At 43.0% G+C, this 72,089-nt stretch overlaps 1 protein-coding gene across 1 annotated transcript; it reads right to left on the bottom strand.

The window, feature by feature from the left end:
- Nucleotides 1–37,315: 37,315 nt before the first annotated feature.
- Nucleotides 37,316–50,512, bottom strand: TNFAIP3 (TNF alpha induced protein 3). Its single transcript, XM_049654440.1, has 8 exons — nucleotides 49,308–50,512; nucleotides 45,844–46,034; nucleotides 45,005–45,152; nucleotides 44,667–44,837; nucleotides 43,676–43,856; nucleotides 41,608–42,521; nucleotides 40,762–40,943; nucleotides 37,316–39,520 (listed from the first exon to the last, which is right to left on the bottom strand). Exons 1-8 carry the CDS (start codon nucleotides 49,714–49,716, stop codon nucleotides 39,236–39,238), a joined length of 2,481 nt encoding a protein of 826 aa, XP_049510397.1. The 5' UTR covers nucleotides 49,717–50,512; the 3' UTR covers nucleotides 37,316–39,235.
- Between the last annotated feature and the right edge of the window lie 21,577 nt (nucleotides 50,513–72,089).

The following is a 72,089-nucleotide window of genomic DNA, read 5'->3' as shown; positions in this document are numbered from 1 at the left end:
AGAGAGCTTAAAGGTGTCTTTTGTGTTATTGAGGTGAGTTTTGGACAGCATCTAAGGATGGGTCTGGTTGCAATCGGAACCAACCAAGCGATTAGAGGGTTGGAACTTTCAGGCCCGCCCTCAGACCTCCAGGGAGAGAAGAGGACTTGAAGGTTGAGTTCAGTCCCTGATGGCCAATGATTCAACCAATCATACCTATGTAATGAAGCCTCCATAAAACCCTAAAAGAACAGGGTTCAGAGAGCTTTCGGGTTGATGAACATGTGGACGTTTAGACAAAGTGGCATGCCTGGAGACGGCAAGGAAGCTGTGTCCCTTCCCTATTCCCTGCCCAATGCATCTCTCTCATCTGGCTGTTCTTGAGTTATATCGTCTTATAATAAACAGGTAATCTAGTAGGTAAAATGTTTTCTTGTGTTCTGTGAATTGAACCTGAAAAGGGGGTCATGAGAACCTCTGATCTATAGCCAGTAGGTCAGAACTACAGGCAACAACCTGAACCTGTGTTTGAAGCCCAAGGAGGGAGTTGTTGGAACTCCCAATCTATAGCCTCTCAGTCAGAAGCACAGGATGGGTCTGGTTGCCAGTGGAACCAACCAAGTGATTAGAGGGTTGAAACTTCCAGGCTTATATTTGAGAGAATATAATGCACAACCTGGATTTGTGACTGGCATCCGAAGTGGAAGGGAGAGCAGTCTTACAGGACTGAACCCTTAACTTGTGGAATCTGACATTATCTCTGGGTAGATAATGTCAGAGTTGAATTGGATTCTTGGATACCCCTGTGTCCAAGAATTGCTTGGTGTTGTTTGGGAAGCTCCCCCCTTGATCCCCACATTGGTACTGGGTCCAGGAACCTAATTTGGGCACACAACCCAGCTTCCGACCTCTCCAAACTTTCCAACCCTTGAGGGAAGACATCTTAGTGGACAGTAACATTTCATGTCCATAAAGGTCACTCTAATAATAAAAACAGCTGAGCTCTTGTTTATTTATAGGAAAATCAAATGTGAATAGAAAATTCCCTGTTACTGAAAAGAATAAGACCATTGAGGTGGAGGGAGATTTTGAAGAAGTTAGAGAATTTGTGGTGCTAAAAACCGAAATTCAATTGAGTACATTGGAAGATCTAATTGGCTTGATCTGACAGTTCATGAGTCAGACAACATCCCATGTAGCAGACAGAAAGTAGCTGTGAGGAGATGTACAAAATGGAAGATTTCCAGGGACAGAAATAGTGTGGAACAGAAGTTCTTAGCAAAAGAAAAGAAGACTGTGTCAGGCAAGGTCACTCTCCTTTGGGGTCGGGGCAGGGGTCTATCATGCAGATGGCCTCCCTGGTGCCCATCAGGAAATTGCAGACTGACTGGTTGAAGGTCATATTTCTGCAGTTAATCGTGGGAACAAGTCATTCTATTTTGGAGTCATTGTTTGTTTCTTCGGTTGTTTGAACAATTCTCCCCTTTGGATCAGACTGTCAGCCTGAGACATGTGATCAGAATTGAAGTCATTTGAACAACTCTAAGCTACCACTCTGTAGTTCTCGTGGCTTTTACTGATCCTCTGTATGATACGTATAGGTCACGATATGTCTTGTTGAATCTCTATGGCATTCATAGATCATGATTTCCAGCTCACAGTTCTTCAGTTGGTCATTTACTTGGTGGCCAGCGACTGCAAACATTCATTTAAAGCCTTTGAGAGAATATAACGCACCTATGATTACGCTAAGCAGTATAATTCACAACGTTTGGAGTGTACTTCAGAGCCATGGTCCCCAAGGCCCAAACAAAACAAAATCAAGTAAGTCACAGAAAAGACCCCACTGAAGGAGTTACCTTTTCAAATCAAGCGACTTGCTCAGTGATCTTTTGTAACTGACTTTCAACTTCCCCAGAAGTGGTAAGCCAGGCTCAGCAGGTGGTGCTGGCTAGAGCACAGACAACTCCTTGCTCAACTAAGAGATAATCGAGAGCTATTCCATTTCAACAACTTTGGCCAGAGAGTCTAAAGATTTTTGCTGGGCAGGTATCCCGTTTGCAGCAGATTCTGCAATATTTTTGAGAGTTAGGGAGAGATTTCTTCTTTTTAAAAACGTTTTTTTATGTTTATTTATTTTGAGAGGGGGAAGGGGCAGAGAGAGAGGGAGAGTGAGAATCCCATGAAGGCTCCATGTTGTCAGCATGAAGCCTGATGTGGAGCTCGATCTCATGAACCCGTGAAATCATGACCTGAACTGAAACCAAGAATTGGACACTTGACAGACTGAGCCACCCAGGTGCCCCAAGGAGAGAGTTTTGGTCATTGCCTCATTTGCACTTACTCCTGTCCAGGGACCTGCCAAAGGAAGTGGATCATGAATCACGGAAACTTCCTGGTAGGTTCTTTCTAAGTTGATGATGTAAATTCAGCACAGTCGACCAAAGAGGTGTCTTAGTTTGTTTGTAAAAAGTTAGGGGCACAGTAAGCTAAGGGGCATTGCTCAGCTATGTGCCAGGTATCTAGGCATTCATAGGCCCACGGCGAATGATAACCACTGATGTAGAGCTTGAAGGTCAAGAAGGAACGCTTGAGATGTCTTCAGTGCAAAAAGGTGGTTTTATTAAATAAAGCACAAGGACAGGACCCATGGGCAGAAAGAGCTGCACTGGGGTTGTGACAGATGACTGATTACATACCTTCAAGTTGAGAGCGGGTTAGGGATAGCATACGTCTCTAAGGAATTTTGGAAGCAAGGTTTCCAGGACCTTGAGGGGACTAGTTACTGTTAGGAAAATGTCACTTATTACTGTTTAGAAGAAACTCAGTCATGAGACTCTTCAGATGTATATAAGTGGGCCGCAAGCTTGGAGTATGGTCGCTAACACATATTTTGGGGGGCACAGATAGAGATAAAGGAAGTTTCCAAAGGAATTTTTATGTGTTAAAGTAGACTTTACAGGATCCTGGGGTGGGGGGGGCACTAAAACTGCCTTTTGCCCTTAGCAAAGTGTCATCATCAGTGCAGCTGAGTTCTTAGAGGGATGCCACTCTGCCTGTTTCGAGGACTTGCCAATGGGCTGTAAGCTGTAAGGGAATTTATTTTTTTTCTTCTGCCTTTGTTTTCCACATCAACCACACAGACAACCATAAAGCCTGTTGCGGCACAAACCATTCTTGTTAAGGTGGTACTGTTAATAAAGTCATTCATAGGGATTGTTGCATTTGCCTGTTCAAGCCAAGGGTCAGTTAGGTTTTCTCTTGGCCTGAAAAAAAAAATTGTTCTACATTTCAAAGGTTGCTTCCTTAGCAATAACCAGAGAGATATTGATGACGACATTATTTTTTCAGGCCAACTCTAGAGTAAAGGAAAGAAAAGGAAGAAGAAAGGGTTTCATGATTAAGGTGTGAAGTCTTGATCTGGGGTCTTGGGAGGTGTCCACCTAGAGGTCGGCTACTTTCCTCACCAGCCAATTTGACTTGGAGGTCTCTAGCATTTGCCCAGGACCAGGTCTCAGTTGGAGCCTTCTTTGGCTGTGAGGTGTGTACTCAAAGTTCAAGTCTCCGAAGTAGTAACAAGGACCTGGTAGGGTCTTTTCAAAGAAGATTCAGGAGCAGTCTTTAATCCTTAGTGATTACAGATCAGAAGAGTGGTTTGGGAAACATCGGTTTACTGAGTTGCAGCCAGATATTTGAGGAAACCAGAAGGAGTCAGGATCTAGTCCAGTTTACAGGTCTGTGACAGAAACTCAAAGACAATTCACAGGATTAGGATCTAAGAGAGACAAAGGTGCAAACCTATTTATCTCCATTTCCCCCCAAGGTTAGTTACAGTAGAACTGATTTGTTTGTGTTAGACTTGACTTGATTATTTACATAAGTGCAGTAAAATACTGATTGACCATATAAGCTCTTTTTAAGGTTGTTTTTTCAATATCCTTGTAAGCAAGGTAACAGGTCAATTTTTCCAAGGAGTTTTATTGTCTCCATAAAGTCAACTTTAGCCCCTTATAATACTGCCTGGTCATATCTGAGTCTATGCACATTTCTCTCAGATGTGACATTACAGTCAAAGTCTGGGTAATAAAATCAATATTTCCAAAAGTCTCCTCTTACAAGAACAGATTCTCATTGAACTTACGTAAATAGCTATATATCCATGACAAGAATACTCAAAGGTTCTGAAATCTGGAGGGATCAAGTAGGAAGAAAAAGTAAATGTTTCCTCTCTGTTCTCAAATTATGTCTCACAAAATTGTTGATTGCATAAGAGAAAGAGAAAAAGGTTTCCTAAAATTTGGGAAAACAAAGTATTAAAGAAGCAGCAATGTTTTAAACAAGAAGTTATAAAATTTAAAATCAACTTCCTTGATTCATTCAGTCCCATGTAAATGATTCTTGTTCCAACTTGAATCCAGCTTTCTGGAAATCCTTACCCAGTTCAGTTTTGTGATCTTAAAGTTATCAGAAAAGTCCTTTCCTTGAATCTCCCTGAAAATTAAATACTTTTGCAGGAACACCTTTGCAAAGGGTCAGAGTAAAACAATAACTGTAAATGACAAAAGACTTAAAAATGTCCATTGTTAGAGATCTGATGAGAGTTCATTATAATGGAACTGACCATAAAAAAAAAATGTGGTTATTTCTATAACACAATATTTTAAGAAAATAACTGGAATTATAACTGATAACATTATACCAGGACATATCAGATTTTAGAAATTTCAGATAATTTCTGCAACACTTATAACATATACTTGTACAAATACCAAATACAATGTAAGGGAGGCTTATTTGACATGCTTCCCACATGATTTAACATACTGAATGTACCTAATGAGTTTAACACCTCCCTTTTTATATGGAGAGAAAATAAAGTTTTTGAGATGTGGTAGGGAAACATTCCAAAGTTATTTCAAGGTCAGAAAGATGTCATTTAGAGTTCAATTTTGGAAAGTCTGTCAAAAATAATGGAATTTTTAGAACACTTGGCTCATTTGTCATTGTGAAACAATTCTTAGTTATCCATTTACCCAAAGAGGCAACTAAAGACTTCACAGGCATAGAAAGTGACATTGTTCTGAGCAAAACTTAGCTCTTTTAGTATAGACACGACTAGGTTTGCTTAACTTATCAAAGACCCTGATAAGAACAACAAGGAACATGGGTGGTTATTTTGACAAAACACAAGATCTTTGTTTTTTCTAAGCCGATTACTTAACAGGTGAAGAAAAACCTTTCATAGTCTCTTATTTCAAGAACAGACTGGTAGTCCAATAATATTTTGTGCTTTTAACTGAGAAAACCAAATTCTAATTTTGCACGGACTTAACTTTTGATATGAATACTCATTTACTTCATTAAAAATTCATTCTAGTCTTAGCCAATCCTGACTGTATATAAAATTTCTTTCCCTTACTATTTCTAGGTTTCATTACATACATTGGAATTTTTAACCCTCAGAAACCTTTAATTTCCAGTGAAAACTAAGAAGTAAGGTGTTGTAAACTATATATCTTATTTAGAAATGACCTGGATATTTAATGAACTTAAGATTTAGGGAAACTATCTAAAAAGTTCAGCGAAAACCTTTTTTTTTTTTTTATCCTACTTTCATCTATTTGATTTACTCGTTCTTAGCAATTATGTTTAGACTACCCACAAAATGTTATGAGACATTAGGCGAAGTCAGCCATCATCCCACGCTATTTTTCTTGCTGACAAATTTTGTAAGAGATAACATGAACTCATTTGACCTTTACTTAGTAAGCCTAGGTAGAATCAAAGTATTATATTTAATGCTGATAACTCTAAAGGTAGGCCTATTTTAATGAAATCAGCAAATTTAAAATACCATTGATACCAAATATTTTTCCAGGTCACATGAACCTGAAATTCATTTGGGTTAGTTTCTATTATATCTGTGAGAATTCCTTTTATATAATAAACATTTAATTTTCTTGAAGCCAGTTAAATAGAGTTCTTTTACAAATTAATTTTGGCAATACTATCTGGATATAGAAATATCCATATATGTAGGGGCGCCTGGGTGGCTCAGTCTGTTAAGCGTCCGACTTCGGCTCAGGTCGTGATCTCGCAGTCCGTGAGTTCAAGCCCCGCGTCGGGCTCTGTGCTGACAGCTCAGAGCCTAGAGCCTGCTTCAGATTCTGTGTCTCCCTCTCTCTCTGACCCTCCCCTGTTCATGCTCTGTCTCTGTCTCAAAAATAAATAAACATTAGAAAAAATTAAAAAAAAAAAGAAATATCCATATATGTAAAACACACACATACATGTATATACACATGCACATACACAAACATACAGGTATAAACAGAGAACTTATAGCTTCCGTTTTAAAAATTACGTCACAGATCAGGCACAATAATACAAAACTCACCAGCTGCAGGAGAAGTTAGATCTAACTTGTCTCTTGGTTGAGGAAATAAATTAAGGTTACCTGCTCAGACGACAAAGCTTTTTGTATTAATATTTGTGGAGAAGATACTTAAGATTTGCATTTGTCCTTGACAAGTCAAGTTCCAAATGACTTTCCTCCTTTTGTTTTTTTCTTTTGATAAGAATTATCTCTCTGAGGTTTGCACATTGAGTTTCCATGATCTAGGTAAGAATGCTGGAGAAGACCCTGGGTAGAATATTTTCATCTCAAGGGCACAGGGAAAAAAATGCAAGTTCCTACACCCCTTTTAAGATAAACAGGGAGGTTTGGGGATTTGCAAAAAGGATGGAGAAACTGAATTGTAGGATCTGTATCTCTGGTCCTGCAAAGACTAGATTTGTAAGGCAAGGACAGCTGTTTTTAACTCCTCGAAGGATTGGGCTGCTGCCCAAATGATATCAGGAACTGATACATCCATACATCCGGGATAAAGCGTTTTTCTTTCCCTCTAGGTACATTTAGCTTAGGGGAGAAAGCCTCAAAACAAATTCCTACCAGGCTGTAAATATCAGCTTCCGATTTGGACAAATTCCTGCTCATAAAGCTATTCCATCTTTTCAGGTATCTTGTCAGCTTTCAGCTGGGACAAACAGTAGATATTTCTGGTAGTACTGAACAACCCCATTAATTAAAAATAATTTTTTTAATGTTTAATTAATTTCGCGCGCGAGAGAGAGACAAGAGTGTGAACGGGGGAAGGGCAGGGAGAGAGGGAGACAGAATCCAAAGTAGGCTCTAGGCTCTGAGCTGTCAGCTAAGAGCCCAACGTGGGGCTCGAACCCACAAACTGTGAGATCATGACCTGAGCCAAAGACAGACAAGTAACCAACTGAGTTACACAGGCGCCCCCAAACAACCCTGTTACTTTTAATTTTAGTTTCCCCTTAGCTGTTTAAGGGAATAACATTACAGTTTATCAGATAATCCCTCAGAGCCCCATCCACTTTGGGAGGGACCCATTTGGGCCCTCCTTTGAGGGTTGATATGGGGGCATTCCAGTTAATGTGACAGAACTTATATTGGGCCTTTGAGGACAATCTCTTTTTCGGTGTCCCAGTTGATTACAACTTGGTCCTCCATTTTGGTAATGGACCCCTGGAAGGGTGCACTGTGGAAGACCCAGGCGTTATTTTAGGTGCCTGGCCTTGGAGCTATTGTGTCTGTAAGGCCAATAGTTTGGCGAAAGAAACCTTGTTTAAGGTTTTGTTCTAAAGTCTTTTCAAAGTGCTCAGCTATGCTCATGAATCCGCCGGTGGCCTCCTACCCTATTTTCTGCCTTTTTAGCAATCCACTGATCTCAGAAGATAATCCGTTTACAAATAGAGCAGCTAGAGAAGGTTGGGTGGCCTTATTTATTGCGTGGAAACTTGAATGCTGTAGGAAAAGAGCTTTCAAATGGGCTTCAAAAAAGTCTGCCACAGGGGCGCCTGGGGGGCTCAGTCAGTTAAGCATCTGACTCTTCGGCTCAGGTCACGGTCTCGTGGTTCGTGGAATTGAGCCCCGAGTCAGGCTCCGCGCAGCCTGGAGCCTGCATGGGATTCTCTCTCCTCTCTCTCTGCCTCTCCTTCCACTCACATGCTCTCTCTCAAAGTCTATAAATAAACTTAAAAACATTTTTTTTTAAGTCTGCCACAGATTTCTCTCTCTTTTATTTGTATGTTTGAATAACAAACCAATCAGTTCAGGCTGGCAAGACTTTAGGAATGGCTTGTAAAAGATCAGTTGCTATTTTGCCACCTTTTTCTGATCCACGAGGAGAACATATTGAAGACTGAGAATCTCAAATAACATCTTCAGGGGTTGGCCATTTTGCTTCCTGCATCTGTTTTTGAGTTTCACCATATCCCTAACCTGATAAAGATCTGCCAGCCCAGGATCACAGTTCCCAATAACGACTAAATTCTTCAGAAAACTTTTGGGGTCTTTCGCAGGTTTAGGAAATTCTCTAAGTATGGCCTGAAGTTTGCCCTCTGACCAGGAAGTGAAAGATGTCTGAGGACAATCTCCTGCAACCTTGGGGTAGTTTTATTTTAAAAGGTAACTGTTTAATAGTGTCCCCAGGGTGGAAACGTGGTTCAGACAAAGAGTTAGTAAAGTATGAGCACTCAGGGAAAGAAAAGTATAGGGGGCAGTAGGAATGCCAATCTTACTGGCTTTTGTTTTAGGTACTTGTGTATCTTTTAATTTTTCATTAGACTTTTGTAACAAGTCTTTTAATGAAGCTCTTTTGGCAACTCGAAGCCCTTTGGGAGCTTCCCAAAGCTAGAATAGGTGTCCCATTCTATTTGTTTTATCCAGAAGATTAATAAGATTTTGCCATTTTTGTAGTCATGTATAGCTTCTGGGACTACAGTTTTTAGACACAAAATAAGCAGGTGTGCCAGAAAGTGGTGAAGTTAACTCTCTAGGTTAGAAGATCCTATTTCTTTCATTTAATCTTGTTTGGGTCTCTCAGAGACAAAAGGGGTGTGATGCAGGGTTGGGAATTGTGTGATATTTTACAGTGCACCCCACTGCATGGAACTTTTCTTGAGGTTGATGGGTAACCTAGAGCTAATGTAAACCATCTTATGACCAAATTATCCTAACAAGGGAATCTTTTAGTTAGGTGGAGAGCCCTCTTGTCAGTGAACTCTCTTGTTCAAGTATAGATCCCAACAGTTCTTTCTTTCTTTCTTTCTTTCTTTTCAAATGTTTATTTATTTATTTTGAGACAGAGAGTGGGACAAGGGAGGAGGGGGTGAGGACCTCAGTGCAGAGCTTAACGTGAGGCTTGAACTCACAAACTGTGAGATCATGACCTGAGGTGAAGTCAAGAGTCAAACGCTTAACTGACTGAGCCACCCAGGCGCCCTGCCAACAGTTATTTCTTATTGAACTTTCATGACACACTGATAAAGGTGTTTTGCAATGACCAGAACATTCCAACTGCTGGGCCAGAAAAGCCTGATAGCAATAGAATGCCTAGAAGACCATACCCCACACATCCCCCTCTGTGCCCACCATCATGGGCTGAACACATACAGACTCCCATTCATGATCATGTGCTCCCTGCCTGCTCTCTTGCTTGTACCCCCTTGAACATCTCTCTATAAAACTCTAGGTGTCCATCTTGCAGGTGGAGAAGTTGGTTTTTAACATTTGAGCTGACTACCTCTGCCAGCTGTTGGCACCCGAAATAAATTTCCCCCTTTCTCTTCTCCAAACCCTCAACCCTTAAATTATTGACTTTTGTGACAAGTTTATCTGAGTTTGTTTAGCAACAGTGTGGGCAAACCTAGTCAGGAGCTATGCTTTGTCCAGTCCCCTCGGCATTCCCCAGGACAGAGCAGTTGGCCACAGAGCAGCACTGCGCCAGGGTTTACCTGTTTGTTTCCTGAGTTAGTGGCTATAATAGGTAGACTGGTAACACTCTAACACCTTTTAAATGCTCAACCCATGCCCACCAATTCTGTGGCTTTTTCTTTTTTCTTTCTTCCTCCCATTCTCTTTCTTCTTCTTCTTCTTCTTCTTCTTCTTCTTCTTCTTCAACCACCAACTGCTCCCAACATGAAATCTGGGGATTGGGGAAAAGAATGAAACAGTAGACCTCAGGGAATGGGGACCGACTTCAAACGGACTGACTTCAAACAAATAGGGAACTGCAGCTGTTCCCAGCAGCTTCCAGCATGCTGGAATCTGGGAATCTGGGAGAAAAACAAGGGCTGAAATTCCCAACCAAATAAGGAAAAGTGGGAAACCAATCAGTATATTGATAGATCTAATCGACAGATTGGGAACTCAAGGCAAAGTGGAGCTAAGAACTGAGAGGATCTTATCCACAGCCCTCAGAAACAGCAAGAAAGAGAACCCAAAAGAATTCACAGGGTACCCAAATGCCATCAGAAGTTTGCATCAGATCCCACCCCTGCCACCAAATCTCTTAAAAAACAAAATTTAACTGAGTAAATGTGAAGATGTAATTGGCTTTGTTCAATGATTCATGAATTGGGCAGCCTCCTAGGTAGCAATCAGACAGGAGCTTCGAGGAGCTGGATAAAATGGAAGACTTTTTAAGGCAGAAATGGAGCTGGACAAGTGATAAGCAAAAGAAAAGAAAGGACTGTTTTAGGCAAGGTCATCTTCTTTCAGCTGCAAGAGTAGCTACAGCTATGCTATACTTGAATTTGGGACTTTTAAAGATGGCAGATGCTGAGGAAGAGTCAAGGGACCCAGATAATCTATTAGCTAAGGTAATGCTCCTAGGGGGAAAATATGGGTATTATAAAAAACAGTGTTTCAAAAATACATGTGGATGTGCTGGGCTTTATTTTAATTGATGGAAATTCCTCAGGCTTGTGTTTCCATAAAAAGAATATACTCTGAAAATGGTGTTTGAAGGCATTCAGAAGGAGAGTAGCACTGAGAAGGATCCCAGCCAAGAAAGGGATGAGGGTATGGAAGTCCCTGTAGGTTGGCTTCTCCGAAGCCAATCTCAGCCCTTTTCCCCTGTCCCTCTTCCCATTATGAAACCTAAACAGCCACAGAGTCTCTTTCCCACCCTCCCTTGGACTGAGGGTGGCCATTTGACTGTTTTCTGGTGAACAAGGCATTAAGTAGAGTTGCAGAGGGACTTTTGAGAAAAATATTTTGCTTTCTGATTAAAAGGACAGAAACTTTCCCTTGCCCCTGATTCCTGCTTGAGATGCTGAACTGAGGACACAGTCTTAACGACCATGAAGCAAACCATAAGGACAAATACAACCCCTTGAGGCTGACTGGGCAGAAAGACACCCAGCTTGGAAACATCACAGTTGTTGAGTCACTTAATGATACCTGGATGTGCTTACCTTCAGACTTCTTGTAAACAATACAACTAAGAACATGGGTTTATGTCGTTACTAGCATTCTTAACTCACACAGAAGGAGTACAGATGATGCTGGTCAGTAGAAACAAGGTTTTCTCACCTTGGCCCCATATACGTATATACACTGATGCTGTATAAAGGAAGATAAACACCATGTTAATTTCTAATTTGTGACTGCATAGACATTATTCAATAAGAGAAAAACTGAGGCATATACAATTGTAAGATAAACAGATCACTGAGGAAACTCATAGCATCTCCATGTATGATAGTATAAGTAATTGCAGTCTTATTGAAAGAAGGGTTGGGGGTTGAATCACCTACGCTTGGGACTCACTTGCCCTACAAAAGTAGGAGCATACAAACAAATGGGCAGGCTGTATTCTTGTTTTCCGACATTTTGCCTCAGCTTTCTGGCCGAGGTGAGTCCCAGGCATTTGTGTTCCAAGTGCCTTTTCCTCCTTTTCCATCAGTCTTCTTCTACTATGACTTCTTTATTTCCTATCGATTTTTTTTCACTGGACACATGTTCCCTGAGTGTCCCTGCCTGTCCCTCGAGGGCATCCCCTTTCTGCCACTGATCTGCTATTCCTCTACGTGTGCTCACCTGCTCTCTTCCCTCATTTTGCTCATGCTTTCTCTCCTTTTCCTTACTTTGGACCTTCACATATTTTTGTGTCCTTTCTCCTTCCCTGTCCTTCCCCTCACCCATCTCTATTCTCCCCTCCTTGCCTCCTTGCTTGAAGGGAAATGAGAAGTAATTAACCATGAAATGACACCTTTTGAAGATACTTACGACTTAGCAACCCGATTACTGAGCTGAAAGGGATGTTCCAAACACAACGAAGAAAAGATAAAATTCTTACATTATCTAATTTTCCTAAACCAGTATGATTTAACCTTCTCTGTCGCAACCTTGTTTTACTACAACAACAGAGAGACTTCCACTCCTGATTCATGAGTATCTTCTCTCTTGTATCCTTTTACCTTTTTCTAACTTCATTCGCAGATGGTGGAGGACAGACCCACGTGAGAACACCCGTGGCTGGGGTTGGCACTTCGGACAAATTAAATCTGAATATCAGGATGGGGCTCAGATATGGCCCTTAAAAAAAAAAAACAAACAACAAAACTCCCTGAGTGAGTTTAATGTGTAGCCAGAGGTGAGAAACAATATTCTAGAACTTGTGTTCTCAATCTAGTACTGCCTTTTAACATTGTGTAAGTTTTAGTTAGGCTGGGGGTGTAAGGAAACCCCCCGTTGAGTTGAGAATGGTAAAATAAAGCAGAAAAAAAAAATCTGTCCTCTGGAAGGTATCAGGACTTCCCAAAAGGGTAAGACGAGGCTAAGATCACAATGTGTAGGCGCTGCCCACGTTCAGGGGTATGCCCGAAGTTAAAATTGTTTCCAAAAACCCCTCTGTGACCACAGACACCACTCATCTTGTCATACTTATATTTAGAAACAAAGCAATAAATGCATGAAGGAGTTCCATCAGACACAATAAAATTCAAATAAAAAGCTTCTTTCCACCTTAGAAAGAAACATGAAGTTTTATACTATAATTATCCGGTTGAAAAGTGCCCAGAGAAAACACATTTTTTTTTTTTTTTTGACTCCATCGGAGAAAGCATACCAATTTCTAGGGTGGGTAATTTTGCAGAAAGTTTTCCCAGGTAGTTTTACTGAAACTTTTAGGAAGTTTTTTGGTTCCATTTAATGATTCATGTTTAGAGTCCTGGGGTGTGTGTGTGTGTGTGTGTGTTTGAGAGAGAAAGAGAGAGAGAGAGAGAGAGAGGAAGGATTACAGAGCAGATCAGACACATAGTTGGTAGAATTTCAGAATTTGATATTAGAATAAAATTACTGGAAGACAATTTGGCATGTCATGTTTTTAATTTTTTTCATTTTTTTTTAATGTTCATTCACTTTTTGAGAGACAAAGTGTGAGTGGGGAAGGGACAGAGAAAGAGAGGGAGACACAGAATCCCAAGCAGGCTCCAGGCTCTGAACTGTCAGCACAGAGCCCCACGCAGGGCTCAGACTCATGAACCATGAGATCATGACCTGAGCTGAAGTCAGATGCTTAAGCGACTGAGTCACTCAGGCACCCAGCATGTCATGTTTTTTAAAGCTTAGAAACTTGTACTCCAGAAATTTTTCCTGAGTAAATTATCATGGAATGATAGAAAGTTACAACTACTTATAGTAGGAAAAAGTTGAATACTGTCTTAATGTAACAAAATAAAATAATTAACTATAATACACATACATATATAATTTGACGCACAATGGAATATATTATGCATTCATCAAAAACACCGTTGCAGAAGAATTCCCAGTAATGTGAACAATTGGTTACATATATTGTTTATGAAAAAATTGGTTACAGAATTGAATGTACATTACCTCATTTGTGTTTATGTGTTTATTATTCACAGGACCAAAGGAGTTTAACATCAAAACATAATTATTCACTAGAAAACAAAATCCTTGAAGATAGGGAACAGAGAGCTGCATTTGGATACATGGCAAGTTACTTAAAAATCTGTTGGTGAATTTTATTAAATTGGGTGATGAAATTATGCGTGATTTTGATTTTCTCGTTATGCCTTTTTGTAAGTTTTCCACAACTGAGAGATATTATTTTAAGATGAGACGACATATCCAACCTTATATTATAGAAAATTCATGTATATGGACAAAGAATAAAATAAATATACAAAAATGAAGTTAATTTTTGTTTAAGTGATAAAATAACAGAATAATTTTAGTCTTTAATGTATCCTTTGTACACATGTGCGTGCACACACACATGCACACAGACACAAAACTTGGAAATCACACTTCCCATGATATAACTATGTTCGCAGAAACCTGAAAGAATCTATAGTTTATTAAAAACAACAAACTGTATACATAAACGTCAATTGTATTTTTCCTGAAGTTTATTTATTTATTTTGGGAGAGGCAGAGACAGCACAAGTAGAGAAGGGGCAAAGAGAGAGGGAGACAGAGAATCCCAAGCAAGCTCTACACTGTCAGAGCAGAGCCGGATGGGGGGCTGCAATTCATGAAACCATGAAATCATGACCTGCGCCAAAATCAAGAGTTGGAGGCTTAATTCATTGACCCACCCAGGCGCCCCTCAGTTGTATTTTTATATAATAGTAAATAAATTTTTAAAGATAACCAAAGTTTAAAAAAAGACAGTAGTCACAAAAGCAATATAAAAATAAGGCACACAGAAATACTCTTTTCAAAAGAAAAGCAGCAACGTTATCGAGAACATTTTAACATTTTAATTATTGAACCCAGGTGGTCTGGCTTCAGATCATGTGCCTCCCTTGAATTCAAAGTAAAAAGATAAAATCAAATTCCTTACTATTCTCTACTATAGCCCCAACTCAATTTCAGAGATACTAAAGATTTAAATATGGAAAACAAAACTTAACGAAGGATTAGATGAAAATATAGGGTAACATTTTTATGACCTCTGGGAAGGAAAAGATTTCTTAAATAAGATTTTCGCTTATAAAAGAAAAATATAAATTTGACAACATTAAAACTAAGACTTTCTGTTTGTGAAAATGCAGGCAAAAATTTCGAGAAGGTATTTGCAACATACAGGTCTAGTGAAAAAATAGTAATATTAAGAATATAGAAAGGCAGCCTAAAAATAAATTTAAAAATGGCAAACAGAACAGAAAAACAATGGAGAATAAGCAAAAAATATGAGCAGATTTGTCACAGAAGAGCAAACCCAAGTGATCAATAAACATGAAAAGAATTTCAAGCTCATTAGTAATCAGGGAGATTTATACCAAACTCAGAATGAAATTCTGTTTCATACCTACCAGATTGGCAAAAATCAAAAGTTCTTTGAGCAACCTCAAGTGTTGGTGAGAATGTGAAACAATGAAACATCTAAAATACTGTAAGTAGAAATGTAAAACATTTTTTTTTAAAGTATTTTGAAAAGGTGATTGACATCAACTTGTAAACTTGAACATTCACATGCCCCCCAACTTACCAATTTTACTCAGGGAAATATACCCAAGGTAAATTTTAACGTGTGTATACCAGGAGACTTGGACGAGAATGTTCATTTTTTTGTAACAGCAAAACCCAGAAACAGATGCAGATAAACAAGAGAATGGATAAATAAATATGGCATATTCATACAGCTGAATACTATAATGGTACCGACAAAGAGCTATCCACTATTCTCATCAACACAGATCATTTTGAATGAAAAGAGCAAGTCACAAAAGAAAATTACATTAAGTTCAAACCTGAACAAAATAAAACTATACCATTTAGGAATAAATGCCCATGTAGTAAAACTATGAAGAAAAACAAAAGAATCATGAACCTGTAACAAAAAACAGTCCTTCTCTCAAGAAGCCCACTTGCTAACCAAGGAGATCACTTACCCCCATTCACTAAATCACAAGTTTCTTGAATGATGAAGAATAGGATTGGAAAAAAGTCCATGGGTCTTCAAAAGTGTTGTCTAAGTTTAAAAAAAAATTAACGTTTGTTTATTTTTGAGAGAGAGACAGAGTCACAGGGAGAGACAGAGCCCAAGCAGGGGAGGGGCAGAGAGAGAGGGAGACACAGAATCCAAAGCAGGCTCCAGGCTCTGAGCCATCAGCACAGAGCTCGATGCAGAGCTTGAACTCATAAACCTTGAGATCATGACCTGAGCTGAAGGTGGTCACTTAACTGACTGAGCCACCCAGGCGCCCCAGGTGTTGTTTAAGTTCTTAAGCTCAGTGGTGGGTATATAAGTATCCATACCATTATTATTCTTTAGACTTTACACATATGTTAAAAATATGCTTTTTTTTTTGTATTAAATAATTACTTACAGTTTTTTTTTAAAAGAATAAAAACATTGAAAATGAAAGAAAACTTTATTAGAGTTAGTTTGAACAGTGTAAACATTCTTCTTAGTGTAGCACGGGCTTTTGAGATAGATAAGCAGCATATTTAATCTTGGTTGGATGACATTTCTGAGCCTCAGTGTTCTCATTTGTCAAATGGGGGATAATACTTAGCTCATGATGTATTATGATTGAAAAAGATATTTTTTAAAGCCAGCTCATGGACTGTCATGTAATAAATATGCAATATATGTAATTTAAAATTTATTATTATTAAAATATCATACAATAGTGAAGAGCTCTTTCAAAGTAAACAGAAATAGGAATTAAGAGTCTTTTTTTAAAAAATAATTTTAATGTTTATTTATTTTTGACAGAGGCAGAGACAGAGTGCAAGCGGGGGGAGGGGCAGAGAGAGAGGGGGAGACACAGAATCCAAAACAGGCTGCAGGCTCTGAGCTGTCAGCACAGAGCCCGATGCGGGGCATGAGATCAGGACCTGAGCCAAAGTCAGATGCTTAACTGACTGAGCCACCCAGGTGCCCCGAATTAAGAGTCTTTTAAAATGAAATATACTGAAGTTATATTAAATAGTACCACTTTATTTATAATATTGCTCCCAAATTTGGAGAATATGTTTTATCAGAATAACTCAAAATAATTGCCACACATCAGCTGAACTTTGTCACACCCCGTTTCATAGGGGACCTTTACGGGTCCCTTACATTTTGTCCATAACATTAGGCTTGATGACTTCTTAGTGACTTGGAGCCTTCAGACAGCCAGCACTGAAGATTATTCAGATTAATGCTCATTTCCCTTCAAAAGAAGGTAAAGGGGAAAAGTGACATGAAGTTCAAAGCGGAAACTGAAGGTGACAGGTCCAAGCAGCGTTGGCCGAGAAGTGCCTCTTTAGATATTAGTAGGATTGAGAGGTAGGCAGGGAGCCCCCATAGAAGGTTAGGTTTTGTGTGTGTGCTCCATGGGCGTGATGTCATTTGATAAAATTACATCAAAGCCAATTGGTTTTACACCCCAGAAAGGTGGGCTTGGGGTAGCTTCCACAGACAAAAGTCAAACTACTTTAAAAGTTACAGTGTTAAAGCTTCTGAATCAAAAGAAGACAGAATTTCCTCCAATCGCAAGGAACCAAGACAAAGATCACATTTCCTGGCTACCCACTCGACTTACCACACCCCCTCCCCCGGCTCCCCTTTAGCAACAGAGAAAGAAATCACAGTAGTGAATTAATAATTCTGTGAGACAGACTTTCCTTCCCCCCACCGTGTGATTCAGCCCCACAGCCCGGAGGAGGGGTATGTAGCAAGTTCTTTAACTCTGCGCGCTCTGGGCTGGCTTTCAGTATTAGACATCCGGAGTTTTTGAAAATTAACACTGGAACAAAAGTGACTATCATACTCCATGCCCCCCTCCACCCGCCCTCGGACAAAACCCAATCTTATATTGCTTTGGGGCCGCTTGAAAACAAAACAAACAAACAAAGCAAACAAACAAACAAACAAAACACGAAAAGAACAAATGGGAAACACGATCTAGAAATGTAGAAATCAAACCAATACTAAAAGTGTGGTGTGGCAATTATCAGTACCTATGATTGATTTTACTGCAACACTAAAGGAAAAATCTGTTTTACCATAAATGACACTCCTTCAACTCTGTAATCGGCCTCCTTCCTCTCTCTTTCCAGCATATCTATTTAATCATGCATGACTGCAGCAAGGTGATGCAATAGTTTCAATGTAACTGCCCCATCTGGGCCTGGAATGAGCAACCTTGTGTGATTGAGGTCCGTAGGTACTACCAGCACCGCCCCTCGAACATAAGTATAGCAGCAAGAGTTTTTCCACTGTGGCCCTGCAAGGGTATCTATGGGACCGGAACCTCCTGGGACGTGCCCCCCAGTAATCCACAGACCAGATGGGAATGCCAGGGCACGGTGCTGACTTTCTTGCTCGACACATTTCTCAGCTCAAGGTCTAATAATAAATTGGGTTTTCAGCCCCCTCCTCTGCCTTCTGGGTTTTCAAAACCAGAAAGACTTACCTATAGTAATATCCGGTTCCAGAAGACATCCTGTTCACCTGCCGTGGGACTGAGGACTCAGAGATGCCCCGCTAGCCCTGGTTTTTCAGTCAGCTGACATTCTTGGGACGATCTCTTTTGGAGATATGCCTCTCGTGGGCAAACTTCCCGCTAACAGGCAGTGTAAACTCTTCCAGCCCACCAGAGTAGAGTCAACACATTTTATGTGAAAGCCTCTCAAGATTCCCTAACCAGGGGAGGGTAAATTATTGCATTGATGATACAGCTGTATCCACAACTATGCGGGATGGTTGTCAACCCAAGCAGAGCGTGAGATAATCCTCAAAATTCAACTCTCTAGGACCACTCAAAATTCACTATTATTATTCTCCGTCACATGATAGAACATTCTAGGGAGAGCCCAAAGGCTGCTCACTCACAAAGAAATAAGGAACCCTAGATAATAACTTGGGGCTGAAAGGTGTTTGGACAGTGGCCATCCTCTGGGGAGGAGAGCTCAGACCTCAGTGCCCAGAGCAGAAGTGACAGGTCATTTCTTCTCCTCCCTCACTCCTTTGGGAAAACTCTGCATTGGATTTCGACATCACAAATCAATATAATCCTACCCATTAAATGCATTTTACATAAGCTACATGTAAAATATTTGGGTATAGACTCTGTTTTCCAATTACAAGTAAGTTCCTTCTGGTAGAAAATTGGCCCCAACTTTTTCTTAACAATGTTAACATTTACTTGAAGAAGAGAATTGAGATTTAACCTTTGTCCGTTTGATTCTTTTCCACAGCTTTCCCTGACCTGGAGTAAACGCACAGATAATTCTTATGGTTTAATATTGCATTTAAAAGTAGACACCCTGCCAGAGTTTGTTGTCATTTACAACTCTCCAGAAGGATGAATGCTGGCAACAGAAGGCATTTTTATTTTGTTGAACAACCTGATGGCATCTGGGTTTAAAACTTCTAAAGGAGGAGCTCTATCAGAGTGTGATTGCTTATCACATTTATTAAGATTTTCTTTTAGGACAGCATGTTTGGTTTTGTTTTTAAGAAATTATTTTCTATCCTTAGGTCAGAAACATATTTTCATCCTGTATTTTCATCCCAGAGATTTAAAGTTTTGCTTTTGACATATAAATCCTTGGTCTATCCAGAGTAGATATCTGTGTGTGGTATGAATGAGGATTCCCAACTTCATTCCCAACTTCCCAGTTTGGTCCATAATTATCACCAGTTTTCCAGCTGCATTTAATAAAGATTCCATTCTTTATTGCTTTGCTATGGCATCCCCACGTAACAAAGGTCCACGCATCCACGTGTCATAGGAAGTAATACTTAATCTCAGTGGCGATCAAGGAAATGCAAATCAAGACTATTGAGAGATCACTTTATACCTGTGTAATCGACATCTCTATTCTGTTCCATTGAAAATTTGTTTGTCCCTGTACCAGTGTCAAATTGTATTATTTTCTGTAAATTTTCCTTCTAGGACAAAGCCAGCTATTTCGTGGTGTGTTATCTTTCTATACCTGATTAGATTTGGTTTTCTGATAGTTTGTTTTACATTAGTGTACCTGTATTGATGACTACATTGGGCCCCAAATTCCTATTTCTCATTCTATTCTTTGTCTAATTTTTGCAGCCACGTCATAGACTGCACTGTGGAATATTCTTTCTCTATAATTTATTGGGCTAGTAGGAGGGATGTTTTAAGAAAACTTTTTTTTTAAGTGAGGTATAATGAAATGTAACATTATATCAATTTTAAGGGTACAATATAATGACTTGAGGTTTGTATACATTGCAAAGTGATGAGCACCATAAGTCCAATTTCACCCTGTCACCATATTGTTACATAATAGATAATACAATCATAGTGGCTCTAGTCACCATACTTTATATTACATCCCCACTCATTTAGTATATGACTGTAAGTTTGCACCTCTTGACCCCCTTCTCCTGTTTCACCCACCCTCTAGTCCCCTTCCCCTCTGGCAACCACCAATCTGCTCCAAGTTTTGTTTTATTTTATGAGTTTTGTTTTATGTGTTCATTTGTTTTGTTTTTTAGATTCCACATATTGTTGAAGTCATATAGTATTTGTTTTTCTCTGTCTGACTTATTTCTCCTAGCATAGTACCCTTAAAGTCAATCAGTATTGTCACAAATGGCAAGGTTTCATTCTTTTCTTTCTGGTTGAGTAGTATTCTAGTGTGTGTGTGTGTGTGTGTGTGTGTGCGCTCGGGTGCACACCTGCTTTACCCATTTTTCCTTCTGTGGATATTTTGGCTGTTTCCGTATCATGGCTATTGTGAATAATGGTGGAATAAACATAGGGGTGCATATATCTTTTCAAATTAGTGTTTTCACTTTCTTCAGATAAAGAGCCAGAAGTGGAATTGATAGATGATATGGTAGTTCTACTTTTAGTTTTTTGAGGAATGTCTATACTGTTTTACATCGTGGCTGCACCAATTTACATTCCTACCAACAGTGCACAAGGGTTCCCTTTTTCCACATCTTCATCAACACTTATTTTTTCTTACCTTTTTGGTAAGAGCCATTCTAACAGATGTGAAATAATATCTCATTGTAGATTTGACTTGCATTTCCCTGATGATGAGTGATGCTGAACGTCTTTTCATGTACCTTTTGGCCATCTGTATGTCTTCTTTGGAAAAATGTCTATTCAGATCCTTCACTCATTTTTAAATTGGATTGTTTGGTTTTTGTTGTTGTTGTTGTTCTTATTGAGTTGTATGCGTTCCTTGTGTATTTTGAATATTAACCTCTTATTGGATATATGATTCCAAGTATCTTCTCCCATTCAATGGGTTGCCTTTTTACTTTGTGATTTGTTCCCTCTGTTGTGCAGAAGTTTTTTAGTTTGATTTGTTTGTTTTTGCTTTTGTCGCCATTGCCTTTGGAACTAGATCCAAAAACTATTGCCGAGAACAATGCCAAGAGCATACTGCTTATGTTTTCTTCTAGGAGTTTTATGGTTTCTGGTCTTATATTCAAGTTTTTAATTCTTTTGAGTTAATTTTTGTGTTGTGTAAGATAGTGTTTCATTTCTTCTTTTTTGCACGTGGCAAAAAAGAAGCACCATTTTTCCTAGTCCCATTTATTGAAAAGAGTGTCCCTTGACTATTGTATATTCTTTCTACTTTTGGGAAGTTAATTGACCATATATGCATGGGTTTATTTTTTGGCTCTCTGTTGTATTGTATATGTGTTTGTTTTTAGGCTAATACCATACTGTTTTAATTACTATAGCTTTGTAATGTAGTTTGAAATCAGGAAGTATACTGTCTTCTTCGTTCTTCTTTCTCAAGATTGCTTTGGCTATTCAGAATCTTTTGTGGTTCTGTACAACTTTTAGGATTATTTGCTGTATTTGTGTGAAAAATACCACTGGACTTTTGATAAAGAATCTATTTCCATTTATTTATATAACCTTCCATTTCTTTCATCAATGTCTTATAGTTTTCAGTGTATGGGTCTTTTACCTCCTTGGCTAAATTTATTTCCATTTATTCTTTTTGATGCAAGTGTACATGGGGTTATTTTCTTAATTTCTCTTTCTGATAGTTCATTGTATAAAAATGCAACAGATTTTTGCATATTGATTTTGTATCCTGCAACTTTACTGAATTTATTAGTTCTAACAGTTTTTGATGGAGACTTTATGGTTTTCTTTTTATAAAATTATGTCACCCACAAATAGTGACAGTTTTACTCCTTCCTTTCCAGTTTGGATGAGTTTTATTTCTTTTTCTTGCCTAATTCCTCTGGCTAAAACTTCTAATCTTATATTGAATAAAAGTGGCCAGAGTGGGCATCTTTGTCTTGTTCCTGATCTCTCAGGAAAAGCTTGCAGCTTTTCACTATTGAACCTAATGCTAGCAGTGGACTTATCATATATGGCTTTTATTATTTTGAGCTAAGTTCCTTCTATATTTACTTTGTTGCAGCTTTTTATCATAAATAAACATTGAATTTTTTCAGATGCTTTTTCCGCATCTATTGAGATGATCATATGATTTTTATCTTCCATTTTGTTAATGTGGTATATATTGTTGATTGATTCACAGGCATTGAACCATCTTTGTATCTCTGGAATAAATCCCACTGAATCATGGTATATGATTCTTTTATTGTACTGTTGAGTTTGATTTGCTTATATTTTGTTGAGGATTTTTTGCATCTTTGTTCATCAGGGATATTGGCTGTAATTTTCTTTTCCTTCCCTCCTTCCCCCCCCCCTCGCTTCCCCTTCCCCCTCCTCCCCCATGCCCCCCCCCCCCCCCCCCCCCCCCGTCTCTCTCTTTCTTTCTCTCTCTCTCTCTTTCCTTCTGTGGCTCTTTTGTCTGGTTTTTGTATCAGGGTAATGCTGAATTTGTAAAATGAAATAGGAAGCATTCCCTCCTCTTCAGTTTTTCTGCAAGAGTTTAAGAAGGATAGGTATTACATTTTCTTTCAAAGTTTGGTAGAATTCACCTGCAAATCCATTTGTCTCTGGACTTTTGTTTGTTGGAGGTTTTTGATTGCTGATTTAATCTCTTTTCTAGTAATTGATCTATTCAGCTTTTCTATTTCTTCATGATTCAGTCTTAGAAGATTATGTGTTTCTAGGAATTTCTCCATTTCTCCTAGGTAGTCCAATTTATTGGCATATGATTTTTCATAGCAGCCTCTTATGATGCTTTATATTTCTTAGGTATCAGTTTTACCTTTTCTTCTTTTATTTCTGATTTTATTTATTTGGGCTCTTTCTTTTTCTCTTAGTGAGTCTAGCTAAAGGTTTACCAATTTTGTTTACCTTTTTAATGAACTAGTTCTTAGTTTCATTGATGTTTTCTATTGCCTTTTTAGTCTCTTTTTTATTTATTTCTACTCTTATCTTTATTATTTCCTTCCTTCCACTAACTTTGGGCTTCATTTGTTCCTCTTTTTCTAGTTCCTTGAAGTGTAAAGTTAAATTGTTTGAGATTGTTCTTGTTTTTGAGGTAGGCCTATATTGCTATGAACTTCACTCTTAGTACTGGCTTTTGCTGCATTCCCTAGATTTCATTATGTTGTATTTTCATTTTAATTTGTCTCAGTGTATTCTTTTTATTTCCTCTTTGATTTCTTCATAGATCCATTGGTTTTTCAGTAGCATGTTATTTAATCTCCACACATTTGTTATTTTCTAGTTATTTTTGTGATTGAGTTTTAGTTTTATACCATTGTGGTGTGAACAGATGCTCGATATGATATTTCTTTTTACCTTTATTGAGGCTTGTTTTGTGACTGAACATATGACCAGTCCTAGAGAACTTTCTATGTACACTTGAGAAGAGTATGTATTCCACTGCTTTTGAATAGATTGTTCTGTATATATCTACTATGTCCATCTGGTCTAATGTGTTGTTTAAAGCCAATGTTTCCTTATTGATTTTCTGTCTGGATGACCCATCCATTGATGTGAGTGGGGTATTAAAATCCCCTACTATTATTAGATTGCCATCAATTTCTTTCTTTAGGTCTGTTAATATTTGCCTTATATATTTAGCAGCTTCTATTTTGGGGGTATAAATATTTACAAATTTCATATATTCTTGTTAGATTAGCCCCTTTATCATTACGTATTATAATCTTTGTCTTTTACAGTCTTTGTTTTAAACCTGATTTTTTTCTGGTATAAGAAAAAAGCTACTCTAGATTTCTTCTGGCTTCCATTTGCATGAAATATCTTTTTCCATCCTTTCACTTTTAGTGTGTGTCCTTACATCAGAGGAGAGTCTCTTTAGACAGCATGCAGATGAATCTGAGAGAGAGTGCCAAAATGGAGCCCACCAGCATCTGTCCCTAGACAGAATTCCAACAGACCTCTCTCCCTCTAGCAGATGCTTTAAGAATAGCCAGTGAGTCTCCTTCACATATAGTCTAGGCATTTTCCAAGCCGCTGCTTTTGTGCTGGATCTAAGGGTGAGTGGGTCTGTGTATGAGCCCATTAAGAGTGGAATCTCAGTTTCCTAGAGCCTTTTGCGTCTCCTGGTCATAAGTCCCATTCATTTTCAAAGCCAGACATTTTGAGGGCTTGTTTCTCCAGTGCAGATCTCAAAGGTTGGTGTACCTAATGTGGGGTTCAAATCTCTTACTCTTCAGGGACACACTCCATTTTATTTATTTATTTATTTATTTAGAAGGCACAGATGAGTGAGGGACCGAGAGGGAGAGAGAGAGAGAGAGAGAGAGAAGAAGCAGGGCTCACCGAAGCTAGGGCTTGTGCTCCCATGATGCAGGGCTCGAACTCGCAAAACTGTGAGATCATGACCTGAGCTGAAGTCGGATGCTTAACTGACTGAGCCACCCGGGTGCCCCTACACTTTGTGTTTTTGAGGTTCCTCCTGCTTGTGGGACACTGTGCCGGGGGGTAAAGAGGGAAGATTTTGGTGAAACTGTGTCTCTGGCTTTCCTACATTTTTTGATGTGGACTTTTTATCCTTTGTTGTGGATGAGCTGTTGAGCTAGTTTTCAGGTCTTTTTTTCAGAGACAATTGTTCTATATGTAACTGTGTGTCCATGACAGGAGGTGGGTTTAAGCATCTTCCTACACCATCATCTTGAACTGCTCTCAAGAAAACTTTTTTGAAAAAAAATTACAAAAGGAAGACATGTCCATTGCCAGAAATTATAAAAATATCCAAAATTATAAAGAAAAAATAAAAATAATTTCTACTATTTTGTTTATTTTTATCATTTTATTTAGAAAGTACCATTAGTTTCCTACTAAATATATTGGTATATTTTCTTCTAGAACTGTTTGTAAATTTTTGCAAAATATGTCCAATTTACTCTTTGTATATATCTCTGTATGTCCTTAGATACACCCACACACACAGGATTATGATCAGGGCAGTGTGTAGTATTTTATCTACTTCTGTTTCTACTTCATTAGCATTTTCTGTATGTTTCTTCAAACACAGGAATTTTAAAAGCTGTAGGTTAATCTAATTATTAAAGTGAATCCAAATTATACTCTCTCTGGGTCCTAAAGCAAAACTGTCATTTTTTTTTTTTAGGTGAGTAATTGTTTAAAAACTCAGTATGATGGGAATGAAAGCTGGTGCAGCCACTGTGGAAAACAGTATGGAGATTCCTCAAAAAACTGAAAATAGAACTATCCTATGACCCAGCAATTGCACTACTAGGCATTTATCCAAGGAATACAGGTATGTATACTGTTTTGAAGCGACACATGCACCCCAATGTTTATAGCAGCACTATCAACAATAGCCAAAGTATGGAAAGATGGAAAGAGCCCAAGTGTCCTTCGATGGATGAATGGATAAAGAAGATGTGGTATATATATATATATATATATATATATATATACACACACACACACACACACAATGGAGTATTACTCGGCAATCAAAAAGAATGAAATTTTGCCATTTGTACCTACATGGATGGAACTGGAGGGTATTATGCCAGGTGAAATTAGTCAGTCAGAGAAAAACAAATATCATATAACTTCACTCATATGAGGACCCTAAGAGACGAAAAAGATGAACATAAGGGAAGGGAAACAAAAATAATACAAAAACAGGCAGAGGGACAAAACATAAGAGACTCATAAATATGGACAACAAACAGAGGGTTATAGGAGGGAGTATGGGAGAGGGGATGGGCTGAATGGATAAGAGGCACTAAGGAATCTACTCCTGAAATCATTGTTGCACTATATGCTAACTAATTTGGATGTAAATTTAAATAAATAAATAAATAAATAAATAAATAAAATTTTAAAAAATGGATTAAAGACCTAACGTGAAACCTAAAATCCTAAAATCCTTTTGTAAATAATGTTGCAATAAATATAGGATGCACATAAAAAAAAAAAACCTCAGTCCAATAACTCATTAATGTATATTTTTACTTCCTGTTAAGCTTTAGGTACCTGCTGTGTTCATTCTTAGCTCCGGCCTGGTCTTGATCTAGTTGGCCTTTATCAAGCCCGGCCAACCCTAACCATAGATGCAATCTTTAATTTGTGTTGGAGCCATGCCATTGGGCAGGGGGTGGGTTCTTACATCTTTGTCCCACTGAGCTGCCCTGAGCTTGCTCAGCCCATGTCGCTGGGTTTTTTGTCCTGATTAACACGAAAATTCTCCATAGGTGCTTGCAGCCCAGGTTGTAAAACTTTACTCAACTTTTAGGGGGCCTTGACAACATGCTTTCTTATCGCCAGATATTTATTAATTTATTTTGTTAGCCAGAAGAGCAAGTCAATAAAAATATATTGATTGCCTCCTCCACGCCAAGCTAGTAGGTGGGGATACTACAGTTGGGCTTCAATCTGTTGCCAAGATATCATTTCAAAACAGACCTTAATAAACCTGCCACGAGCTTGATCCTGAGAGTCACCACTGCCTGGACAATCCTGTTTTGTCCCAGATTGGACCTCTTAGCTATCGATACTGCATCAAGTTTGTGATACCTTTTGGATACTGTAACTTGAACATCTGGTTGCCCATGTTTAGGACCTCGTTCTATAGCTAGGTTAGTCCCGCTTCAATTCTGGCTTCCTTTCATAGCCTCATCTCACCTTTTGCCAAGGTTCTGGCAGACTTTTCATGTAAGCTTTCTTGGGTTTTGCTGTGAACTTCACGGCAAAGGTTCTGACCTTCACAACGTTTATAGTTTACAAAAATATCTTCACATACATTTTCTCACTCTAGTTTTAAGTCTTAAAATAGCCCTTAGAGGTAGGAGGAAAATCTTTCACTGAAGAGGAAATTAAGAAGTCAAAAGACTTGTTGATATTTACATAGTTAATAATTGGCCCCCTTAGATCTTGAACACAGACCTCTTGTCTCTTATTTCACTGTTCTTTCCATTTGAGGGGGGCTGGAGGTGGCTAGCCTCTACTTTGAATTGACCTTACAGTTCATCTCAGGAAGAAGCCAACTTTCCAGCATGAAAAATTAGTGTAGCACACCTCCCAGGATACTTTAACCCCCAAATAGTTACTCAAAAGATATGGGGGCGCCTGGGTGGCTCAGTCGGTTAAGCATCCGACTTCAGCTCAGGTCATGATCTCACAGTTCGTGAGTTCGAGCCCTGTGTTGGGCTCTGTGCTGACAGCTCAGAGCCTGGAGCCTGCTTCACATTCTGTGTCTCCCTCTCTCTCTGCCCCTTCCCTGCTCATGCTGTGTCTCTCTCTGTCTCAAAAATAAATTAACATTAAAAAAAAATTTTTTTTAAAAAGATGAATATGAAATACTGTATAGTTAGTGGGATATGAATCAGTGGATGCTAAGGACCTTTGAGAAACATCCCCTGAGTTGCTCCTGATCCCTTGAATATAGGGCTAGCTCCTATGTGACAATATGGATTTTATCGGAATAGACCTATCAGGGGAAAGCTCTCTATAGCACTTCTGCAGATTCACGCTGACTTGGCTTTCTCCAGAGTAGAGAAGTTGTCCCGATGTATACATAGCGTATGGGTGGTGTCGATTGCTGCCACCTTTGCCAGCCTTTCCAGATTCTCCTTTCTATGTTGGGGATGAAGGCTTGGAAATGACATTTCCCACGTCATCTTGCTAGTAAGACTCTTGTTTAGGGTGGCCCTCTGAGAGGAACTCACTAGGGATTGAAAAGCAAATTATCCTGTGAGACCACGGCAGGTAGCAGATATCGGCAGAATGGAAATGTGATTCTTGCCTTTTCCTACTTTTTGAAAATCAAAAGCATTTTTTTTTTTCTGAGCTTCTCTCCCCCAACAATTCTGTTTTGTTGGCATCGCATTTCCTATATTAAATCCCTTCCTGCTTAGAATTTCTAGAGTGGTATTTTTTATTTCCTGATATAATTTTGACCAATTACAGAACTTTCTCCATGGTGTTGTAATTCTGGTATTCAAGTTTGTTTCTTTCTCTGGACGGGGACTCTCAAAGAGATGGATATGTCTTATTCATCTTTGTATCTTAAAGTTTGCAGTATAAAAGGCACACAATAAATGTTGCTGAAGGACAGAGAAGAAATTCTCTTCTCTACACAGAGAAGAAATTTGAGTAAGGATAAGGTGAGCTATTTGGGAGCAAGCCAAGAAATGTATATCCTGAGTAGGGAGAACAAAATCTTCAAAGTGTTAATCTTTAACTCCAGACTTGATTTAGTTGGTCAACTGGTTGATTCAATCAGCACTATCATCATTAAAAAATTCTATACAAATAAAGGATCTTTATAACCAAGCTGAACCACTTAAAAATCATAAAAATAATGCATTTATACATGATGAAAATCAGCAGTGACGTTCTCGTTAGGCTTAAAATCAATGGTGACATGACTTCTCGTTGAAGTTCATTAGCAGTGATCACTATGAAAGAAACTACAGATACACTGTCCAGTTTTGGCCCATGGCTGGAAGTAGAAAGGACTTACCCTGAGCAAAAATGAAATTCTGATCCCTAAGAAACGTACTAGAGCTCCAATAGTGTCTCAGCATGTGCTTCCAGACAAAGTCTAAACTGTGTCAAACTGTGTCAGGTTAAGCATTTGGGACACAAAACAAGTAAGTTTCTCTAGCTTAAGAAATTCACACTGATGACAAACAAGTTAACCAATAATTACAAAATAGTGACTAGAAAGTTACATCTGAATGGGAGCAGGGAGGAAAAGCCCCTAAGGAGACAGATGGTGTTTTTCAGATGAGGGGACTGCGTTGAATCCTGAGGGCTATATTGGAGTCAGCTACTGAACAGAGGTGGTGCAGAATAAAAGTGGGAACGTCACAGGCAGGTTCCAGGTTGTAGCCTCCCGGCACGCCTGGATTCTGTGTGGGTGTGCACGTATCCAGAGAACCACAGGTCCACATCACAAAGAGCCTCATGGGCCATGCTTAGGGGCTTGGACTTAGCTGAAAGTTCGTGGAGGGCATTAAAAATCAAGCCTGGGGGTGCCTGGGTGGCTCAGTCGGTTGGGCGTCCAACTTCGGCTCAGGTCATGATCTCACGGTCCGTGAGTTCGAGCCCCGCATCGGGCTCTGGGCTGACAGCTCGGAGCCTGGAGCCTGTTTCGGATTCTGTGTCTCCCTCTCTCTGACCCTCACCTGCTCATGCTCTGTCTCTATCTGTCTCAAAAATAAATAAATGTTAAAAAAAAATTTTTTTTAAAAATCAAGCCTGTATTTAAGTGAATTCTGCTCAGAGTTCAGGGATCCCTAGCTTCATTCAAGTCCCTGCCCTTGAAATTCAGTTCTATGGTGTCCCACGGGTCCCAAGACAGGGAACATGATTAGAAGGACGTTTAAAAAGATGCCACGGGCTACCCTATAAAGGATGGCTTGCAGAGATCATAACTGAGAGAGCAAGAGGACCAGTTAACAAGTTGGTGTAGTGGCCCAGATGAGAAGCAATCTGGCTGATGATATGCAAGCCTAAAAGAGCTAATCAGTAGATTCTGAATGAACAGATGTTGACTCTTCTTCTCTTATCTTCTTTTTTTTAACTTTTTAAATTTCTTTTCTTTAATGTTTATTTTTGAGAGAGAGAGAGAGAAACAGAGTATGCGTGATGGAGAGGCAGAGAGAGGGGGAGACACAGAATCCGAAGCAGGCTCCAGACTGTCAGCGCAGAGCCCCCTGGGGGGCTCGAACTCGTGAACTGCAAGATCATGCCCTGAGCCGAAGTCGGACGCTTAACCAACGGAGCCACCAGGTGCCTCTCCAATCTTCTTAAAAAAATTTTTTTTTGTATTAAAAACTTTTCTGGTTAAGTTTATTTAATTTTCATTGGTATTAAATAATATTGTATAGTGTAATTCCGTATTTACCTGATGGTTTGGAACATATACCAATTATATTATTATGACATCTGTTAGCAGATTCTCTGACAATCAGGTATGATATTGAATGTGTTTTGAGGATGGAAGAGACATTAGTGGATTTACTCATACCTGGAACATCAAGTTGTCCTTTCTTCAAAAATACAAAATCCTACGTAGACAATAAAAGAAGCATAAAGTCAGTTTAAGCAATGTTTCTAAATTCTGTGGTTAAAAGTAATTGTGGTACATTTTCCACAGGCCCACAAGCTATTCTGCTGCCTCTGAGGGCCCTGCGTAGCTTGTGCTAGGCCAACAGGGCTAATCCTTCTGTGGATCTAGAAGCTTCTGTGGAAACAATTTCTTTTCCACTCTGCAAAACTACTTGTGTTTTTATTTTTCACTGTGAAAAAGACCATTCTTTTAAAATACCCATTTATTAAATACCGTTCTTCTCTTTTTTACCAGTAGTAAATCTTGCACACTTTCCCTTCGGGTCCATTTTGGCTCTTAGAAAGCCGGAGGTCTCCGTTTCAGAGAAGAAGAGCAGTCGCCATTTTGGGTCTTCACATATTGAATATCTGAAATATTCTCCACTTGGGATATGGTGTCTTAAGTAAAATGTAATTACAGACACGAGTGAGAAATTAGAATAGTTTGAAAACTGAGACACAGCTAGAAATGTGACAGTTATTTTTACCTTAAAGTGCCTGCTTTAAAAAACCACAAACCTGATGTGTTTAAATCCTGAGGGAAAAACAACAACAACAACAACAAAAAAACAACCACCAGACTTCTATCTGGTCATTTTAAGTTTTCTAAAACTTAAGTTTAAGTCATATTTCGTTTAAGTTTTTTAAAGATGATCATGAAAAGTGTGAAGTGCTAGCTATTTCCTATTTTCTGAAGCATTACTCTACCGGAAAATCTAACTATAAAACTGGAATTCACAGAGGAGCATTACCTACCTGTGGAACACGTTCAGCATTCAACCAACATGTTAATTGATTTCACCTTCACAAAACCTGTCGAGAGGGGACACCCTGGATCCGGAGAATTGGGGGAGCAAGGGCTTGTATGAGGTGTGGGTCCCTGAACCCTGAGCAGAATTGCACTGAATCATAGGACTGGAAGATGAATAGATCAGTTTTGTTTTAAAGGCAAGGGGTAGGTAGGTGAGGGGTGGGCGTGGGGGTGGGCTTTATTCCATGTCTTTCCTTTGTCATTTTAGGACACCAAGTTTGGGGTGTTTTTTTTTTAATGTTTATTTATTTATTTTCGAGAGGGAGACAGAGAGACAGAGACAGCAGGGGAGGACAGACAGAGAGGGAGACAGAGAATCCCAAGCAGGCTCCGAAGCTGTCAGCGCAGAGCCTGACGTGGGGCTTGATCTCACGAACCAGGAGATTATGGCCTGAGCTGAAATGCAGAGTGGGATGTTTAACTGACTGAGCCACCAGGCACGGCTCCGAGTTTCTTAATATGAGCAAATGCATGGTGGTGTTTGCTACGATTCTTCATGCTGTAAATAACGTCTTCTCTTGCTGTGATTCCGCACAGCTGGTCAGACTGGTAGGCTGACCGCTGGATGCCATTTCGATATAATAAAGTATTATTATAGTAATATTTGAAAATATCATGTTGAAGCTTATTGTAACAAACCGTAAGGATTTCCCAAATTACTTCCGGTAACTCAAGATTCTTAGGTAGCAACTGGATGGGGGGTGTTGGTTGGAAATGGGATTTTCCTCTGAGGGTTAAATAATAAGCCAGTTCGGAAGTGTACAAAGTCACCAGAAGAGACAGACTGTGGCCTACTTGCAGACGGTGACATGATTAGAGGAAGTGGGCCAATCAGAGGGTGGGGTAGCGACACAAAGAACGGGCAGGGTCTCAAAGGCAGACATGGTCCATCTAAATACCATGTGCAAGGAGGCAACATCCTGGACTCCTGCTTACAGGAAAAGAAGACTTGAGCACTGGAACCTGGAGATGGGTATATCCCACCACACCGAAGGGGGATCTGTCCCATGAACTCAGCCACTAGCTTCCCTTGATCTGATTCCGGGCTTGCCAGGCTTCCTGCTCATATGGATTCTCATGGGGTGAGCCTCTGAGAAGTGGGTGCACTGACCAGACGGGGCGAGTGTTTGCACCTCTTTGGTACAATTGTTCTCACGTAAATTACCAACACACTAGTATGTCTCTGATCTTGGTTTATATGATATTGCCTCTGGGAGATGGAGCTTTTATGCCGAAAAAGGCCCGTTGTGATAATCAATGCCACCTGGAGGGGTTGCAGATGACCAGCTGGTCACCCGCAGAAGGCACCACCTGCCTTCTTCAAACACCTGCCTTCTTCAAACACCCCAGGTACACACTGTAATTGTGTTCTCTTTCCCTTCGTTGCCTCTGTGAAAAGAATGCTCTTTTGGCTACTACGGATTCCAACTCCTGGCTACATATTAGATTCACCTGAACTTAAAAAAAATCCAATACCCAAGAGTGCCATCTCAGGCCAATTAAAGGTGGAAATATCTGGACCTTGGCATGGTTTAAAAGCCCTCTGGGTGATTCGAGCATGTCCTCAGGGCTGAGGGCCATTAGCTTAGTTGCTGACAGAAAAGGACATTTTTTGATAGGATGGGGTGGGGGGGAAGTTCCATAATATATTTTAGAAAACATGTAATGAACATTTTACAGTTGAGAAAACTGAGACTCAGAGACATGAGACAATTTGCTCAAATCTGAATAACTGACAGGCAATGGAGCCAGGGCTTGAAATTAAATTTCTTTTTACAAAATATCAAGTTCAATATCATATCAAGTTCAATATCCTATCATACAATATGATATCTGGAAGAACGCAGAATGCAAGGAAGGAATTCTGCCAGATTCTGGTGAAGGGAGAAGGGAGAGGGCAGAGGAAGGCAGAAAGGGCATCCAGAAACATTTCCTAAGAAAAGGCAAAGAGGTAGAGAAATTTGCAGAATGTTCTCTACAGCTGTCTCCAAAGTGTGTGCATAAGACTCACCGGGGCAGGGGTCTCTGGGTGGCTCAGTCAGTTAAGTGTCCGACTTCGGCTCAGGTCATGATCTCACGGTTCATGGGTTCGAGCCCCGCATCCGGCTCTGTGCTGACAGCTCAGAGCCTGGAGCCTGCCTCAAATTCTGTGTCTCCCTCTCTCTCTGCCCCTCCCTCACTCATGCTCTGCCTCTCTCTGTCTCAGAAATAAAAAAACATTAAAAAAAATGGTTAAGATGGTGGGGCGCCTGGCTGGCTCAGTCAGTTAAGTATCTGACTTCGGCTCAGGTCATGATCTTACGGTTCGTGGGTTCGAGCCCCACGTCAGGCTCTGTGCTGACAGCTCAGAGCCTGGAACCAGGCTTGGATTCTGCCTCCTTTTTTTCTCTGCCCCTCCCCTGCTCACGCTCTGTCTCCATCTCTCTCAAAAATAAATAAACATTAAAAAAATTTTAAAAAATTAAGAATCACAAAATGTAGGGATTTCAAAACACTGAGATAAAGATGAAGTAATATTCAAAAATAATAATTTTTTTATTAATGGTAAAACACCTTTTGCTCTCAAGAAGAAAAAATAAAGTTAATAAATATATGTCATTGTTTTGTTAAAGTCATTCTATCCCTTTGCAATAAAGCCATAACAAAGTCTAAGTTTGCTGTATTGTGATCCTTGATGTTAATGACTGCCAGCCGCTGGAAAGCACACCTATAGACTATTGAAAAACAATAGAAAGCAAAAGCAAAAGAAAAAAGCTGTCGCGCCTCCTTATTCAGGGTGAATTACATTTCCAGCTGCCAACTATGCCATGGTGTTTCTTGAAACTCAGCTAGTACACTCCAATCTTTGAAGTCAGTTAGTTGGGAAGGCGTAAAGCTATGTTGATACTTCCAACAAATGGGTTCGAATCCCCTGAAACTCTTCATTTGGATAAGTGTTTTAAGTTTATTTATTTATTTTGATACAGAGAACGGAGGAGGGGCAGAGAGAGAGGGACGGAGAGAATCTCAAGTTCTGCCAGTGCAGAACCCGATGTGGGGCTTGACCTCACAGTTCATGACCCGAGCCAAAACCAAGAGTGGGACGCTTAACCGACTGAGCCATGCAGGGGCCTCCGTTCGGATAATTTTTATTTATTTATTTTCTAATGTTTATTTATTTTTGAGAGAGAGAGAGAGAGAGACAGGCTCTGAGTGGGGAAGGGGCAGAGAGAGAGGGAGACGCAGAATCTGAAGCAGGCTCTAGGCTCCAAGGTGTCAGCCCAGAGCTCGACGTGGGGCTGGAACTCACGAACCATGAGATCATGACCTGAGCCGAAGTCGGACGCTTAACCGACTGGGCCACCCAGGCGCCCCTGGGTAATTTTTAAACAGACTAAAAATTATGGTCTCCAAGTTTAAGTGTACAGATGGGAAAGTTTATAGGTGGCACACCTACATCAGTTTTGGCCACAAAATCGTGTAACATGGGAGAATTCGAATGGAATTTGTCTCAACCTACAGGAAGCAACTGAATGAAGGTGCCACTGCCACCCCCTCTGAGCTGAGCAACTCACAGATCCTTCAAGACTGCTCAGGTGACAGTGACTTCCGATGTTGATAAAGGAAGAAAACCGGTGGTAATTCGTGTATCAAATACTCGCATAATGAAGTCAGAGGTTTCCCATTTTCTTCCTGTGTCTTCTGTTGCGGGCACCCAGCTTTGGGAGCAGTAGAAAGGCACCAGGAAACCTTAATTGGAGGAGAAGCATCCCCAGGTCTCTGGTTTACAAGCATAGGTGGCCAGTAAAGTTACTGGGAGGGCCAGAAAGGGGATAGCGGAGGCAAAAAGACAGAAGGAGGCTGGGGCCCAGGCCGGAGTGGCGCAAGGATAGAGGGGAAGGGGTGGATTGGAGGGACATTTTGGAGATACACTTCACGAAGTTTGGATGTGGAATGAGGGGAAAACATCTAGAGTGGCCAGGAAGATGGCGCCCTTCCCTGAGTATGAAAGGAAGGACGCAGGGATAGACTCTTATGAGTTCAATTTGGGACCGTATGACCTTCTACCCTTGTGTGTTACGAAGGTGACATTTCACAGCCCTGGAAGCGGAGATCCGGGCCAGGTGAAGCAAAGCCAGTGTCTCTTGTCTCATTTCTCAGCCCTCTGTGTGATGAGGTTCTTTGGGGTTTTTTTTTTTTTGGAGAATCATCCATTTCTGAGACTCTGAAGACAGCCACTGATTGTCTCCACCTCAGAAGAGTAACGTACACGCCCCAGCATAAAATTGTGCGTGTGCTTTCTAGGGCCCCCGGTCCGCGGAGGTCCATCCACAGCTCCAGATTGGAGCCCAGCGCTGACTGGCAACCTTGCCATCCTCCAAACGTGCCTTATGTCCCCGTGGCTGTGCCATTCTTCTGAGTCAGAGATAATTTGCTAATTATAAGTCACTTCCTATTTTAGAAGCCCTGATGACTTATGGTCAAATGCTCATGTTCATCATGCTGACTAAAGAATTGTAATCTTTAAACCCGGGTGAGAGATGGGAGGAAGAACAGACAGAAAGAGGGGAGGTGAATTTGAGGCTTTAGATTCCTCTGGGAAGGCATTCAGGTAGTTCATACAGGATGCGACTCAATGGGACACACAACTCCACCTGTATGTGATTCTTGCCTCATGGAACCCGACTTGAATACAAAGTACAGTACAGAAAAACAAGGTACATTTTTTTAATGTTTATTTATTTTTAAGAGAGAGAGAGAGAGAGAGAGAGGGGCAGAGCACGAGCGGGGGAGGGGCAGAAAGACAGGGAGACACAGGATCCGAAGCAGGCTCCAGGCTCTGAGCTGTGAGCACAGAGCCCAATGTGGGGCTCCAGCCCACGAACCGCAAGATCATCACCTGAGCCGAAATTGGACACTTAACCAACTGAGCCACCCAGGTGCCCCCAGAAAGCGATGCCATAAGAAAGCCTCAGCCAAATCCAGAATGTGGGCTCTTCTACAGAAACGACCCAATTGCCCCCAAGGTAATAGGATGAAAAATTATAAGGGAATGTTCCAGAATAAAAGAGCCTTAAGCAATGGGAGCAATCCAAAGCAGTAGGACTATGTCTGTAAGTGGACAATCTGAGAAGTTAGAATACATACTTAGCATTGGATGACACTAAAGATAATTTAGGTAGGTATGAAAATGGTGGTTGTGGAAAACGAACAGTTATCCATTACAGATGCACACTGATGTACTTGTGGGTGTGAGGACACACCTGGGATTTGCTTTGAAATAATCTAGAAATAAGGAGGGAGTGACAGATAAAACAAATCTGGCAAAACGTTAGTAACTGTTGAAATCAGATGACGGATACATGGGGGCTCGTTATACTCTTACTTTCTTGTGTGTTAACATTTCCCACAATAGGTTAATTTTTTATTTTTTGAGAGACAGAGAGAGACAGAACATGAGCGGGGGAGGGACAGAGAGAGAGGGAGACACAGAATCCGAAGCAGGCTTCGGGCTCTGAGCTGTCAGCACAGAGCTCAATGAGGGGCCTGAACCCACAAGCCGTGAGATCGTGACCTGAGTTGAAGTCTGATGCTCAACCCACTGAGCCACCCAGGCGCCCCTCCCACAATAAGTTTAAAAAAAGATCATAAATGATTTTGTTCAAAGCACAGTTCTGAAATCTGGCTGATGATCAGAATCTCCTGGGGAGCTTTAAAAAAGTAGATTCTGGGAGCTGCAGTCCTCTTGAATTAATCTTCTGCGGATATGTTTGCACTGGGTGGAAGAATGTGTCATTTTACAACTTCCTGAGGCTCTGGTCCTGCCAGTCCTTGCGGCCACCACAGCCACAGGTCATCTCTTCCAAGTTTGGACCCAGGAGAAGATCTTATACCAGGCTTCCCTCCTCCCTCCTCTTTCTCTGTCTTTCCCGTCTCTCTCTGTGCTCCCCTCTCTTGCTTTCCTTTTATGCACTGCATTAAGGCCAAGGGCAGGAACCTTTAGAGGAGCACAGGAACCTAACGTCTCCTGGGAACAGGCACAGGTGGACCCCTCCCACTCCCGTCCGAGCCTTAGGGTCCTCACTGTGGAAGGATGCTCTACTCTCATGCGGTTAACAACGTTCACAAAGTTCTCTTACTACCCAGGAGTGGGACATGTGTCCACTGCCCACGTGTACCTCGAAATGAAGCTGTTTGGGAAACATGGCCTTAATATTTGGGTCTCTTTCTTTCATCATTTGTAGACAAAGAACATTAAAATCTGTTCTTAAATAATTTATTTTTTAATAGTGACTTTTGTAAAAAGTTACACTTATTTAGGAAAACGTGAAGAAATCCAACAGAGTAAACAACTATTAGGGACAACTAAATGTGCAAATTTCAAATGCTTTCTATATTAAGTATAAATAATTCCATCTTTTCACATTAAGAATGAAAATATTGATAAACACAAAATATTAAAATACCGACTGTAGAAGAACTAGCTGAACACTGAAGTTTATTTAAAATCTTTAGAAAAAAATTATTAAGATTGATGTCCAGCAAAGAGGCTGGTGGCATCCCAAGTGGCAAACATGTCAGATAACACATGTAAAGGCTACGTAGAGTTATAGACGGCTAATATTTTCAGATTGTAAGTTGCAGACCAAAAAAAAAAAAAAAAAAAAAAAAAAAAGGCAGCCTTTACCTCTGGGAACAATGTGTTTCCCTGTTTTGTCTAGAACAAGTATGACAATAATACAAAGCATAACAAGAAACTGCAGGCTGAGGACAGAAAGAAATTTCCTTAAGCTCATGGTCACAGGGTTTTGCTGTCCCAATGCTAAGGGGCCACTGGATGTGAGGTCACTGCCAGCACCTGGGGACATAGCGTTAGCATAGCAAATAAAACCATCATTAAAGGCCACACCTTCCCCGTGACCTTCTCCAATCTCATCCCTGTTCCTTCCTAATCTTATCTCTAAGGAGGTAGGATACTCAGAGGCATGTCTCTACTGTTTCTTATCATATGGCTGAGAAGTGGCTCTGACCGAAAGCTTCATTAAGAAGCATGAGCTTTTAATGAATTAACCTTTGATGCAATTCCTTCTTTCTTAGGGAAGGCAAACCAAAGTGCATCGAAGAGGCCAAATCCCCAACGCAGTCAGGGACTTGTGCCAGTGCCGGTGACACGAACCACTATGCCTATGTAATTTCAAGAAGACACTACAGCAAGCGTTTTCCCCAGGCAGAAGAAACGTCTTCATTTAAATAATCTTGAAATTTGCAATAAAATAAATAAAGTGACTTACGTAAACACAACAGGGAGCTCACTTTAACAAGGCAGCTGGTTAAATTCACGCAAGCTATATACAGACGATGCCCCTGACAACAACCAGAAAATAGGTTATTATTCAGTCTTCCTACTTAAATCTCTAGGGCAGCATTTCACCGTAATAAGAAAAAAATCCCTCATATGTAATATAAGGGCACATTATACATGTACACACTTTGATGCACACCTCACCCTAACTTCGAAGGGAAGACGGTGATAACCAAGAGAGTCACACGTCTTCCCCCTATGGAAATAACTGGATTTTTCCAAGGTGCATACTGTAAAGAGCAGCTGGTTTGCTTTTCAGTGTGAACGTGTTCGGTCGCAGCAGCCTCAGAATCAGTCTGTGGATGCTTCTGCTTCTGCCGTGTCCGTGGGCAAGGAGCCAGGCAGGTGGGGAAAAACCACTAACTACTGACTCTCTGAATATGTCCACTCTCCCTGAGCTTCCCGGGCGTCGGGCAGAGGGCCCGCGGGCCGTGGGGCTTCGGCTTCACGTCTGTGAGCGAGGCCGACGCGGGGCTGGCCGAGAGGAAGGGCTCCGGGTTCCCCGGCCAGCCCGGGACGACAGAGCGGTCCTGCCACGCATCCCGAGGCCACGCGGCTCCCGGCCTTCCGCGTGGCAGGTGAGGACGAGCTCTGGGCCGGACCGACACCATCCACCGCCAGTCGCTAGCTTCGCTCGAGGGCCGCCTGGGAACGCTCCCCGCGACGGCGACCGAGAGCTTATCTTCCCTCCCGGCTGGAAGCCACCGGGAGCTCTCTGCCTCGGGGACGGCCCTCGGCGGCGTCAGTGCGTTTAGGGCATAGCACCATGCTGGCTAGTGGCTCGAGGCCCCCGGCGGCCGGGCGGGCCACCGCTGCCGTCAGCCGTACAGCTGCTTGAACTGGAAGCACTCGTTGCAGTAGCCGTTACACTTGGCGTTGCCGAAGTGGTCGCAGGCGGGGGCGCGGCAGCGCTGCTTGGGCGGCTCCTCGGGGGCCGGCTCGCCCCGGTGCGGCGTCGGGCCTGCTCGCTGGCTGAGGTGCTGGCACTCCATGCAGAGCTCCTCGCTGCGGCAGGCCAGGATGTTCTTGCAGGAGGCCCGGGCGCACTTGGGCCTCGAGGCGCTCGGTGTGGTCCGAGGCACATCTCTGCGCTGGCTCGATCTCTGAGAGGGAAGAACAGAGGGAACGGTGGGTCCCGCTACTCGGGGACAGCACGGGGCAGTCTCAGTGGACAGCGTGGGTTCTGCAAGGAGCTCTACGGGGCGCAGAGCATCCCCCTGGTCCAGGGAACCAGAGTTCCAGACGCAGTCTGGGAACAGGAGCTGTCCGTGGACGCTTCCTCCTGGTCCCACGAAAGCAGGCCTGGCCCCAGGGAGGCCGAGTGGAGCCCCCAAGCCTCACCCGGAGGCCTGCGAACGCTGGCCCGGCTCACCTCTGCTTGCGTGAATAATAAGTTGCCCTTATTTAAACTCCCTGCCATCTATGAACAGGACAGGCATCCGACAGCCAAAGCTGGCTTTTCTTAGGTGCCATTGCGCAGAGGCCCGGGGACGCTCTGCCTCCTCCCCGTCTCGTAGTAAAGGATTACTTGAGGAAGCCTGCTAGCCTCTTAGATGCCCGTGCTTTGACTACAAACCCAAGAAGTCTCTGGTCAGCATCTAGCTTTTTGGAGGCTTTAGGAGGTTTAAGTGGGTTTTTTTTTTTAATTTTTTTAATGTTTATTTATTTGTGAGAGAGAGAGAGACAGACCGAGTGTGAGCGGGGGAGGGGCAGAGAGAGAGGGGGAGCCACAGAATCCAAAGCAGGCTCCAGGCTCCGAGTTGTCAGCACAGAGCCCAACGCAGGGCTCGAACTCACGGACCGTGAGATCATGACCTGAGCCGAAGCCAGATGCTTAACAGACTGAGTGAGCCACCCAGGAGCCCGCCCAGAAGGCTTTATGAGGTTTTAATCTACGGCTGGCTTTATTTACTTTTCAGTTAATTATTTACCTATTAAAAGCTTTTATTTATTTATTTTGAGACAGAGACAGCCCCGAGTGGGGAGGGGCAAAGAGAGAGAGGGGGAGACAGAATCCCAAGCAGGCTCCACACTGTCAGCGCAGAGCCCAATGCAGGGCTCGAACTCGTGAAACTGTGAGATCCTGACCTGAGCAGAAACCAAGAGTCGGACGCTTTACAGACTGAGCCACCCAGGCGCCCCTATTTACTTTTCAAATGCATTCTAAAGTATCCTTCGGCCATGAAAATCAAGAGCCGCTGCTGCAGTTCCAACCCTGGGCGCCACAGTGATCCTGCCTCCCTCCCATTCCTCCCCGAAACAGGGGGGAAAGTCTGCTTGTCACCGTGGGGCAGCAAGGAGGGCTGGCCCAGCGGGGACGGGGGAGGACCTCAAAATGTCTCACCAGGTGCTCTTCAGTCCTTTTCGCCTCGTGAAATCTCTGGGTCTGCGCTTCGATGAAACACTTCTGGCAGTACCCTTCGAACACGGTGCTTCCGAGGGTGCCGCATTCCCTCCCCAGGCAGGGGACGGCATTCTGGAACCTGGGGGCCGTGGGACTGGCCTTCGTGGAGGCGGCGACGAAATCTAAAAGACAGGGGGTGCTGATCAGTGCCACGGGTGGTCTCTGGGCAGGGAGAGACACTGACATTAGAGGAACAAAACAGGTTTTGGACACAGATTCGGGCAGCCTGCAGGGGTGGGGGGGGGTACATGCAGCGAGGCCTTTTGTAAATGCAGCCGAGTCAAAGACAGTAATGATAATGCCATTACTGACACATCTTTGACTGTACAAATCTCTCATTTTTGGACGTGCTGCACCGGCCAGGCACAGCTACTGTGCAGAGGCATTAACTGCCCGTCCCTCTTTCAAATTAGATTTTCAGCACATCGGTGGGGACTTCCCTCTCTCGGGCTACTGCTCTTCAGATTTTGGGTTTTCTCTATTGCATCTAAGTCTCCAAAGAAGTCTTGGTTAAACTCTACCTTATAAATGCCAGACACTCAACGGCCTCGTTCGCGAAAACAAATTCTACGGATGCTACCTACGAGGCGCTGTAGGGTTTTGGAAGGTAGTTTCCTGTGCCTTTCGCCTCCACGTGGGGCTGGCACAGCCACGGTGACCGTCCCTCTGTGCAAGCCGCACCTGGCCCCATCGCCCAGAGCAGCCGCCTTCTTGAAGCTCAGGAACTAAACCGCTTCGAGACAGGGGTTTTGAAACGGGAGTTGGGAAATCGATCATGTCACTCACGTTTGTTTTCTCTGTACTCGATGAAACACAGCGTACAGAAGCCTTTGTTTTCTGGAGTCCCGAAATACATGCAGCCGGCTTTTCTGCACTTGCTCGTCCCTCCCCCTGGAGTCCGTGGGGCCTGAGAGAGGCAGCCAGAGGGAGCCTCGGTCCCGGCTCTGCGGCAAGAGTGTGGGGAGAGACTCTGGATGAGCTGCGAGGGGTCCGACTTGGACCTCTGGTGACAGGAAGGAGGGACGCTGGAGCTGAGGCCCGAGGAGGGCTCCGCCGTAGTCCTTTTGAAGCAAGTACTGCAGATCCCATTAAACGTCCTGGTGACATCCTGCAGGCAGGCTCGGCACTTCCCGGGGTCTAAGTGCCTCATGCTGTCCGAGGTGTGGCCCGCGTTAAGCTGCCGGGCCTGGTGGCACCGCTCACAGAATCCATTGTGCTGCACATTCAGCGTGAAAGGGCAGCCAGGGCTCCTGCATTTCATGGCGGTGGTCTCGCTGAACAGGAAAAGGCTGGGCGCCGTCGGAGGGGCCGAATGAGGCCCCCCGGTCGGCTCCTCGGGGCTCCAGCCCACGGGCTCGTAGGCCTCACCCCGCGAGGCCCCTGCCGCCATGCCTGGGAGCCCCTCGGGGCCCAGCTTGGAGTGCAGCTTTGAGGACTTAGTGTGGTTGTTTTGCCGCCTTTCGGAGCACTCGTGGCACAAAGGCTGGGTGTTCACGGACATGAAGAAAGGACAGTTGGGCGTTTCACATTTTACGTCCATGAGGGAGAGCTGAGGCACGGAAGGTTCCAAAGGGTTCTGAGCATGCGCCTCTCTCCGCTCTTGCTCACTGTTCTCCTGCCACTTCTTGTACTCGTGCTGGACGAGTTCAAAGTAATCATCTACCAAGTTTATTTCTTTTGGTAAGTTAGCTTCATCCAGCCTAAAGACCAAAAGGCGATATATGAGACCACGTGGCCACACACACGACTTCACATCATTAGCTCACAGGGCAAAACTTTTAGCATGTGGCTTATGGCAGTAACTTGATAATCGTTCACTGAAAAGCAGGCCTATGATAAAGGGTTTGCACTCCTAGCACAGTCCTATACCGCTAAGAAGGCTTCATTATTTCAGGAACCACGGTCTTACTTAATCAATCTCGCGGCACCCCAAGTGACAGCTAATTCCAAAGAAAGGGCTATTCTGGGGCTGCCTCTATACCTAATCACTCTGGTCCTCTCTTAAAAAGTCACTTTTACCTTTTAACTCCTCAGAGATCCAATTTCTGGTAAGACATGACTCAGGGCATTCATTTGGGACTAGGCTACTCTCTAGTTCAAACTACTCTGGGACTTTGTGTCCCGTGTTTTGCCGTTATTAATCTTAAACTTGTGCCCGGTCTCTATCAGCATGAACTGCTAGTCTCAGTCGAGGAGCGGAAGACACGCCCACGGGGCACTGTCCACTGACTTCTGATCATCTGTGATTTGTTCATCTCCACTGGAAGAAACTGATGCTCATAGGCCTTCATGGTCCTCTCTTGTACATTTCAAGTCCTAAGAAATGGGCATCCCTCTAACATAAAGCCCAGTGTTTAAGGTCTGGATACGTGCACAATGTGCACTCTGAGTCTCTCCTCCACCTTCCAAGTTGGCACAATCCTATGGCCGCCGTAGAAACCCAATCTACAACCCAGTCTGTGTCTGATGTGTCTGTCCTGACCGAGAAGCCAAGAGAAAAAGGCTTTTGTTCCCAAGGATTTTCACTTGCTGGCCCACTGCTAGGGCCATTCAACGAAACAAAACAAAACTATCGTTGGTTTAATATACTTAAAAGCCACAGTGCTGACCGTCAGCATCCAGATATGCAGGAAAATCGCTATGGATAAAGTACTTGTTCTCACGTGAAACCAAAGTTAGGACTGCCTCCGGTCACCCTCTCTGATTCATGTACACAACTCTGGATTTGTTTCACATTGGAGGAAACTGGCTTCAAATAGCTTTACTGTGGAGCTCGGGGGTGGCCTCAGCTTACGTGGCTGTCGTACAAACAGCTGAGGATGACAGAGGAAGAGAGCTAAGAGTAAACTCTTACTTTGCAGCATTGATCAAATGGGTGGTGCCGTGGTCCCAGCCTTGGACGGGGATTTCGATCACCATCAAGTACTCTTTCAAGAGCTTTTCCTTCATGTCGTTTTCAGGATCGGTCAAAAAGTGAACTTTTAAGTCTTCAAATCTTCCTCGCTCTCTGTTAACAAGTGGAACAGCTCGGATTTCTGGGGGAGGGGGGGCGGGAAACAAAATAACATGTCAGCAACATGTGATTCCACTACATGAGATTATGTGTGAGGCCTCGCGGACGTAACGATTGCGGATGTAACGATTAAATTCTGAAAACACAAAAAGGATACAATTAAAGAACGGAAAAGTATTATCAAACTCAGCTGGTGGAGCAAACTGTACTAAACTCTAACATCCACTGCTTTCTTCAGGAAGCTCAGGAAATACCAAGCAGCCTGGAGGCAGTGGATCTCACTGGTTAAATCCCAGAATTTAGAATCGGACTGATCCGAGTTTCGATCGTCTGTGACAGAAGGCAAGTTACTGAACCGCTCTGAGCTTCAAGGGTCTCATCTATAAAAACAAGGCCACCAATGCTTGCGGCCCATAAGGACGCTGTGGATGAAATGAAATAAAAATAATGTCCCTAAAGCACTTAGCACACTGCCGCTTCACTGGCTCTTCAAGCTATTATAATAATAGCTAACCTGACAGACCTTTACCTGCACCATGCCAGGGCTCTGTGCCTTACTTTGTCATGTGTCAATGGCAGCAGCAATGTGATGCTTCTATCTCCTACTTGAAAGTACTGCCACACCATAAACAATGACAGTGGGGGTTACGATTACCGCTATTGCAGTACTGGTGCTAATCAGGCCCCTAACGGAACACCGTATCCAAGTAAAAGTAATAACCGTAAATGACGCGATTGTAATGGGGCCCAAAGAGCCTGGTGTTCAGTGGGAACAGGGTGTCCCAGTATCGACCAGTAGTTACAAGTGTGGATTCACGCGCAGTTTTCTCACCAGGTCCGCTGTCCTTCAGGGTCACCAGGGGTACAAAGTGCTGGCTGTCGTAGCCGAGAATGATGGGGTATCGGTAGCATTCTTGGGCCGGCCAGTGGAGAGGCAGGTAAATCCCGCCCACCTTCAAAGGGGCGAAATTGGAACCCGATTCCAGACTTCTCAGCATTTTGTCTGTGCAGGGAAAGAGAAAGAGATAAATAAGGCCCGCTGGTGATTTTCACCCAATTCTCTTCAGCTGCTGTTGCCTATGACTTAGGTAGCATGGGTGTTTCCTAAGAGCTAAAGCATTAGAGCCGAACGGCACTTGAACACAAATAAGCAATCTACAGGCATCTCACCTGAAATGACAATGATTGGCCTTCTGAGTATGTTGCAAAGGACAAAGATGTGTATTTCTTCCAGTGAGTTATACTGAAGTCCACCTCGGGCCATGGGTGTGTCTGTGGATGCCATTTTGACGAGGCTGTCCCACTCATCGGTCCAATTCTAAGGAGAAGGGGTAAAGGGAAAAATCACGATTGAGTGAATGTTCTCAGCGTTAAAAACTCAGTCGACTTCGCTCTCTACTGATTCATTTATGTAACTCAGCTTACTTTTCCCCTTTCTGGAAACCATCATTCAAATGATCACCCTTTTTTCCCCATTTTGGTGTTCTTCCTTTATTTTTTCCACTAGAAGGCAAACTTAAAAAGTGGGGGAGGATGGGGACAGCACCTGTTCTCAAAAAAAAAAAAAAAAAAAAAAAAAAAAATCCCTCATGAGGCATAGCACCAAAGCCCCTTACCCAAACGCACACAGAAATTCCAGGCCTGTGACTGAGAACAGTGAGGCCCACGTTTGAACTGGAATGGCAGGCTCAGTAAAGCATACAAAGGGCCAGTCAGATTGGAAAGCAACCGAAACACCACAGGCAAGGCCAGGAACAGAAGCCCTTCTGCTGAAAGGAAGAGACGCCACAGCTGGGAATCTGCTGCCTGGAAGCCTCCCCTGAGGTGGCAACAGCCTCAGGTTCATCCCATAGGAGGTTTCTGGTGTTTTCCACTGACTACGCTTTGCCTAGCCCAGTGCATGTGACCTTGTAAATCATAAGCTCCTTGAGAGCAGGGGGCTCGCCTGGGGAACCCCTGCCCACCAAGGAGCTCTATCAACAGATACTGAACAGGGGAGCAAAACATACCCGAGTGTCGTAGCAAAGCCCCGTTTCCACAAACTCCTGAGACTTAAGAGACTCCAGCTGCCAGCGGAATTTAAAGTTGCGCGTATCTGTCTCCTTGAGAGTGCTGAAGAGTGCCTTCCTCAGGACCAAGTCTGTGTCCTGAACGCCCCACATGTACTGGGAAGCAGCGTGCATGAGGCAGTTGCCATCACCTGAGGACAGAAGCAGCACACATCAAAGACCCAGCAAAGGTTTTCAGGATGCACTCGCCCTGGCTGGCGCAGGGCACTGAATGATAAGGCGTGAGAGAAATGCAAATGGCTTAATTTCTTAGTCAAAGGACACACTGAGAACACTTCACAAGCTAATGACAGCTTTAAGGAAACAACCATCCTTTTCACTCTTATTCTTAACGACTGATGCCAGCAGAGCAAAGGAGCCAGTGACTGATTATCAGGGGACCTTGGTTCTAGCCTAGCTCTGCCCTAACTGACTGATTTTGGTGTGACCTTGGGGGAAATTCCCCAGCTTCTGAGTATTTTTTCTCTTCGTGAATCGAGATCACTGGATTATAATCTCTAAAGCCCGTCCGTTTCTAGCATTCCTTGATGTTTTGGCTAAGACACTAGCGCTGTTACTCGCTGGCTCTAGAGAGAGCACACGGGGTCATACGCACGAACCAGGAAGCTGGCCTGGCTCCCTTCACTAGACAGGGACGGTCTGGCTATGACTCAGTGGTAAATGACTTGACCATTCCGCTGAAGACTTTGGGGCCTGGGAGTTTCCTCTCCTGGTTTATACAGTGGGATTGAGACTCTCGAATTACCTACCGCCAGCCTGCCTTTGAGCATTCTGAGAAAAAGACAGGTCTAACTTTATTCCATTAATTTGTTACTTTCACAGATGAAAACCCACGATTCAAGAGACTGCCTTTTTCCCCAACCTCCAAACAATAAACGTTTGGGGGGAATGTGCAATACCAAAAAAGTTAACTCCTTAACTCTCTGTTGGCAAGCGCACAGTTGTTTTTATCGAGAAAAGTTCACTTGTTTTCTTACATTACTCCCCAAGTAGGGCTATAAAAGCTTCTGAAATCTTTTTTTTTTTTTTTATCAGATTTTAATTATAGTCAAACTGTAAAAAAACCAAAACAGAACACCAAAGAAAACCCCTCACATACACATCTCCACAGCCAGCATCCCTGCAATTTACACACAAAGACTAGCTAAATAAAATATTGAGACACACGAGCAAAAAAAAGATCGCACAGTCCTTTGTCTTGGCAGAAGTGTGGCAACGACTGCATTCTGTTGAAATTTCCCCTTTGCAAAATCTAGAGCAAAGATAAGGCTTTTTTTTTTTTCTTCTTCTTCTTCTCGGCCTTACTTTCAGTTCTTTATTGAGAGGCACCAGTACAAAATTCCCTAAGTAACATCAGGAATTCCCCAGCGCCAAGTTATTTGACTAGCAATTGAGCAACAGCTATTGTACTTTTTGTTCTGGTGCGCAGACATTTAAACTGTGAAGCGCACCCTGGACTTTCCAAGTGGGCGTGGCCAGGGTGAGCTGGAATAAGGCTATTCATTATACAAGTGAAATAGCTGTAGCCAATAGACGCTGGAATTTTTCACATGAAGTTTCAATTTTATGCCACCTACTCCCTTCCTCATTCGCCACAGTCTCATATCCTCAAATGCAAACTTGTGAATCACCCCCTCCCCAAACAGACCATTCACTCTGTAGAACCCACCTAGAGGGGGAAGGTGGTTGTTGTTTTTTTTTTTTTTTTTTTTTTTTTTTTAAAGGTGCTAATAAAAACCGGAGTGAAAATTTGTTTTTCCCCCTCCCCTAAATATCTTTTCTTCCTTTTCCAGAATTTTAAGGCATTTTCTTGAACCTGGGGAAATAAAAGGATCTGGGCCCCCAAATCCCTATTGCCCAGCAAATGGTATCAAAATGCACTTGCCTTTGCAGCTTTATTTGTAGCATGAACCCTTACTGGCTTAAATGACCTATCTTTGCAAGACAAGTGTTTACTATTTATATACATCGTTGTTTTTTTTTTTTTTTTCTTAAGGAGAATTTCAACCTAAAATGTCAGTTAACTCTGTTAATGATAAGATGGTTTTCCTCTTCCTACCACATTACTAATTTGGCAGAATCTCTCTGTTTCCAACTCTCCCAAAGTTCATGGTGTCGCTTTTTTGGTAACAAAAATGGGAGAGAGTTAAAACCACAAACTGTCAGGAATATAAACCCCTTGAGGATGACTTAACATAATTACCCACTTCTATGCATCACTTGATTTAAGGCCAAGAACAATGTAAACCCTACCTATTCCCAGTTTTCATTCTACCTTTAATCCCAAGAACCTGTGCTTCAAAAGTAGAGACAACATGTTGAAGTAACGCACAAGACCACCCAGGACACAGCAAAATACGTATCTCCAATCACTCCACTTACCCAACTCCAAAACAGCCAAAGATAGTGTACCAGCTAAGTTAATTAACTTAATACTCTTATCGTCTCCTTGTCAACAAGGATCTCCTCTGCTTGGATGTATTATTTGGATTGAGGTGGTCTTAACGAAGGACTGTTGTGGATGTAAGAACCTAAGATTCCTGTCCTCACTTAGACTATGAGCGTTTCATCGATCGTGAACAGTCTATTTGCTTCTTGTGATAATTAGCTATATGCTAATGCAGGATTTTGCATCTGCATAAAACAGTACGCTTGGATGTTTCCATGATATACCTACTCTTGCTCAAAGGAAGTAATCAAAATACAAAACAATAAAGCTTAGAACAGGAAACAGCTACTCGTGGTAAAGGGCCATTGGGCAGACACAGACAGCAAAGAAATTCAGAACTAGGAATCCCTAAAAATAATAAAGTAGAGGTCTAAAGTCTGTGCCAAAAAGCTCAAGTACCTTTCTATCTCATATCATGGGACCAAAACTAACAGAACCGAGGTAAGAGCAGAGCTGACAACAAGGGGCCCCTTTTGTCCTCAACAGCCATTCACTGGTTAAGCCACACATGCAATCAATTCAAGAAGTGTAAGGTCATTATCACAAGCATCCTCTAATGGGAGTGGGAAATACCAACAGTAATACTAGTTTTCACACCATGCTTTCCTTTTGAACTAAAAACCTTTTAAGGTTTCCACTACTGGCCAGGGAAGGGTATTTTACAAAGGACTAAACAGACAGCCCCAGCAATTAGATACGGAAGTCATCTAATGGGAGGCATGGTGTTTAGAAATGCATTCCTTGAGCCTCAGTGCCTCTGCTGTCTAAGACACACAACTACAGAGTAGCCTTAACAAAAATAGTGGCAAAGGAAGCTTGCTTTCATCACATGCCTATCATAGAGTTTCTACACCGAAGCATCCACGGTCTCAAGAGACTCGCGTCTGGGCTAGTGCGACCAGAATTTGACGAATTCTGCCGGCACCGTGGCGGCCAGCCCCGAGACCAAGCTTACCGTTCGTTTTCAGGGCCACCAGCTTCCTGACTTCTCGACACCAGTTCAGCTTCTTCTGGCTTTCGAGGGAGGCCTGGATGGTTCTGTCAATGAGCGCTTTGTGGATGATCTCCCGAAACTGGGGACAAAACTGGCAAGTTCTGAACATTTCCAGCGTGTACCGGTGCATGGATTTGAAATGGTGAATGATCCCGTTGGTAGGCTTAAATATATCTTCTGGAGTTCTCTCTCGTATCTTCACAGCTTTCCGCATGTTGCTCAGATACAAAGCCTGGGGAAGGAGTTGTTCAGCCATGGTGCTCTGCAACACCTGAAGAAGAGGGGGGCACAAAACCCATTCCATGAGTCCAACTTCGATACCGCTCCTATATAGCTGGCGGCAGGAAACCCCTGTGTTTGATCTGGTCATTACCCTGATCTGTAGGCAAAAGATCTTAGCCACCTCTAGTCCCAGGATACTAGCTGGCCCCCAAGATGAACTCACACTGGACTGTTTTAAGTTACATCACTTTTACAGATTAGTCTAAACAAGAGAAGGAAGGCGGAGAGTGGGTACTGAGGAGGAGGGGAATAACCCGTGTTTTCAGTAACGTTTGTCAGGGAGCCAAGCCCATCTGTCAGCGACAGGTACTGTACCTCATAACCAACAAGTCCCCATCTCATTCTGACGCTACTCTGACACAGCCACTGGATCTCAGGAGCCCTGAATGCCAGTGCCAGGCACAAGGTAGTCCTGACAAGTCCGTGGCTCCTCCCCTATGACCACTCCCCTTGCTCTTAGGCAAAGCCTTGATTCATCTCGTCAGCCCTCCCTCCCTATACTGGAAAGTAAATGTTTTGTGAGAAATCTTGAAATATTATGCTGTCACATAGGCTGCTGATTCCCCCTTTAGCCCCAAGGTGAAATATTTATAAAGAGCTTATTTCTAAAATGTATTCTAAAATTTATAGAGAGTTAAAATTGAGTATGTTATAACCAACGAAAAAAGCCTATTTCCAGTAAGATGCTTTGCAGTTTTAAGACCAGACAATAAGCAATCTTTCAGAACCTCTCCACTGAACTTTACAAGATCAGAATAAGAAACAGAAAAATAACAATAACAGAAGAAGAAATTTCACACTTCCAAGAGCAGGCATTAGAGCTCAATCATTTCAACTGCCAACCAGATTTATGATCAACCAACACTTGGATAATACACCCCCCCCCCCCCCCCCCCCCCCCCTCTTCGCCGTGAAATCTTTAAGCATTCTTTCTTTCTGGTAGAAAGAAATGAAAGTCTGGAAGCAGATAAGGAATGATGTTTCAGCCAGGGGGACACTCAGGACAAATGAAAGAAGACGGGGCAAACCCCAGCATCTACAACCCACGCCAACGGCATGGGATGTTGTGAATTGGTACAACGTGGGATCTTTGCAGTGTGTGGCTGTGTAGAAACCCAGTTCTCATTCCTAAGCCTCCGGAGGGTGCCTCACAATATATCTGGGTTTCCAAGATGAGACAAAGATGGGTTTAAAGCATGAAGATATTCTCTAGGAAGTTTCATGGGAATTGTTAATCTCACTCCTGTATCATAGTATGTGTATTTAACTAGGCAAGCTTTTAGTTGAGAAAGACCTTAAACCTATCTACGAGTGAGAAGAAACCTAGATTTTAGGGAAGCCACTCCTAGGTGGGACTTCGCTCTCTTAAAGCCATTGATAAAGTGGTTTAAATTCTTGTGGCTCAAGGTAGAGAGGTTGGACTAGATGACCCTGACGTTGCTTCCGAGGAGTTTTCTGGTGATCGCTTTGGACAAGGATTCCTATCCTGATTGCCAGTGAGGCCTGGGAGACGTCACTCTCTGGGTCAGCTGGTAACCTGTTCTTTGACGTCAGACATTCTCTGAAGGTGGAAATGAGCAAAATTATAACAGGACCCCAAGCACAATGAAGGGACAGAAACATTACACACATTTCTGCTTTGTGGCACGGCAAAAGTCTCGCAGTGTCACTCATTCATCTGTTCATCACTCAAGAAGCACTGCCTGACCACCTACTGAAGGTCGAGTGCCATGCTTGATGCTGGGGCTAAAAAATCAAAGTTGACCCTATACTCGGTCTGCAGCCAAGGCAACAGAAGCACAGGTCCCCCTCAGGTTCCACACCATCCAGCGCAGAGAGCTCTGCCCAGATGCCACCACTTCCAACACCTGCCCCTCGCTATTCCCACAACGCAAGGTGTTCCCACAAGCGCCTGCTGCTCTCAGAGGGGAAGAGGCGGGAAGGGAAAAGATTTGAAACAAGCTAAGTGCTGCCTTTTTGTTTTTCTGGGTCTTCTATTATTCTCTTCTGACTTAAAAATCTTTCAGCAAAGACCTTAATTAGTGAGGGCTGTAAACCATATGCAAGACATGCAAATGTCAATACTGGATGGCTCAAGGTCATCTCATTCATAGGCTTAGCCTTGCACAGTGTGCAGAAGTGCCTCCTTAAAAGAATCAAGACGCACAGCCCAAGCTCCCCGTTCTTGGACTTCTCCACATTTAAGATTAAGGAATAGATTCTCCTCACCTATGATTGCCATGCCCTTCCAGGTCAAGATGTACGCTGTTACCCTTAACATTACTTTTACGTTGGTTACCTCACTGGCTTTTTATCCACAAATGCCTCACCCGAATTTCAGGAAAAGTATCCCGCAGACACTTCAAACATTGCACGAGGAATTGTAAAAATCAAAGAAGCACCTTAGACAGCGAGAAGGGGGCAGTAACTAACTGGCTGTTCAGTCACTGGGGACACTAGCGCTGTGGTCCAGAGAGAGCTGTTTCATGAACAATGGTTCTCTCCAAATGCTGCCCCCAGACACTAGACCAGACCAGCTTTCCAAGGAAAGAAGATCAGAGACAGGGAGAACTGAAAACAAAGCGGTCTCAAAAGAGCTGAGCTCCTTCCTTACTTAATACCACTGCTTTCCTGAGAGGCCAGGTGGCAGGATGTGGGACGACCCGGGCTGACAAAGACTGTCTGACTGTGGGGTAGGGGCTGGGGCAGGGGCCCGCAGAACACTGTGAACCGGAGGAGGAGCACCCGAAAAGCAGGCCAACGCGCACACTGGTCTTAACGCTGCTTCCAACAGAAAAAGATGAACGCCTGTCCCTCGACCCCACCCACCTCCTTGCACTTAACTTGGAGTGTCTCTGCAAGCTGTCCCTGGACAGGCAGGCTGGCTGAGTCCCCCACCCCCGCCCGGTTCAGTTGCCTCTGCGACACCCCACCCGGCGGTGGGCTGGGTTTGCACAATCTGCCAAGAAGCCACAGCGGTTCTGCAAGGTCTACGTGTCCAAAAGCATGCAGAGCTTGACTTAAAAATAAAGAAAGGCACGAAAAGGAGCAAAGCACCAACGACCACCGACCTAGCAGTCCGGAGGCGATTCTCCACCAGTCCGCTGCAGCGTAAGTTTTTTTGCAGCATGTAAAAGGGCCGGTTGGCTGGAAGAATCCAGAGCTGTCACCCCAACATCTGGCGCGGCGACCTCAACTCCTAGCATTTCAAGAGCTACAATGGGCACATACGGCCAACAAACTCCCCTCCAGCACCGCCGCAAAGCCCACGCCAGCTAGACGAGGCCAGCCCGCGAGACGCTGCCAATTCCGCACCCGCAGCCCTGGCCCCGCGGAGCCGCTGGGCAGACGGCACGGGGACGCGGCGGTTACCTGTCCCGGCCGCGCGATCCTCTTCCAAAGTCCCAAGTCCAGGTCAGGACCGGCGCGCGCGGTGGGCCGGGATCGATGCGGCGCGGAGGAGGCGCCCCATGGACGCCGGAGCCAGGCGCTCGCTCGCTCGCTGGCCGGGCCGGCCGGGGGTGTGATCAAGACGGCTGCCGCCGCCACCGCCGCCGCACTTCTCCCGGCGGCTGCTGTCACCGCTCCGCCCCCGCGGGCTCCGAGCTCCCTGCACTTGGCCCGCTGCGAAGTCTGCAGACTGCCAGTTCTCTTTTTCCCTTTCTGTTTTACCGCCGGCGGAGGGTCGGGGGGGATTTCCACCCAGGGACTTTCCAGTCACGTGACGCCGGGCCCGGCGCCGAGAGCCGCGGGTCGCCGGCCGCCAGGGGGCGCAGGGCGCGCAGAGGGCGCGGGACGCGCTGGAGGGGCAGCTGGCGCAGGAGGCGAGCGGCGCCCCGCCCCGCCCCGCTCCGCCCCGCCCCGTCCCGCCCTCCGCGCGAGAAACTCCTGCGCCCCGCCCCCGGGTGTCCCCGCGTGAGTCACCTGGGCATTTCGGAAGCTGGCTCACGTCACATCCATGTGGAAATCGCGGTGATGGGAACTGGAAATGAAATAGGTTCTTTTTTTCTCAGCCGTTTTTCTGCAGAAAGTCACCAACTGTGGAGAACAAGAAGGGAAATAATAAAGAAAGAAAACCCTAAAAACCACCCCGGCGTCCGGGACCGCAGGCTTCGGGCCGGGTTTGAAACGCCGGGGCTGTGCACGTGATGAGCTCGTAGGGGAGCGCCGTACTCTGGGCCCCGGCGGGGATTTCGAGAACAAGAAGCGGTCACGGCCCTCGGTCCCCACGCCAGCGTTCCTGCCACCCGGACCCCGCGCTGGTGGCATGCAGGTCTGAAGTGACTCCTGAGGCCCCAGAGCCTTGACATTTGCAGGGGCAAAACCAACCTTAGGTGACGTTACGAATCAGAGCAACTATCAACCCTGTCCTGCACTTAATTGCCCCTTCTTCAGTTCTGCACACCGGTGCCCAGGTGATGCCAACGTTCAGGTAGGATTGCAGTTTAGAGATCACTTCTAGTCCATTACTATCCTTGCCACGTCCCCGTGAGACCTTATTAGGAGTCTTTTTAGATCCTGGCAATTAGTTCATGCCAAGGTGCCGACAGCTGGCAATACTTTTTTTTACCCACCCCCAGCCCTTATTAAATAGTGGGGTAACTTACCGTCTTTACCCAAACGATGTCTTGTGGGAATAGGTGTCAGCCACCTGGACCGTCGAGGTGCATGCATTGTGGAGGGGGAGGGGTTAGGCACTTTTACTGCCTGGGGGTCCCCCTTGACCCATTTCCTAGAATAGCTAAACTACAACCAGACTGAGATATTCTGTGCCTTGTCCCCTTCCAGACGTAACTATACTTGTCAGGCCATATATCCCAGTTTTGGAATTAGAAAAATATGCTTCCGTCTCCAGTAGGGACCTGCAGAGACTAGAATGGGGACTGGGTCGAAGGTGGCACTTTTTTGCCAAAGGGAAACTTAGAATAGAGAGTCAATGGGGGCCAAGTTTCCAAGGCTGGTGGTCCTGGCCATTTGAAACGGATGCCCGGGACTTTTGACAACTCCAGACCTCCTGGGTGTTTCTTCTTACACTTCCTGGCATGAACTCCTCATTCACAAATGTTTTCAGCTGCCGACTCTCAAACAATGGATAGTGAGTATGATAATGTTTAGGAAGTCCTTACTATGTGTCACCGTCCAGGCTGGGTGTTTAAAGTGCACTCTGCCATTGAAACCTCACAACAGCTCCACTTTGAAGCTGCGGGAGCTGAAGTGTAAGCAGCTTGAGCCATTCGCCTGAAGTCTACACTTCTACTACCACTCAGCCAGTGGCAGAGCGGCGATTGGGACTGGGCCTGTTTACTCCAAGGTACACGCTGTTAAGTCTTAACTATGACTCTCAGAAAAGATCTCCCAGACTTGAAATCCCAAGGCCCCTGTTTCTACCCTGGGCCCCAGCCTCACAAACACCTGGCAGTCACTTAGTCAGACTGGGGACACTGGGCAGTGGCAGAATGTGAGCTTGGGAGCCAGACAGGCCTTGGTTCATCCTCAGGAAACCTCCTGGGCTAGGTGAGATGATAAGAGATGGTGTACGTGAACGACCATCCTCAGCCCTCTGACCACTCTCCCTTTGGGCTCCTTCGGAAACAGAGCGTGCCCGCTCTGTCTCATGTCTGTCTGGCTCGGGCCCCCGACCCCCTCCTGGAGCTGCCATTGTGCCTTTCTGGGTCCGTGTCTACTGCCTGGTTTGATGAGCTGGTAATACAATAGCAGGAGTAACAAGCCTGAAAGACCATGACCGTATCTGCCGCTTCCGAGCGTCCCAGGGAAGCTACCGTGCCACCCTGCCTGCCGGGATTTGTGACGAGGTAATAGCGGTCAGGTGCAGGAGGGGCCTGCAGCACTCAGTTTTGCTGTGTCCGTTCTGGTGAAGCGACCGTCTCTGTTGAGGACTGTTACTCAGGCCTGCCCTCCCCCCGTGTGTACTGTCCTTTCTGTCTTCAAAGTCAGGGCTTTGGCCATACACGTTTTCCTTTCTAACACTTGGCATGTGGGCAAAACCAATAGGAATTTTTCTTGGAGGTAAGTTAGAAGGAAAGGGTAGAAGAAAAGTGATATAAAATTTGGAGAGATCGGTGGAATGAAGTGAAACCCAAAGTTTGAGTGCCCCAAAGCCTTGCGGGGGACTTTAGTTTCCATGATAGACTTTATCAAGACGAATAGAACTCTGCAAAGGGGAAAGTATGGTTATTAACATCCAGTGGACACAGAGGAGGGAAGAACCTGTTTCCTTATATGGAGTGTTTTGAAGAATTCTCGAATTCTGTGCCGTTTTCACTGCGGTGCCAGCGTCCGTAGGTCACAGATCACACACGGTGAGGACAGGTGACCTCTTGGAGTTAGTGTGTAGGACTGTGTCTGCAGCCTGTATGCTTATGCCACGTTGTGAGAAAGATGGGCATCCCAAGATAGCGGGGGACAGGGAGCAAGAGAAACCAGATTGGAGAGAGGCAGGTATGACAATTGGCAAGGGAACCTGAATCTGACTCAGCACAACTGTGGTTCATGAGCCTTTCTTGATCAAGATACAGCTATGCGTGTTTCTGAGAGCGTGTGGAATTCTAGGGCTTGGCAATCAGGTGTGAAACGAAAATCGGACATTTTGTGTCTATTGTTCCATTCTTCTCTCTTCCCCAGGATCGTGCTCTGCTGCTGCAAAGGAAGATCCATATTAAACATATCTTAAACTAGCCTTTTGTAAGTATGGCAGGGTAGCTTTGAATCCTGCTGCAAATTTTTTTTTTTAATTTTTTTAATGTTTATTTTTGAGAGAGAGAGAGACAGAACATGAGTGGGGGAGGGGCAGAGAGAGAGGGGGACAGAATCTGAAGCAGGCTCCAGGCTCTGAGCTGTCAGCACAGAGCCCAATGTGGGGCTCGACCTCATGAACCGTGAGATCATGACCTGAGCCGAAGTTGGACACTCAACCGACTGAGCCACCCAGGCACCCCTCCTGCTTCAAACTTAATAACCCTTGGCTGAGCTTCGAGATTACTGAAGAGTGATGTTCCCACTTTCAAAGGCTAATTCTGAAAAGACAATGGAAGCCCTTTGTGGGCTGTAATGACAAGGAGAACTGCGATGATGATGTCATAGATTTCATCATGACATAAATGCCAGATTCTCCTGAAACGCTGCTTCTTATGTAGGAACCTCAGATCCTTTGTAGGTATTATTTGGGGGTGAGTAAAGAAACAAAGACCCACCATGCTAACGGGACTAACTGAGGTAATCCAATGAGTCACTTATAATAGGAACAAAGACCTTCCAGGGGAAGGGAGGGAGTTCGTTTAATGCCAGGAATGGCTTCTCTTATTCCGTTTTGCCTGAAAATATGGGATGCTGGACTCTGAAACCTATCAGAAAATTCATTCCCCCATGAATTCGGTTTAATTTCCTGTCGATACCTGGCTGAAACACTTGGAAAAATTGTTTTATTTTACATTATGAGCGTAAATATTCAAGTCTTGGTTTCATTTCTGTTTCTGTGGAGGCTGCTGTTGAGGACCAGATATGAACCGTGATGGACCTGAAATGAGTGCTGCTTACAGCCAAATGGTATGCTGCGTTGGGTTAGCAGTAAGTTGGGTGTTAATGGAAATAAATTAGTTTTTATTTGGAGTAGTACAACCATTGTGAAGACCGGCCTTTGATGCTCCCCTCTTCTCGTCACTTGTGCCTGAATTCCCTCAGTCAGGTTTGGAGTGCCCATAATTTTGTCTCCTTGCCAGTCTTGCCTCCTCTCCCTCTTTACCCCTCCCCTACTCTTCGCACCCCATCACCATAAAAAAAATTTTGGGGGCGCCTGGGTGGCTCAGTGGGTTAAGCGTCTGACTTTGGCTCAGGTCATGATCTCATGGTTTGGGAGTTCGAGCCCCGCATCGGGCTCTGTGCTGACAGCTCGGAGCCTGGAGCCTGCTTCAAATTCTGTGTCTCCCTCTCTCTCTGCCCCTCCCCTGCTCATACTCTGTCTCTCTGTGTCTCTCAGAAATAAATAAATGTTTAAAAAAAAAGTTTTTCAATTTTCACCTTTTTGGGGGGACTGGCTAATCTAAGGTAAAACATGTTCATTTTCAAAAAAAGATTGCAATGTGTTATTTTGTTGTACTTCTTGAGAAACATTCCTGTTGAAACCAGAACTTCCCAGAGCTTAAATGGTGGAAATTCCAAGCACTTTGGCAGGCTGGAGAAGAAGCTGTTATATTTCCAGGATTCTGAGCGTCCACAGTTATAAGATACACCATGGACTTAATAATGCAGTGGGTGGGGGAATCAGCTTCATGTACACATGTCCGTTCTTTTACTCACTGACAATGGGCTACATTTATTGATGTCATATTCCTCTTTCTTCCTCTCTGTGTAGGGAAGGAAAGACTTCCTCTTCTCTCTGAGACTCGAGAGCTGGGTCTACGAAATAAACTGATAGCAGGCAGATTAACAGAAGAAAATGTATACACATTTGTTAATTTTTAATATTACGTATATAGGGGCATCATAGGAAAACAGCGTATATCCCAAACAGTGGTGAGATTTGACAGCTTGTGTAGGGGAAGGGAGGGAAGCATGTAGGCAATTTAAGGGAGAGCAGATGGTTTTTAGGGAAGATAAATGGGATGGACAAGATAGGAAATGTGACAGTTTGTGACAAAGTTTGGGTGTGGTGGCAATATCTAGCTAGTCTCTTCTCCTGTGATGAGTCAATCTTGTCTGGTTGATAAAGCTCCTGGGGCAGGGATCCATAACAGTTGAGTTCATTTTGGAGGTTCTGTCCTTAGGTGGATAAAGGAAGATCCAAGAAAGTCTGTTCCTATATTTTCTGCCTTTCAAGTGCCTTTAGCTCAAAAATTTCAATATACCAAAGTGCATATTTTGGGGTTGCATGCCCTGAACTTAATCAGCAAAACACACACACACACACACACACACACACACAGCAAAACTCACCCCTATTGTGTTGTGTTTCCAGCTCAGCAAGGAGCTCAATTTAACTTTAATTTCGATTCCTGTTAGTTAAATACAATATCTTTACAAGATACATTATGATGCTGTATTGAAGCTAAAATAGAGAAACGCAGAACAAAAGCACATGAAAATATTCTAAGAGAAGCAAATGCTCATCGTGGGAGAGAGGATTGTTCTTTGGTTATTTCTGGTAAAGCAGAAACCCAGTGGCCTTTTGGGACCTTAGAGGAAAGGTCCCCACATAGAGATAAAGCTGTTTAAGTATGTAATAGAGATACAGACCATGCCTTGAGACTGAAGGCTTAGACAATTCCAAATTCCTTCCCAAAGTTGGAATAGGCACCTGTCTCTGAAAAGAGTATCTTAAAGGACTCTCCATTTCTAGATGAACTTCAAGAGAAGTTTAAAGGAAAATAATTTCATGGTCAATCCTAAAATTCTAAGGACGCCAACAGAGGAACCAAGTTACTGAAAACAGCCTGTCTTAGCACCTCATTGCGCAACAGTCAAGGGCCAAAATCATCTCCAAAGAATCATAAAACTCCAAAAAGCCTTAGATCCAAACATGGATGGTGACAGTTGAAGGAACTCAAGGCACGTCAATCCCAAAATATGCACTTTGTAATACTGATTATTTTGAGCCGAAGGTCCTTGGGAAAAACAAGTGCCTGGGGTTGCCTGTGTTTTTTCACACTTGGAATAAATCTGCTGAATCTGTCTTGAGACATGTTCAGCACTCTAGAAAAAATAATATATAGGCATCGTGCTTTATCTGCAGAATAAAATTTAGTTTTCTGCTGAAACAATGGTTTATCATAGAAGTGCTCCCCAAAACTCAACTTGTTACATGTCCGCTCTGAAATAGATCCTTAAGAAGAAATGCCTTGATTTTTCAGGCTCTCGTGGTTGGTTCCAGCCTCTCTGGTTGACCCAAACACTCAATCTTTGGTTGGTTTTCAATGATGTCAGACATCCAAACTTGAATAAATGAGAGCCTAAAAAAAATTTTTTTAATGAAAGAACTTAATTCATGTGTACATTCCTGGCTTTGAACTCCAGGAAAATTACTGTACTGCTTGGGTGGCTGAAAAATTCTTGGCCCTGGGCAATTTAACAATAATCACTCTGAAATGTACAACCTGTTATGTCTTATTGCCTAACTACGGTAGGGTTTTGTTTTTGTTTTTGTTTTGATAACTGAACTACCCATGCAGAACTCTGGATGTTGCTGTGTTTTCAAAGTGCCTTTCTAGACCTAAATCAGATGATTTGAATGGAAAACTTACCACAACAAACTGTAAACAATCTCCTAAGCTAATGACCATTTATTCTAAGTTTTAAAGCTTCTATTTGATATTTTCTGAGCTAATAATTGTTTTACTTTTTAAAAAGAAATCTAAGTCCTTAAGTTGAAAATTCTGATAGAAATCATTTTGAGAAACTTTAGGGAAATTGATAGAACTTTCAGCAGAGCCAAGATATTATTTTTCCCTTTTAAAATTGGTTTTACTTGTAAAATGAAAGATTTGGAATACACTGATCCCTAAGAGTGATTTCAACTCCAACATTTTATCCTTCTGTAGTTCTATCAAGAACATTTCAGATGGATTAATATTTCAGTGGGCTATTTTTAACACAGAAATCTGAGTATAGGGTCTAAATCACACTGTTAGGTTCAAAGCTCACCTCTGCTACTTACTGGCTAAATGACCTTGGGCAGGTTACTTTGGCTCTCTGCTTTTAGTTCTGTGTGTCTGAAAAATGGAGATTATAATAGGATTTATGGTTATTAGGAGGATTAAATAAATTAACACATGTGATGTGCTTAGAGCCAGGATTGGCACATCAATGTTAATTATTATTATTTGTTCATTTTAGTGACAGGACACATCTTTTTATTCCAAGTCTTTTATTGTATGAATTAATCATGCAAGGCATATTATTGGGTAAGAGTATTACCTTTATTTTGCAAGAGAGTTCAAGAATTCCTTTATACGTTCACTCATTTTTTTTTTTTTTTTTTTTTACAAATACAGAATTCTAGAACTATGGAATGTTAAAATGTGAATGGGCTTTTTAGAAACTGTCAAGAATGGTGATTCTTTTTTATTTTTTTTCTTTATGATCATACTTTAGTTCTTTTATTAAATGTCTTTCAAGCTTTATTGAGGTGTAATTGACAAATAAAAATTATATACATTTACAGTATACAATGTAGTGATTTGATACAGGTACACGTTGTGAAATGATTATCATACCAATCTAATTAACACACCCATCATCTCACACGTTTACCATTTGGTATGTGTGCAGTGAGAATAAATACCCCACTCTTAGCAAATTTCAAGTATCCAATATAGTATTATTATTTTCCATAGAACATTTACATTTTCCAGTCCATTTAAAAACATAGCACAGCAACTAACTTTAGCTCATATACGCTTATTTTTAATAAAATAAAAGTTATATACAGTTAAGGCATACACCATGACGTTTTGGTATACATATACATAGTAATACTATAGTCAAGCTAATTGACATATCGATCTCCTCACATAGTTACCATTTGTGTGTGTGTGTGTGTGTGTGTGTGTGTGTGTGTGTGGTGAGAGCACCTGAAATCTACTCTTTTAGCAAATTTCCAGTGTGTGATATAGTATTATAATCTATAGTCATCATGCTGTACTTGGTATCTCTAGACTTATTTATCCTATATAATTGCAGCTTTGAACTTTTTGACCATAATCTCATTTTTCTCACCTCCCGGCCCCAGTAGGTCACCAGGCTAATCATTAGTTACCCAGAACTTATTAATCTTATAACTGAGAGTTTGTACCTTTGACCAGTGTCTCCCTCTACCCAGGGATAAGATTTCCTTGGGAATGATAGGAAGGTCATCCTCAAAGCCACGCAGGATGGGTGCAGACAGATGGGTCTCCATGCTCTGTCACCTAATTCTACCGGAGTGGCTCTGTTTGCAACTACTTTACATCGTTGCAATTCCTGGTAAGAATTTCATGATTTAACACAAATTTCCTCATTTTACAGATGAAGAAAGTGAGCCTCAGCGGAGCGCATTGCTATAGCCAGGGACACATGGCAGGTGAATGGCAGACCAGAAATAAAACCCAGATTTCTGACTGCCTAATCAACCACATTCTACACTATGCCGCTGTGGAAAGTTTCCAACAGGTTAAAGTAAAAACAAACTCACAAACACCAACAACCAAAAAGCCCCAGAGCATCTCTAGGAAACACCGACATATTTTTGCCAAGTGGGGTTTATTCCACTTGATGAAAGCAATCAAGACGAAACCAAGAGAACTAGAATTTAGAAGTTAAAGAAGATGCCAGACTGGGCCTGTGGATTGTTTTGTAAGATCTTCAGCACCCAAGTTTGATTTTCTATAGAGAAATGAATAATTGCTTTTTAATGAAGCATCCCAAGGAACAGATAATTCATATGTGTCAAGCACCATGGGATTCAGGATGAAAAATTCCCTCCCTTACAATGCTCTAAGGCAAGCATTATAATTTGTGAAGTTTCCTGACAGTTTTTGCAAGAAGAATACTTACCTTTATTTTCCAGGCCAAATGCCAAACTAGGTAATTATCCTTTGCCCACTTTTATTTCCCCAAGCTGTTTTAATTAGATAAGAATTCTGCCTTCACTTCCTCTCAGGGACTGAATTGTGATGTTGGCACATGCCTTTCAGCAACTGTTAATGCCCTAGTTTGCTGAATGCTTGTCCCTCTTCAGAATGAAAAAAAAAAAATGTTGCCATAAGTACCTGGCTTTCCTGTGGGTACAAAAAGCTTCCTGAGGAGCAGCAGGCCGTTAGGGAGCGAATTTCTACATTTTCCAGAACTTGATCTCTCAGCTTCACGTCTGCTCCAGACGCCCAGAGAGGAATCAATAAGCCATACCTTCCCTGCTAGTGCGGGATACGTGTGACGGCTATTAAGAGGGAAAGCTCTAATACATTGCTCAAGAAATAATTAACCAGGTCAAAGTCTTACAGTTAATCCTCCACCCCAAGCCCTGTCCCCTACTCCTTCAAAAACTGCCTAAAGAAACAGTGGGTCCAGAGAGGCACAGAAGATGTGCAGTCTATTGACCCTTCCAGTCTTACCAGTGCGCCGTGACTTTTCCACAGTAGGAGAACAGCAGGGCCCAGTATCCATTCAAGCAAGGTTTTATACCTGGAAAGAGCTGAGTTCTACCACCAAGGACCTTACTTAACAGCAAGGCTATTTTCGGCAAGTTACTTCACTTGAAGCCTCTTTCCTCAGGCTTACATATTTTTTCACTTCAAATGTCTTGGAGTTGTGCCATATCAGCACATGTGATCTACTTTATTATTTTTTTTCTTTGTATTTTCATTTTTAAAAAGTGTTTTATTTTGACAGAGAACATGAGTGGGGCAGGGACAGAGAGAGAGGGGGAGAGAGAATCCCAAGCAGACTCCAGGTTCAACGCAGAGCCCTGGGTGGGGCTTGATTTCGTGACCATGAGATCATGACCTGAGCTGAAATCAGAAGTCGGATGCTTAGCCAACTGAGCCACCCAGGTGCCCCTCAAGCAGAATTTTTAAAAACTGTTTTATGGCTTCTGGGTTTTTAATCGTCTTTAGGAAGTTCTTTCTCACTCTGAAATAAAAGAAGTGAGAATCTCCCAATATTTTTCTGAATATTTTGAAATTCATTGTTTACATTTAAATATTTGATCCATCTGAAATGTATTTTATTGTAAGCTGTGAAATAGGGATCTGATTTGATTTTATTTTATATTTCATTTTTCCAGATGGCCACTTAGTTGTTCCAACGCCATTTATTGAATAATACATCAATCTCCCACTTAATTTATAATATTCTGACTTTCTGTACATATTTTGATATATTGTTAGACTTTCCACAGTGTTCTACTGATTTTTAATCTGTTCTTAGGTGAAGAAAACATTGTTTTAATCATTTGAGTGTTAAAATATACTTTCGAAAATATCTGATAGGGTATCTATCTTCTAATTTTTTCAAGAATTTTCCTGGCTAATCATGCTTGTTTACTTTTTCATATGAAGAATTCCCTTATCTAGTCCCAAACCCTCCAACAAAATTGACTACCATTTTTGGGGAGGGGAGTGCATTAAACTTATAATTTTTAAGGAAGACTATGTATTTATGATGTTGAATTTTTTTATTCAAGAATACGATATGCCTTTTCATTTAACTATTTTTGTGTCCCTCGGTAGAAGTTTGCATATACAGATGTCATGAAGTGGAGATAATATGAAGAGGGATAGAAATAGTACTCAAAGAGTTATGGTACAAATTGAATGAAGAGAATATATAGTACATGGCCCTGAGCCATGCTTAAAACATCTAATGTGTGACAAATGCACACCTTACTGCTCTATCCTAGAATGTGTGTGATTAAACCAAGAAGATAAATCGGTCTCTCAATAATCGGAAATTTCCATGGTTGTGAGTCGTACTTGGCTCTACGCTGAAATAGAAACTATTTTCCTGTCTGTGCCACTCTTCCCTATGCCCTACTCACCTTTGTGACAGGTGTAGCGAGGGGGGCCCAGATGTCCCACGAGAGGCATCCACGAGAGGCAGGTTGTGACTGCCCTGCCTATCCAAGGAGGGTCTCAGCCGCACCCAGAAAGAGGTAACTGGATGGGCCTTCTACTTCACATCCCTTGACAACTGAGGACAGAATGAAGAAGATGTTGCTGGATACTTTATAAATTTTAAATCTATTTTATTTCTGTTTTGAAGGTAGAGAATCTCCCTCTATAGGATAGTCAGGAGTGGGGGGGTTGATTAAGATTGCTTGGTTGTTGGGGTGCCTGGGTGGCTCAGCTGGGTAAGCATCCAACTCTTGGTTTTGGCTCAGTTCATGATCTCACGGTTTGTGAGTTCGAGCCCCACATCAGGCTCCATGCTGACAGTGCAAAGCCTGCTTAAGATTCTGTCTCTCGGCCCTTCCCCTGCTGGTTTCTCTCTCTCTCTCTCTCTCTCTCTCTCTCTCTCTCTCTCAAAATAAATAAATAAACTTTTTAAAAAAAAGATTGCTTGGTTGTCAATCAAATGGAGTCTGGCTTATCATCTTCTTACACTCAGGGCCCCATATCCGTGTATTTTATATACCCTTATAACACACTCACTGTATGCTCAGTATTGAGCTAAATGTTCTATTTGCTTTCTCACATTTAACTTCTTCAGAAATAGGCATCATTATCCCATTTTACCGATAAAATAACTGAGGGTTAAGGTCACAGATCTAGAAATTCACAAAACCTCTCCTAGAGTTTGGCTTGTCTCTACAGTCTGTGATACTAATCACAATGCTTAAGTTAGCATTTGTGAAGCAAATTAAGTAATGGCGACTATAAAAAAGTTAAAATACTATTTGCACATCAGAGCGTGCTTCTTCATCTGGAATGGTAGCATTGTCATGCTAGGTATTGTTAAGTCAGGATCTTTTTGTTAGTAAAGTTATACCCCATTGAGGGCTACCTTGAAAATCCTGGTCCTCCTTGAAAATCAACCTGAGAAAATCCTGGGGAAATGAACTGTCTTTTCAGCTGCATTTGCTTTCAGGGAACAAGATGTACATTTTCATGTGATCTGAATGTGCCCTAGCAACAATATCAGAGGACTGCTCTCTATTCAATTATTTGCTCTCTATTCGATTATTTCTCTTCCTTTTTTAATGCCTTCACTTGATAGAAAACTTGTTCGCATCACACCTCCATTTGACCTTTCCCAGGTAACTTCTCCAACCTCTGATAAATATTTCAGCAAATCTGGAAGGTGATCCAGTGAACTGCTTACTCCCCAGGGGAAAAAGCATGTGGCCGGTGAATCAGGGGAAACTGCCCAAGGAAGAGCACACTCGAAGCATTTCAGCATGAGTCACAAAACATAAGGACTATCCCATGATCAAAAAAGGTGAATGAACAAAGCCAGAGTTCCTTTTATAGTTTCCATTGATGTGATTAGCTTGGGCTTGTTTCCACGCAAGCTGGTGAGGCCTGTCACGGTTAAAGAATGAGGGATTGTCACTAAAGCACCCAAAGGGATGCTCTGTGACAGAGGAGGCTCCGGTCAGGCGTGGAGGGCATGGGGCCTGCGAACCACCGCTGAGAGAGCGGGGGCAGGCATTTGGAAGGTCAGCGTCCGTGAGGTCCAACAGGGCGAGCCTGGGAACAGGCACATGTGGAGACCCACGTAGTTACAGCATTGGCACGAGACGCCGGCAGGGCTAGGTGTCAGAGCAAGTCTGGGACTTAGGAGGAAGTCGAGTATTTTGGTGTTTTGGCAAGGCAGATACTCAGGGAAAGGATGGACTCAGTGGGGTGTAGGGGGAACCTTGCTCCTAAGAACTGCATGTCTGTCTTGCCCACTGCTGTATTGTCTTCAGGAGGCCCTCTGCTCAGCACGCAGGAGATACTCAAAAAAGTATCTGGTGAGTGAATGCATGAGGCGTGAGGCAGGCACCGGGGTTCTGGATGTAGGACACGTGGCGCCAGCAGGTCCTTGAGTGGGGCTGACTTGAGGTTGAGTCACCTGCATGCTGACTAAGCTGGTGGTTATCCCAGAGCCTAGGGTGGGGCTGAGCCTGCAGGTGGCGGTCAAGGGCCCAGGTGGAGGAAACGAGGACGAGCTGGAGGAGAAGGCAGTTGTTCCTTACTCATTCTTGGACAGCTTTATGAAGTCTTCCCTTCTGATCGAACACACTGTCCTAGCCCATTCAGGCCGCTTTCACAAAGGTACCATGGGCTGGGTCACTTGCAAACAACAGGAGTTTATTTCTTAACGGTTCTCGAGGTTGGAAAGTCCAAGATAAAGCTGCTGGCAGATTGGGTGTCCGCACCCAAGTGAGAGCTTGATTCCCCCGCTCGTAGATGGCCATCTTTTTATTGTGTTCTCAGGTGGGGGGACAAGGCGAGAGAGCTCTCTGGGATGTCTCTTATAAGGGTACTAATCCCATTCATGGGAGCTCCCCCTTCATAACCTAATCCCATCCCAAAGGCCCCACCTCCAAATACCACCCCATGGGGGATTAGGGTCACCGTGTGAATTTGGGGGGGACACAAACATTCAATCCGTAGCGCACGCTGAAATGGTCTTTGCTTTTGATCAAACGCACTGAAAAGTTTTGCCAGTTTCCTCATTTTCCATGGAACCCGAATGGTAGACTCTTAATTAGAAAGATCACATGCTCCAGAGGCCCGGTGTCCACGGTCTTTGGCCCTCCCATTCAGTTTCAATGTTTTAAGGGCTTGCCGTGTGGCCGTCACTGTGACGGGTCCACTATAGATAGTATCCCTATACCTCCAAGTAAACTTTAAAGGTAGATGTTTTTGGAGCCACTCTGCAGATTAGAAACCTGAGGATCAAGTTCAATGTTATAGGCAAGTCTACATAGACAGGAAATGTTGGAGCTGACCCTCACAGCACTTACCATGTGCTCGGTAATGTTCTAGTGTTTTATAAGCAGTAATCTAGTTCACCATCACAGTCACTTAATAAAGTAGGCACTATTATTATCCCCATTACACAGATAAGGAAACTGAGGCATTGGAAAGGGTAACATCCCCAAGGCCACCCTTTCTTTAAGTGGCGGCACAGTTTGGTTCCAGCGCTCGTTCTTAATCACCACCCTGGAAATTTTCATCTAAGGCTCTCTAGACTCTCTAGATAAATTAAGCGTGGCTGGCCATGGGGACTGCAGGGTAGGGGACATTCTCTCTGGGAGCAAATGGGGCCCTGAGGATTTGCAATTCTTTTATGCCACTCAGTTATGACAGATAGCAATCTGATTCATATGGAAATGGAAATAGTTCTTTTTGTCTTTGTATTTCACATTTACTAATCGCTCAAACCGGAGTTCTGCCCTAATTCATACAGCAGACAGTGCGAGTTCAGACTATATGTCTTGATGTAGATTCATTTTCAGATGCAGGTGGGGGTGGCATACATATTTTTATCTATTTTCTGTGTGGGTGATGACCCTGGCCTCATCTGTGGACTGCGCATAGGCAATATGAAACAGAAAGATGCCCGTTATGGATCAGAAGGAAATGTCACTTGAACCAGGTCTCCTGAAATTAGTGCCTCTGATTACTTGGATCCTATGAGTCTATAGAAAACTTTGGGTGATTCCCCACATCATGACTATTGTTTTCCCCATCAGCTATGTTCTAATAATTGAGCAGATCATTTTAAATTCAATGTGGAAAAGGAATTTTTAATGAGGGTATTCCCAACTCAATATACCTCAGAGAATTTGCACTGGAAAATTATCTCACTGGCTGTGCCCTTATTTGGTAGTTTCCTCATTAGTGAGATCAGATTTCCTGGATATTCCAGAATTACCACTACCACTTTTTTCTTTTTCTTTTTAATTTGCGAGAGGAACACCGAACCTAGAAATGTTATCTTTTCTCAAAGGATAAAAAAAAAAAAAAAGATATATGCACTGTATATCTTTATGCTTATAAAAAACTGTATTCATAAGCTTGGAGCATTAGTGTCACAGTTAAGCAAAACAATCTCAAATTCTCCAAATTCTTTAAGGAATCCTTCCAATCAATTTATGATTCTGTGCCTTTGCATGGTTTCCAGTAGAGTAACAGATATGTCACATCTTAACACACGTAATATTTTATTAATAGAACATAACAGGTAACAATAATACTTTTATTAATGTAATGATAGTCATGACTATAATGACTTCATACAGACACATAACTACTTAGCATTTGTGATGTAAACTTATTTTCAGTTTTCTTTCTTATTGATTTAATACTTGAAGGTTTTGAATGGAAGGAATTAGAGTTTTTTAAGAAATACGTCTTCAGTGGCCAAAGGACAGAGTTTGCCCAATTTCTACGAAATATACAGCCAAGAAAATCATTGGAAAGAGTTGTTTAATGAAGCGAAAAACAGTCATAGAAAAAGTCCTGAATTCTGTAAACATGCTTCGTAGCAATTTCTTAATATCTTATGAGAGCCTGTGGAATCAGTTAGAAAAATACACGGAATACCAGGAATTCCAACCCCACCCCAGCCTCCCTCATAAATAACGTAGGACCTCTAGTAAGTGACCGGAGACAGATGGCACTAAAGTGTTGATTTTGTGTTCTAGAAAGAGATTGTTCATAAACCAACTCCAAATGCCCCATTACTATTTGCTTACATGAGACTGGAAGGGGCGGGGTGGGGGGGGGGGCAGGCGGGAAACAAAAAATGCGTGGCTAAAATACGTTTTCTAAAACATTTTAAATTTGAAAATAAGTTTTTGAGGCAAAATGATTTCTATGAATGTTTGGACATTCAGTAAATAGATAACCTAACCAGCATCACAGTCTGGGGGAATTCAAAGGTAATTTAGGTTATTTTAAGCTTTGGTTCCCTTTGGTTAGATGAGAAAGTTATTATCTGTTAGGAGATGCTGAGATATGAGTAAGTCCTAAGAATCTACACTGAGCAATCCAGGACGATAGACAATTAAGTACTATTTTATGTTACATTTATCAAATGCTGTAGGAATTTGTATGTTAATAAGGTGAGAAATGGCCAGAACTTGAAGGTCCATGGAGGAACTGAGAGTGGAGAAGGCTCTTAAATGACAGGGACAATGTCAGATGGGTTCTGGAGAAAGACAAGGGCCTTCCAGGAGAGGGAAGTTATGTGGGCCGGGTCACTGAGGTGCGAAATGAGAACAGCAAATTAGCTAGGGAATGAAAAAACTCACCGGTCTTGAGTAAAAAGACTGGGCTTGGAAACAGGACAGAGGTCACTGCAAGCCACCAAAGGACTTTAGCTTTGCTCAGAAAGGGAAAGGGGAGAGTCGGAAAACTTTCAGCAGGGAAATTCTGGAACAAACATGCTGTTTAAAGAAGATTGATTTGGCAGTGGGGTACTCTGTGACAGACTGAGAGCTAGTCGTTTGGGTGAAAGCTTCTTATATTTTTATACACTCTAGTGTCTTACTTCAGGAGATGTTAACTCTTTCTCAAGCCAATGAACAGTTCACCTTCACATTCATTTAGACATTTTGTCTAATATTTTAATTTTATGCAATGTAATACTGTTTTGGTATTTTGTATAGAAATACTCCGTACAGGGATGCCTGGGTGGCTCAGTCGGTTAAGCGTTCGACTTCGGCTCAGGTCATGATCTCACGGTCCGTGAGTTCGAGCCCCGCGTCGGGTTCTGTGCTGGCAGCTCAGAGCCTGGAGCCTGCTTCAGATTCTGTGTCTCCCTCTCTCTCTGCCCCTCTTCCCGCTCATGCTCTGTCTCTCTTTGTCTCAAAAATAAATAAAAACATATAAAAAAAAATTTTTTTTAAAAGAAATACTCTGTACCCTTGCACTGTACCACATCCAGTCCTTTGGACCAAGGCTAAGTAAAAATACAGAAATGGGGAGTCTATTAGGGACAGAGAGTTGTCTCAGTAGACAAAATAGATAGGGTTTGCCCTCAGAAAGCTTATCCATTGGGAGACATTGGCTGTAAGCAAATCATTGCAAAAGGAGTTGGTTATGATTGTGGTACATGCTAAGAAATACGAGGTAATATGGGGAAGTCTAGCAGAAGGTTCTAATGCAGCCTGAGGATTTGGGGAAAGTCTCTCTGGGGAAGTGACATTCACAGTGAAATCTGGTTGGAGTGAGGAAGGGAGAGTTGAAGCTGGAGGGGGTTAGAAATTCTAAGAAGAGGAAATTGTATTTGTGAGGGCCCTGAGGTGAAACAGAGTCCAAGAGCATTCAAGGAACTGAAAGAAGGCCAGCTGGGCTGGAGTGGCGGGGTGCAGTCTGAGCGGTACGGGGAGCAGGAGGGAGACGCACAGCGGCCTGGGCCTTGCAAGCCTCCGTAAGGGCTTTCGCGACCCTTCTCAACCTTCCTGATTTCCTGATTGTGCCCTCTGTCTTCGCCTGCCATGAGTCACAGTGACTTCACAGCAACATCAGTCCTCCTAGAACTGCATCACATCAGTGTCCCCGCGGGTAAGCTGCCGCTGAACATGGCCGCACCTTACGCTTTAAGGTCAACCCGAGGTGCTCCGTCTTTATTATCCGAAATGCCGAAATTCTCCCTGTGACCACAGCCGCTTAGGCCTTCATCTACCCTTGAACTGCTTTGTGGCCCCAGAGCACCTTCCCCTTCCATTCTGGACCTCCTGGCTCACTCACTGGGTCCCTCTCTGACTTTGGCTTCTCATGGACAGCCCAGCACAGAGCTCAAGCTCAGGCACCTTGTTGGAACCCTTACTGAAGTACCTGAGGGCTCTTTCTGCTTGACCTTCTGTCTTCCTCTTCCTCACGTTCCCCCCACTTCCCTCCAGAGAGCCGGCGAGCCTGTTTCCCCTGCTCCTGTCTTGAGTTTTGCTGGGACACTCAGCTTTACTACAGGTTTTGCTACTAATTCACGCTACTGGCTTCCACTTGACCCTCATGCGACTTGGTAACTATTTTTATTTGATCGCTTATTTCATTCCTCCTAACCGCTTTCAAACGTTGTTGCCCTAACTCCCAAGCCTGCTCTTCCACATTTACTTCCTGTCCCAGGGATTGGCACCCTTGCCAGGACCCCAGGCATCTTCTGGACTTTTATTTCCTCACTCACACATTCAGACAATGGCTGAATCCTGTCAAATGTACTAAGGGAGCCTCTCTTTTTCATTTCCCTCTCTCTATCCCAGTAGCTGTGTCCCAAATTCCGACTCTCAGTTTTCTTGCCTCTCATCTGGAATTCTTCCAGTCATTCTTCCACAAGGCCTCCGGTATGATATCTAACCTTGTCATTGCTTTTTAAAAAACTCTTCGATAACTCCCATCGTCTATAGGAGGCAAGTCCAACATCCTTATATACAAAAGAGGGCTGTCTGCGGCCTGGCCTCTGCCCGCCTCACCCACCTTCCTGCTCAGGTATGCCACCTCCTTCTCCTGCCCTCATTCCACTTTTTGAATTCTATCCATTCAAACTTGCCCTCCTTCCTGTAACCCACCATGCTAAGTGCATGCCTCTGGACTTGGTGCGCCTCTTTCCCCACCCAGGTTACTTCCCACTTACTTGATATCTTTTGAGATTCAGCTCACCAGTTCCTAAGCCCCTTTCCTCCCCTCCTCCAGCAGTCCTGATCCCTCCTTCTACCATGGCCCCACTCTACCTAGTGCCTCTTTCTATCAGAGCATGTACTATACTTGGTCGCAGTAACATGTCTTCAAATCTCTATTCTTCAAAATGCTTCCAAGCTCGGTGAAGACAGGAATGACGCATCGCTCTACCTTGCAGGCAGCACAGTGCCTGTCCTGAAATGGCAACTCAGAGGAGGCCACCACACCAAAGGACGACCTCTCTGTCTTGGCAAATGATCCTATGGTCCACCTTACTGAGATGCACTTCTCTTCATGTGGGACCCTTCAGTCTCCTTCTTCTTCCTTCCTTCTGGAGAAAATTCATCTTCTTCTTCTTTTC

This window comes from Panthera uncia, assembly GCF_023721935.1.
Source record: "Panthera uncia isolate 11264 chromosome B2 unlocalized genomic scaffold, Puncia_PCG_1.0 HiC_scaffold_24, whole genome shotgun sequence".
Classification (NCBI taxonomy): Eukaryota; Metazoa; Chordata; class Mammalia; order Carnivora; family Felidae; genus Panthera; species Panthera uncia.
This window is presented reverse-complemented; position numbering and strand designations above follow the sequence as displayed.

Excerpts from the sequence above, each read along its gene's own strand:
- TNFAIP3 (XM_049654440.1), bottom strand. The coding sequence starts at position 49,716 with ATGACCAGATCAAACACAGGGGTTTCCTGCCGCCAGCTATATAGGAGC. Across the intron at positions 44,838-45,004 it reads GCCAATCATTGTCATTTCAG|ACAAAATGCTGAGAAGTCTG; the intron begins GTGAGATGCCTG and ends TTCCCTGCACAG. Across the intron at positions 40,944-41,607 it reads CGAGTACAGAGAAAACAAAC|ATTTCGTCGCCGCCTCCACG; the intron begins GTGAGTGACATG and ends CCTGTCTTTTAG.